The sequence below is a fragment of the Spinacia oleracea genome, chromosome 6 (genome assembly GCF_020520425.1).
Source record: "Spinacia oleracea cultivar Varoflay chromosome 6, BTI_SOV_V1, whole genome shotgun sequence".
Lineage (NCBI taxonomy): Eukaryota > Viridiplantae > Streptophyta > Magnoliopsida > Caryophyllales > Amaranthaceae > Spinacia > Spinacia oleracea.
In genome coordinates, this window is record NC_079492.1 from 141,386,823 (window position 1) to 141,446,931 (window position 60,109).

The 60,109-nt window shown below is 35.8% G+C and overlaps 4 protein-coding genes and 1 long non-coding RNA gene across 5 annotated transcripts in view; 2 read left to right on the forward strand and 3 right to left on the reverse strand.

Annotated features, from left to right (window-relative positions):
- Positions 1-10,319: 10,319 nt before the first annotated feature.
- On the reverse strand, positions 10,320-11,717 carry LOC130464401 (uncharacterized). Its single transcript, XR_008924801.1, has 2 exons — positions 11,099-11,717; positions 10,320-10,518 (listed from the first exon to the last, which is right to left on the reverse strand). It is a non-coding gene; the product is annotated as an uncharacterized lncRNA (long non-coding RNA).
- A 6,970-nt stretch (positions 11,718-18,687) lies between these two features.
- On the reverse strand, positions 18,688-20,181 carry LOC110797749 (uncharacterized). The gene has a single exon (XM_022002864.2). The coding sequence runs from the start codon at positions 20,179-20,181 to the stop codon at positions 18,688-18,690; it is 1,494 nt and encodes a 497-aa protein (XP_021858556.2).
- A 3,381-nt stretch (positions 20,182-23,562) lies between these two features.
- LOC110797770 (uncharacterized) lies at positions 23,563-26,904 on the forward strand. The gene is made up of 3 exons (XM_022002886.2): positions 23,563-24,206; positions 24,712-25,072; positions 25,978-26,904. Exons 1-3 carry the CDS (start codon positions 23,792-23,794, stop codon positions 26,666-26,668), a joined length of 1,467 nt encoding a protein of 488 aa, XP_021858578.2. The 5' UTR covers positions 23,563-23,791; the 3' UTR covers positions 26,669-26,904.
- Positions 26,905-38,346: 11,442 nt separating this feature from the next.
- LOC110797769 (alkylated DNA repair protein ALKBH8 homolog) lies at positions 38,347-45,799 on the forward strand. The gene is made up of 7 exons (XM_022002885.2): positions 38,347-38,717; positions 39,298-39,399; positions 39,485-39,571; positions 42,021-42,143; positions 42,245-42,535; positions 43,522-43,587; positions 45,180-45,799. Exons 1-7 carry the CDS (start codon positions 38,388-38,390, stop codon positions 45,234-45,236), a joined length of 1,056 nt encoding a protein of 351 aa, XP_021858577.1. The 5' UTR covers positions 38,347-38,387; the 3' UTR covers positions 45,237-45,799.
- A 266-nt stretch (positions 45,800-46,065) lies between these two features.
- The window catches only part of LOC110797768 (beta-amylase 8), a 14,351-nt gene continuing 307 nt past the window's right edge, over positions 46,066-60,109 (reverse strand). The window contains exons 1-10 of the mRNA XM_022002884.2: positions 59,882-60,109; positions 57,260-57,484; positions 57,074-57,154; positions 56,598-56,801; positions 55,591-55,785; positions 55,334-55,498; positions 53,627-53,887; positions 50,684-50,896; positions 50,293-50,512; positions 46,066-46,345 (exon numbers count right to left, since the gene is read on the reverse strand). The exon at positions 59,882-60,109 is cut by the window's right edge and continues 307 nt beyond it. Coding sequence (XP_021858576.1) covers positions 46,308-46,345; positions 50,293-50,512; positions 50,684-50,896; positions 53,627-53,887; positions 55,334-55,498; positions 55,591-55,785; positions 56,598-56,801; positions 57,074-57,154; positions 57,260-57,484; positions 59,882-60,109 — 1,830 coding nt within the window. The 3' untranslated portion in view covers positions 46,066-46,307. The remainder of the gene's footprint in view (positions 46,346-50,292; positions 50,513-50,683; positions 50,897-53,626; positions 53,888-55,333; positions 55,499-55,590; positions 55,786-56,597; positions 56,802-57,073; positions 57,155-57,259; positions 57,485-59,881) is intronic.

Consider the following 60,109-nt stretch of genomic DNA (forward strand, 5'->3'; position numbering starts at 1 on the left):
AAGAAAAAATAAGTTCAGATCAGATCAGATCAGAAAAAATAAGTCCAGACCAGATCAGATCAGATCAGGAGAAATAAGGTGAACTAAACAGGGCCAAGGCCTATATTATCTTCTTTTGTGTAGAAAAAGAGTGAAGACATTGCTGTATTTTGCTTAATGAAGTAACACAAAGCAACTGCACCAACCCAGCATTTCATTCATTCGGCTTACCCTTAAAATGAGCAAGCAAGGCTGCTTATATACAACCCTAGAGATTTACTACAACCAATAGGAATAAGGACAGCTAGCCTAGATAGAGAATCAACCTAGAAGTTACAAAAGACAACTAGGACCAATCATAAAATGCCACGAATAACTGACAAAAACGGCTAGAAAAGTACACAATCACATGCACATAATTCCTACAATTTAGGCTGAGATGGGCTTCATTGCTGGCTGAGTTGGGCTTCATTACTTGGCTCAGTGGCCTATCTTCAATACTCCCCCTCAAGCTGAGAGTGAGAAGTCTGAACTCCCAGCTTGGATAGAAGGTGGTTATGCTGATGTGTAGGCAGCAGTTTAGTGAAAACATCTGCAAGTTGTTGAGATGAGGGAATGTAGCTAGGTTGGATTAGACCTTCAGCATCTTTTTCTCTGATAAAGTGACAGTCAATATCAACATGCTTAGTCTTCTCATGATGAACAGGATTAGCTGCAATGGCAATTGCTGCCTGATTGTCACAGTTGATTTGAGTTGTGTTTGAGTGTTTGATTCCCAAATCTCTCAGCAGTTGTTTAAGCCACATTACTTCACAAACAGTCAAGGCCATTGATCTGTATTCTGCTTCAGCACTGCTTCTTGCAACAACACTTTGTCTTTTTGATTTCCATGAGATAAGTGATTCACCCAATAGGATGCAGAAACCAGATGTGGATCTTCTGGTTGAGGGACATCCTGCCCAATCACTGTCACAGTAAGCAGTGAGTTGAGCATTGGATTTTCTTGAGAGTAAAATGCCTTGATCTGTACTGTTTGCTAGATATCTCAGTACTCTTCTTGCTGCCTGCATATGGACATTTGTTGGTTTGTGCATGAATTTGCTCAAAACATGAACTGTGTAGGCAATGTCAGGCCTAGTCAAGGTGAGATAAATAAGCTTTCCAACCAATTTCTGATAAGCTTCTGGATTGTCAAGCACATCTCCCACATCTGCAGTTAGCTTGGAGTGACTGTCCATGGGAAGTTTGAGTGGCCTGCAGTTTTTCATCTTGTATTCTTCAAGAAGATCAAAATTATACTTCTTTTGAGAGAGAAATATTCCTTGTTGAGATCTGTCCACCTCAATCCCAAGAAAGTATCTGAGTTCACCCATGTCTTTCATGTGGAATTGAGAGGAGAGGAAAGTTTTTGTGTCATTAATGGCTTGCATGTCATTTCCAGCCAGAACCAGATCATCAACATACACTAGAATGACAGTGAATGACTTTCCAGTTTGTTTGGTGAACAATGAGTAGTCAGATTTTGATTGAGTGAACTGAAAACTCTTTAGATCCTCACTTAGCTTGGCAAACCATTGTCTGGGAGCTTGTTTGAGACCATATAAGGACTTCACAAGTTTGCACACCTTGTTAGGATTGTGTTGTGAGTGCTCCCCCTCTCCTTGAATCACAATTCTTCCCCCTTTGCCACAGTAGCCAGGAGGGAACTTCATGTAAATAGTCTCCTGCAAATCACCATGAAAAAAGGCATTCTTAACATCCATTTGGTGAACATACCAGTCTTCTAAAGATGCTACAGCAAGTAATGATCTCACAGTTGCCATTTTGGCTACTGGGGCAAAAGTTTCTTCATAGTCTACACCATATCTTTGTCTGTTTCCTAACACAACAAGTCTGCATTTGTCTCTTTCCACCCTACCATCCCTGTGAAACTTGGTTCTGTACAACCATTTGCACCCAATAGCTGTCTTACCAGGTGGTAGGTCAGTAATTTCCCAAGTATTGTTTGTTTCTAAGGCATCTAGTTCTTCATTCATAGCATCTACCCATCTCTTGTGTTTTATAGCTTCTTTGTAATTGGTTGGGACTGTGTTCTTAATGATTTTGGCTAGAAAACAGAAGAAGTCATAGGTGGTTTGGGTGTGAATAAGATTTTGGATTTTGGAAGGTTCAATCAGACAAGCATAGTTGGCTACATGATAATCACTGTGCCAGCTTGGTGGTTTATGAGATCTTGTGGATTTTCTGGTGGGGATAGGTAATGGTGTTTGTGTTTGAGGTGATGGTTGTGTTTGAGGTGGTGAGTGTGTTTGAGGTGGTGTAGGTGGTTCCTGATTATCAGGTGGAGTGATGTCATTTCCATAGTCAGTCCAATCACTGCAGGTAGGGGTAGTTTGTGGGTTTCTGGCTGTTTGTGGCTTGAGAATTTTGTATGGAAAGACATGTTCAAAGAACTTCACATCTCTGCTGACAAACACTATGTTGTTTGTCAAATTAAGCAACTTATACCCCTTTTGAGTGATAGGGTAGCCCAACATTAGGCATGGTACACCCCTTTCTTGGAACTTATCAGTCAGTCTACTTGGGTTACTAGCCATAGCAAGACAACCAATGGATTTTAAATTGTCATATGAGGGAAGAGTTTTGTGAAGTACCTCATATGGGGTTTTGTTGTCTAGCACTGTGCTTGGAAGCCTGTTGGTGATATACACTGCAGCAAGTACACAATCTCCCCAAAAATAAAGTGGCAATCCCCCTTGGAATCTCAAAGCTCTAGCCATCTCAAGTAAGTTTCTATGTTTTCTTTCAGCTCGACCATTTTGTTGTGGTCTTTTGACACATGATGTCTGATGTATGATGCCTAACTTATCAAAGAAGGGTCTGCATTGTTGATTATCATCAAACTCCAGGGCATTGTCAGACCTGATAACCTTTACTTTCTTGTTGAATTGAGTTTTGCACATATTGACAAAGGTTTGTATGGCTTGAAATGCATCTGATTTTTGCTTGAGAAGGTGCACCCATGTTACTCTAGAGTGATCATCAACCACAGTAAGAAAGTACCTGTGATTTCCTCTAGTTTTCACCTTGTATGCATTCCAGATATCTATATGAACAAGTTCAAATAGATCTTTTGCTCTGGATTTGCTGCTGTTGTATGGCAGCTTAGTGAATTTTGCCATGGGACATGTGACACACACATCATTACACTTGTCCTTGAGTCCTTGCAGGCAAGGGATTTTTGCTATTTTCTGCAGAGGTGTATGGCCTAGTCTGTGGTGCCACAAGGTTGTCTCACTCAGAGGTGTAATACTGGATATAGTTGCTGGCAACTCAAATGTAGGTGGGCATGTTTCAGCAGTCATTGCCTTGCCACATTGAGTTCCAGTGTACTGAGTTGACATTGCCCTCTTCAGATCAGTCACTATTTCTTGAAGAGGTTTGTTCACAAGATAATACAAACCATGTTCAGCTTTGCCAATCCCTATAATGGCTTCAGTGTTAGTGTCCTGAATGACACAGAAGTTAGAGTAAAAGTTCACTTTACACTGAGTATCTGTGGCAAGTTTCTGCACAGATAGAAGATTGTGTTTGAATTCAGGCACATAGGGAACATTGGATAGGTTCAACCCATTTTCCAGTTTCACCTTCCCACAGTGTGAGATGATTGATGTGTGACCAGTGGGGAGGTTGATCTTTGGCTCATTTTTGCTCTTCTCTGCATACTGCAACATTTCAAAGCTTCCAGTCATGTGATCTGAAGCTCCTGAGTCAATTATCCATTCAGTTCTCACAAAGTCTGCATGATGACAGCTCACCATACCAGCATAACTCATGTCAAATTCATCCTCCAAGTCTGATTGACTTGCCTTAGATGGGGTTGGAAGAAGTCTCATAAGTTGTTCAAGTTGTTCAGCTGTAAACATAGTGGGTTGTTGAACACTTGAGTTTGAGCTACTGGTGCCACCTTGCACATTTGCAGCTGTTCTGCCACCTCCTCTTCCATTTCTACCTCTTGACCATCTTCCACCCCTTGTGTTATTTCCATAGTCTCTCCCTTTTCCTCTCTGATCTTTGTCTTTTTGACCCTTTGGATGCCAGCTAGGAAACCCTACCACTGTCCAACATTTGTCTCTAGAATGCCCAGTTCTGCCACATGCTGAGCAGTTTTCATCAGTTCCCTTGCTGTACATGGCAAGTGGTTCTGTTTCTTCCTTGACAGGTTTAAGAATCTCTCTTTGAGACTCTTCTTGTTGCAATGCACTGCAAGCAGAATCAACAGATGGCAAGGTACTCATCATCAGGAGATTGCTTCTCAATCCTCCATATGCATCATCTACACCATTCAAAAACTGAAATAGCTTTTGTTCTTCCTGTTGTTGATTCAGAGCATTAATGAAAGCATTGATCTCAGTGGTCATAGAAGTTATAGGTGGGTATGTGTGAAGGGAATCAAGTTCCTCCCACAGGCCTCTCAGATCTGTGTAGTAATCTGTAATAGGTTTGCCCTGTTGTTTCATCTCATAAATTTGCTTATTCAGTTTATACTTTCTTGACCCATTTGTCACAGAATACCTTTGATCAAGTTGTTTCCATATTTGAGCAGCATTTGTCCCAAACATAACTGACTTCTTTATATTTTCAGTGACATTACCAATGATCCATGAGATCACCATGTTGTTACAAGTGTCCCAATGCTCTTGTTTTACAGTATCAGTGGTGTCTCTTACAACTACACCAGTCAAAAATCCTAGCTTTCTTTTTGCTGCTAGAGTGATTTCAAAAGATCTCTTCCAAGATCTATAGTTAGAAGCCCCCTGAAGTTTTTCTACAACTACTGAGGTGCTCCCATCAGAAGGGTGCAAGTATAGAGGACTAGTGGTTTCTATGGTTGTCATTGTTCTATTTTAGACTCAGACCTTGGTGTACACTGAACCACACAGCAAGATATTCACCAAAGTTTGAAGCTTTATCAATCAGACTATGCTAAGCATGCATTCAAGCTACTGCTGTATGAAATATGTATTGTTTAGAAGGATAATACCTGAACCTGGTTGCTCTGATACCATGAAGACATTGCTGTATTTTGCTTAATGAAGTAACACAAAGCAACTGCACCAACCCAGCATTTCATTCATTCGGCTTACCCTTAAAATGAGCAAGCAAGGCTGCTTATATACAACCCTAGTGATTTACTACAACCAATGGGAATAAGGACAGCTAGCCTAGATAGAGAATCAACCTAGAAGTTACAAAAGACAACTAGGACCAATCATAAAATGCCACGAATAACTGACAAAAACGGCTAGAAAAGTACACAATCACATGCACATAATTCCTACAATTTAGGCTGAGATGGGCTTCATTGCTGGCTGAGTTGGGCTTCATTACTTGGCTCAGTGGCCTATCTTCAATAAAGAGGGACCAGTTCCATATAATGATACAGTAGTTTTGTAGCGTTGTGCTAGTGATTGTTATTTATCACAGTTTTGAAGGATTGTGAATTGGATACTCAGGGACGAGTACAATAACGATAACATAAATGTCTACTGCATGTATTTTCTGTTTCAGAGTTTTAAAAGGTACGTTTTAGGTTTTGGGATAGCAGAAAACAGTAGTAGACTAGTAGGTTATATATGATACTAACTAATTAACCTTTATTGAATGACATATTAATTGTACGGGCTTAAATCTAGTTCGTACATATACGAAGAATACAACACTAGTTTATTCATGATCATCAACCAAATGCACATACACACACTGACACATAGACACAAAGTATGTTACATCCTTAGTTTATTCATATGTTGTCGTGCTTAATTGCTTGTGTACAAATCAAGCATGAACAACAAAGGACCAACATACTATTGAATATTCATAAAGAAATTAAGACAATGAAAATAGAGAAAAAGTACATAATTAAATTAAATAAGCCACGCACGCTGTCTTCGTCTAGCTACGTACTGATCGATCTAGGCACTAGGTTGTTGTTCGATCAGCTTAAGCCACACACACACCACCAACAAGACCTGGTGGTACACATGCCCAATCATTAGTACAACATCGCGGTCCAAACACAAGGTTACAATAACCGCCTGCTGCCACACACTGCATAGCTTTCTCCGATGAAGATGACACTAACACATCCATTAGACCTTTCATTGCTGCTTGAGACCGGCGGACAGCTGCAGGCTGATCATACATGTTCGACTGGACCTTTCTTGCCAACGCCATTTCTTCTAACATCATTTTATATCCCACTGGCATTTCCATTTCTTCAGAAGTTGTTGTCACCTTCCCAAGCACTACTGCATGCATGCATGATTCATAAGAAGAATTAAGGTAGTTACAGTAACATTGTATAGTGACACACTTATAGAAAAGACGTACGTACATGCTACATTATTCATGTTCACAAAAGAAAATATTCCAAACATAAAGATTAAAAAGGTACACCGATCCAAAACAAAACAGATAAAGAATACAAAGAGACAGAGAGAGTTTATAAGTACATTACCTGTTGCAGTGGACAACATGAATGTTATTGCTAAAATAGCAGGAACAACAACAAGGTTGAATGAGACCCTCGCCATTTCCTTCAAATCGATCTCTTAAAATTAAGGAGTAGTAATATTAATTGTATTGTAGAACTCGATCGATCTGTTTTTCTCCACACAGAAATCGCCCTATTTATAGAATTACTACGTACGTACGTAGCTTATAGGACCACTGCATGCATGTCTGCATGCACCGGCCTACTTCCCAACGCTCCTCCGAAATAAATTTTGTGTCCCGTAATAAATAACAAAGTTGACAGCTGGTTGGTCTAAGACTCTACGGACTTATGCATGGTCCAGGTCCTAACAACACTCTTAATGTCGTTGTACGTACCATGCGTCCCACGAGGCTCAAATTGAATAATACGGAGTAACAATTAACAAGAAGTACCTCTGATTCTACACTTTTAACATTAGACTATTAACCAATTGAACTATATTTTTTTATATGTTATCTATACGAAATTAATATTGACATAATATAGAAAAATTAACTTCTGGAAAAAAAACTCAAACAAAATTTCATTAAAAAATATGATAATTATTTTTATTCATCCAAAATAAATACTAATCTAAAATAAAATTCAATCCAAAGTCAAACACTAATCCAATATTAGAGCGTCGCGTAGGAAAGCTAATGGTTTCGGCCAACGAAAAATAAGAATTCAAAATTATTTTTGAATTAAAAAAGTTGAGTGTCACATCGATAAATAATTAGGTGCCACATAGATATTTTTATCAATTAATTACTAATATTACGCCTGTACAACTTCATCCAAAATTAAACACTCTAAAAATTAAGCAATAAATCTAAAATGAAATTCATTCTAAAATTAAAAACTAATCTAATCTAATATATAAAATATAGCAGTTGGTATATATAAGAGTTTTCTTTTAACTTAACAATTTAATAGAATCCGTGCATCACACGGGCTAAAATCTAGTAGGTTTATATTTTTAGGAGTTTATATTGTGTTAGGGTTGTGTAACAGTGTACTATACATACGTCAATATTAATATACAAAAGGTGAAGCCGTTTTTTCCTAATCTTCTCTGAGTTTACCATGGTATCACAACCTCTCTAAGATTAGAGATTTTAATTTTCGATCCTTTGTCCAAACACAACCCTAGAAATTATTATTTTCCGCAAAATCTGATTACGTGAGAATTCGGAGCTTCAATGGTTTGTTGATCAAGCCTTGTTTTTTTTTTTTTTTAATCATTGGTTTGTAGTACGCAACTATATCTTCTACGCAAGAGTGTACCTGTGTGCGGGGTTTGGTGCGAGTGTGTGTGGTCAGAAGTGTATCTATTCATACGGAGATCAAGTAGACGTGTACCTGCTTGTCAGCTTGTGTGGTTTGCTGCGGCAGGAGTGCACCTGTCCGTGTGAGTGATCTGTTGCTTGGAACATATTGCTACGAAGTGCCTCGTAATTATAATCTTGTGCGTATTTTGGTTAATTTGTGCGACAAGTTGTGCAAGGGTTATAATTGTTTTGAAGTGTTGTGCTAGCAATTGTTATTGTAATAGTTAGTGTGAATGTGGGATACTAGGGCAGGTACGTAGAATAATATTAAAAGAACGGTTTTTGCACCAAATACCCCTGCGCGTTTCAAAATTCATTGAATACCCCTATTTTTTCCGTATTGTTCACCAAATACCCCTATTATGACTTTCCGTTAGTCCTCCGTTAAGTCATGTTTATAATTCACCAAATACACCTATTTATAAACTTTTTGCATAGTATACACCTATTTACAAAGTTTTTTGCACCAAATACCCAAACAGCTTATACCATTAATAATTGAATTTGAAGAACAATACATCTGAAAATTGAAGAACAAAACCCATAATATTGAAGAAGAGAATATTAAATTTTGAGAGTTTAATTCCTAAAATCGAAAATCTAAACTACAAATTCGAATTCCAGTGTCTATAATCTCTCTCTAATCTACCTAAATTCTGTTGTTTTTCGCCCCTTGTTGCTGCCGCTGCTATTCTATGCTCACGAAGAACTCAGCTCTAAAATCTAAAATAGGAAAACCAACGAAAATCAAAATCTGAAAAACACAAACAAATGTTGCTCCAAAATCTCCTCTAATTTCATATGCTCCCTCGAACCAAAGAGAAGAACATAAATGCTGAAGAACGAATTCGAGAACGAAAATCTGCAAAAAAAAAAAAAAAAAAACGAAAATCTAGTTCTGTATTCTCTCTTAATTGTTGCGCTACCCTCTATGCTCTCTACACTATCAATTTTTGTTCTCCGTCCTTCGAATCCAACCCCTGAATTCCAAAAAAAATCAGCCCAGAAAATAGGGGCAACATGAAATCTGAATTCAGCATCTTCAATTTCAACAGAAATATGAATTCATGTCCTGCTGTCTTCATCATCACCTTACCCTAACTGAATTCATGTTCATGGGCACATGCCTAACCCACATATCCAAAATTTCATCTTCAATTTCATCTTTGTTCATAATATTCATCATCACCATACCTAACAGAAACCTACCCTTGTTCATCAAACTTCAATTCACGATTTCAATTCACTAGAAAATTTGGGTTCGATTATTTGGGATTTGAGTTAGCAATTGATTTTTGATGAAGATGGTTTGAGAAGGAAAAATTGTGGTTGGGTTAACCATTTTGATACCCAGGAAAAAGAGATGTGAGATTGAGAGGAGAGAGGAGGGTGAGAGGAGAGAGGGGATTTAGAGTTAATTAGGGTTCATTAAGTGTTAATTAGGATTGGCATTAATTCACCTCAAATTACTCAGAAATACAAGCTCGGTAGTTCTGCGAATTCACCATTTTCGCCATTTCCGCCGACGAAGGTTGAAGGTTGGCGGCGAAAGGAGAGGACTAAGCGCGGCAGCAGCAAAGGAAGGAGAAGACGGTGGCGAGAGAAGAGAAACGAAGAAGAAGAAGAAGAAGAAGAAGAAGAAGAAGAAGAGGGGCGAGTAATTAAGAAGAACAGAGGAGATGAGATGAGAGAGAAGACATTAGATTTTTTTTAAAAGTTAAAATGTAGAATATTGGGTGAATAAGGGCATAAACGTAAATTAACGCTAACGGAGTACTAACGGCCGTTAAATCCAAGGGTATTTGGTGCACTTTAAGTTTAAATAGGGGTATTCTATGAATTTTGAAACGCGCAGGGGTATTTGGTGCATTATTGCAAACCTCAGGGGCATTTCATGAAAAAACCGTTAAAAGAAATGTCGTTTTTCTTGGCCTGTTTTAATATTTTATCTACTTGTATGGCTGTATGTATTAACTTTGGGATAATCAAGGTACAATAATTTTGTGAATGGTCCTTATTAGTACTCATAATTGGGAGTGAAATGTCACTAGTGGAAAAAATACCTGTTGAGGGGGGCATTTTGGGTTTATTGAGGCGAACAAGGCCCGCTGCGACAGACGTAGCTTCAACAGCTCAGTGATCTGTTGAGGCGGGCTTTGTTCGCCTCAACAGGTGATCTGTTGTGGGGGGCTTTCAAAAGCCCGCCTCAACAACCTCTACAGATAAGCGAAAAATAAGGACCTGTTGTGGGGGGCTTTACAGAAGCCCGCCTCAACAGCCTCCTCTGTTGAGGCTCACTTCTTAAATGCCCCCCTCAACAGACCTGTATTAGGGCCCTATTGAGACGTTGCATAACCTTTGCCCGCCTCAATAGATGGCTAGAAAATTGCATTTTTGTATGATTTACTTTTTATTTCTTATGATTTGGGTCTTGATTAGTGCGAACAAAATATTTTTGGGAGGCAAAAAACTAGAAATACTAAACACGTCTCGTTATTATTATTCAAATAAGGAGTACAAGAGATATGAGTTTGTATACTATTACATTATACAAAATACTATCTTACAAAGTGAAATAAATCAAAGTAATGTAAGCAAATCTAAACTAAACAAATTGACGACATATGCTTTCCTGTCTTCCAACTAATTAATCTACCATCCATTACACACCTGCAAAAAAAAAAAAGCAAGACATCATCTAGTGAACAATAACAATAAAACGCAAAGGAAGATCCTCACAATAAGAAATATATACACGATGATTAAAAAAAATATAAAACAATCGGCATCAAAAAAACAATTACAAACCAGAAAGAAATATTATTATTTCATTTTTCCAAAAATTATCTGAAAAATTAACAAAAACAAAACAACAATTTGCATATAAACTAAACTATAGATCTGAAAGTTAATTCTTTTAAAAATATTGAGATTCTAACTTTTATTAACATTAAAATAACTTTTTGTTAGAAGAAAAAAAGACAATATAATGAAACCTTTTTAGATCTAAGAATGTCCGATGGTGAGGTTTTTCGGGACCGAGATCCTAAAACCAGTGTTCTTTCGTCGACATATGCTGCATGTTCAATTTATTCAATTTTTTGGGGGAAATTGGGTGTTCTTCTTCTTGATTTAATTCGATCTTCAGTCAATAAGGTTCGTCAAATCATCATCAACTCGTGAACAAATTAAGAAAAAAGGGTAAATAACAACATTCAATAAAAAATTAATGTAAAAAGGAAATTTGTACCTTGTTAGTATCAAGATCTCGAGATAATATAGATGACGATTCGAAGCTTCCATTTCTCCATATTTTATGAACCGCAAATACCGAAGGGGAGGAGACAACGGCAGGGTGGAGGAAGTACCATTGGTGGCTGATTTTCTTCATGAAAGAATGGAATCGCAAGAGAGAAAAAAAGGAGATGAAGATGAGAAAAAGTCTGGGAAATAAGGAGATAACATTAAAAACGGCTAAGGGAATAAAGGGTATAGAGGAATTTAGGATATCAATCCATGGCTTATTTTCTTCAAGAAAGAATGAAACCAGAACATAAAGAAAGGAGAAATGAGAAAAGATCAATGAGATAAGGAGAGAGCAGAAAAGCGGCTAAGAGAATTGAAGGGTAATGAGGAATTGGGGACGGGAAATAAAGAAACCCTAATCCGCATTGAGTTTATGTGGGCTTTTTGTTGAGGTGGGCTGTTGGGGCGAACAATGCAATGCCCCCCTCAACAGCCTTCAATTTTGAAGCGTACAAGATAAGGCCCGCCTCAACCGAGTCTCTTGAAGCGAACATTTAAGAAGCCCGCCAAAACATCTCATTAAAGTCCTTGACCCGCGTTGACTTAGTGGTTATTGTGGCAAACTTTTGATTGCCCGCCTCAACAGGGGGGCTTCAATAGGTGTTTTTTCTACTAGTGTGTGGTTCGTAAATTGTAATGATAAAAGGAATGTCGTTTTTGTTTCTAACGGGACCAATTTTTTTTTTCGTGGCCTATTCTAATAGGAGTATTTGATATGTTGAAGTACGTATAGTATTCCAATTCTTTTTTGTATCGCCGGCTAAAAATTAATTAATTAAGCACGTGCATCTAAAGATGGCCGTGTGTCGGGTCGGGTCGGGCCAAAACAAGGTCTAGGCCCGGCATGAGCTCACGGGCTTTCGTGTCGGGTCGGGTCAGCTCGTCGTGTCTATGACTAATTTTACATAATTTTGCGTGTTTTGTCGTGTCGGGTCGAGTTGTGTCGTGCCTTGTCGTAATTTTTCCAAAAAATTAAGGCCCGGTCCGGACTTTTTTCGTGCTCGGGTCGGGCTGGGCTTTTTCAAACCGAATCGGACTTCGGGCCGGCCCGGCCCACAACCATCTTTACGTGCTTCTGAGGCATGGAGGTCTGTAGGTGGTCATTAGGTGTGACTGTGTGTACTTGTCCCTTTAATAAATGAAAATATATAGTACTCCCTCTGTATCATACGAAGTATTGCTTAACCTCTTTGTAAAAAATAAGGGTATTATACTTTTTTTTATCTCTCTTCTCTCTCATCTTTTAGGGTTAAGTTTCAGTTTTCTTGGTCGTTTAGGTCGGAATTAGTCTAATTTCCGAAGAAATTAGACTATTTTCGACCCTTTTTCTTACTTTTCATTGTTTTCTCTTGATGTTTTGTCTTGTTTTGGTTTATTTTCCGTTGATTTGTTCCCAATTTATTCTTGGGTTGTTCCCAATTTATTTGGGAATTTTCTAGAGTTTTATAGGTTCTTGATTCTCATTCATGGATGAGAATCTTTTTTAGGGTTTCAATAATTGGGAAGGAGATTTGGATTCATACAAGTTCAGGGTTTATCATCAACTCGCCGTTCAAACCAATTCATGCGTTGATTGCGAAGGACTCTACTTGGAAAGATGCATGAAATCATCGAAAATCACTGCTCGCGTCAAACTAGAAGCGGTGGAGTATGAGATGTGCTTTAGGATGCAGAATAGTAATTGTTTTGATTGTAACAGTTATGTATTTTCTTTGAATCTGTTGTATGCAAATCTATATTATCATTATAGATGTCGTATGGCCGATTATTAATGATATTGTTCTTCCCCGTCAAAAATAAAATAAAATAAGGATATTAAAAAAAAATCATGTTGCTTGATTGGTAATTAATACAAGTTTAAATAATTATATGGCAAATGGTCCTCAAGGATTCTCGTATAAATAACAACTAGCTTTTTGGCCCGTTCTTCGCACGGGCTTTTACTCGCTTGAAACTTGAAATTATTTTTTTGAGGGAGAAACTACAATTTTTCAAACAAATGATAAGTTACATGAAGCATAATTGCACAAGCTGCTATTATAATGCTTAAAATAAAAAATAACGGCAATCTACCTATGAATGCATATATTTACAAAGAGAATGCCACTTTAAACCTGCAAAAGAATGGTTTCATCTAAGATGGATCAATAATTTTGCTGTCTAAAATTGTAGAAAATAGTCTCTCATAACTGAAACCATTTTCTAAAAATTTAAAACAGTCTCTCATCACCCCCCTTGTTTAACATGGTCCATTTTCACCTTATAATCCAATCCTTTGATAGAATATCTTATTGTTGAATTCTGCACATTGATTTCAATAATAATTATGAACCAGTAGTAAAAATATCAACTATCAACTGCTCATATATACATATAAATGGAATTCAACTTAAAATAGAGTGAAAGAGATAGAAAGTCACCAGAGATCTTGAGACAGCCGACAACGTTCAATTGTGCCTTGATAGTTTGGGATGAGAAATGCAATCCAAGTGAGTATCTGCAAATGAGGTACTTATAAGAGATGTTGAATTTGTAAGGGATGTTATGAGTTAAATGACAAACTCAATTCGGTTACATTGGAAGGGGGGTGGAGGGAGAAGAGGAGAAAATTAGGAATTGAATAAATTAATTCATTACTTCATTGAATTAAATTTGGAGGTTATAGAAGCTGAAAGGGAGGATTGAAGGCCACGTGTCTTCAAAATGTTGTTGCTTACGTGTCCGCCACATGTCTTCAAAAAAATAAAAAATAAAAAATCCATGGATGAAAGAAGGAGGTGACACATGTTTTCTAACAAAAAAAAATCCATGGATAAAATAAGGAGGTGACACGTGTCATCTAATCATATATGGTTATCCTTTTTAAATACTAGGTATAGAGGTATAGATGAGGATATATGTATTGATACTATAGCGATTCTTAAACTCTAAGTTGTAATCCGAGTATCGGAAAATTATTGTACAAAGTATGTATAATCCCCTTTGATTTATGTACATATATTTTTGGTCATTGATAAAATTAAAACTAAAAACAAACAAAAATCATGCATCGCACGGGGTTAAAACTAGTTTCTTTTATTGCACTTCCGATGTTCGTTTATCCATCTATTACAAAATATATTATTATCTTTATTGGTCCAAACATGATGGGCCGTGATACAGAAAATTTAGGCATACACCAAATTGTCAATATATAGATGAATTATTAGAAAGATGAAGTGACACCGTTAACAAAATCTAATGTGTATCATGTACGTGTATTCAAATAAGACAACTCTTTTATCATTATCGTGTCCTGACTCTTTCCTTTTAAATTATGATAAGAATCGCTAATTTGTGAATTTGTGGTACTCAGGGTTGTTTTTGTTTTCTAAGTGGACCAGTTTCTTTTTCTTGGCATGTTCTAATAATTGATATATGTGTGGATGGCTGGATGCCTAAGATAATTAAGTACAGTGTTCCGATTATGTTGTTGTATAATTGGCTATAATAATTAAGCACATGCTAGTTGTGAACTTGTCCCTTTAATAGATGAACCAGTGGTCCCTCTAGTAAATGTACGAAATGTCGTTTTTCTTTTGTAAAAGGACCAGTTCCATATTTCTGAAAATTATTATATACACACGGTTGTTTTTATGTCCATTTATAGTCTCTCAAAATTTTCACATATACTGCTTCATATTTTTTTTACTAGGTAAGAAAAATTGACCTTACTGAATCAGTACCTATCAAAGGTTAACCAGTCTAGTAACGCGGGTCTTTGCTTAAGCCACTCCCAATCGTAGTTGATGTGGGTCGATCATGTAACCTCCAAGTAATTACAAGGTGAGTTCCCCACCAGGTTATCTTCTCCTCACATGTCAGCAGAAAATGTGAGTGGGTACACGATGCACATTCACCTTACATGACTACCATATTTTAGTGATTAAAATTGAGTGCCTATATACGATATGTCTCGAATTCAAATACCTCATTTTCTATTTGTAGTTTGTATTTTCTTCCTAACCCCTCATCCGCGCAAAAAAAAAAAAAAAAAAAAAAAAAAGAATGTGTTTTTCTTAACCTCTTCCAATATTCGATCTATTCATTACTCCGTAGCAATAATTGTGTGGAACTAGGCTAGGCAGGCCCGACTCTAGGGGGTAGGGCAAGGGGTGCGACTGTCTATGGCCCAAGGCGGAAAGGGGCCAAAATAATAGCATGTCTAGTGCATTAGTACTAGGAATAAACAACGCATTAAATACACATATTATTCATTTGGCTCATTGGTAGAAACTAGGTGCTAAATTTTTATATGTACCACAGGTCTAGAGTTCGACTCCCCTCACTGTCATTATTATTTTGTTTAGTAATTTTTTTATTTAAATTTATTTTTTAGTAACTAATTTTCTCATTTTGTAATATTTCGTACATATAGTGTCTTATTTAAACCTCTTATTTGTATTAGCTCTGTCCTTTAATCCTTTACAAGATAATTACGTTTTACTTTAAGCTTATGTACATAGCATTTGGCTTTTATTACTCAGTTCTAATTGATGTACCTATACGTGGGCGAAAAAATGTTTATTTGATGGACTATGGATTTATAAGTTTTAAAATAGATATCAAATTTCAATGAAGACAAAATTATTTGAGACTTTTATATGCTCAAAATGAATCTTTATTTAAACAAAAAAAAAAAATCTTTATGCACATCAATTGTCTTGTAATTAAGTAAGTATTTATTTTATTGAAATATTTTAAGAGATCGACTACAGCAGGATTTTGAAATTCTAGGATCATGTGAAGGAGATATAATAATTTTTTATGGATTTGAATTCAACAATATAATGGATTTAACAAAAAAAATTATGATATTATTTCAGTTAAAGACGTATCAATTCGGAAGGAGCCCTAATCCCTTATTTCGCCTAGGGCCCTCAAAATGTCAGGACCGGGGCTGAGGCTAGGTACAGTGTTCCAACTTTGTTGTGTATCATCGTCTAGATTAATTAAGCACGTGCTTACGATGCACGTAGATCGGTCGATAGGTGGTCGCTAGTCCTGGTTATTGGGCGGGTAGGGTCGGGTCAGGGCGGGTCAATAGCGGGTCAATTGAATGTGTTAATGGATAGGGTCAGGGTCAGGGCCGAGAGGGTCAGGGTCGGGTCAGGGTCAACACTAAATTACAATAGGGTAATTAACGGGCTTTTTTCTTAAGCTTCTTTTTGGTAAATGCGTTAAAGTCAAAGATGTAATATTCATGGAAAATGCTCATGGCTTCCTGTCATGAAAAACCTCCTGCACAAACAAAAGAAATGCAAACTCTAAAAAGAAAGAGAGACACTAATAACAAATTAACAATCCATGAACACCAACATTTTGTCACCTCCCAGTCTCCCACTGATATAAAATCTCACCTTAATTTTCTCACTCCTCATTTTCCCCCAATTCAATTTCATCCTCAAACCCAATTCCATCATTCCTTCCTCCCTTACTCTTTCCTTTTTATCTAAATCGATTGATAATGGCAGTCTATTAAGAGCTTCAACAGATCGCATCCGTAGCGATGTTGTCGGATTCCATCGATCAATCATGCTTTTTAGCTCCTCATGTACTTCGCTGCGGGAACAATGGCAGATTGGCAGGTGTTGATGGAAGAATGTGCTCACATCGAGATTTACAACTCGATTTCAACTCAGAATGTTGATGGAAGAATGTTCATGCCATTGTTGATTAATTTTCATTTTTCAGTGTTTTAACTTAAGAGAGAGAGAGAGTAATTCCAGCTTTCAAGAGATGAAGATGTCTGGTAGTGGTATACTGGTATTGGCCCTTATTGCTTTTTAAGAAAAAATTTGGGCTTTTATCAGAACCCTATAAAATCCCTATATGCTATGACCCTATAAATGACCCTGCCCAATAAAAATTTTAGGGTCAAGACCTTTTTAAATTGAGCCCGACCCTGTTGTCCGTTGGGCTACCCTGTCCAATAACCAGGCCTAGTGGTCGCTAGTAGAAAAGTTGATTGAATGTAATAAAATATAGATAAGTATATGTGCCACATAGGCCTCTCATTATTACGCCATGTCACATCCAACACCGCACCTCATGAATTAAAAGTTACACTTCTTACCATCTTAGCAAGATACAATGTATGTTATATATTTCTATGTAAATAGAAAATATAATTTTTTTAAATGAATAGTAATTAAAAATGAATCCGAAAAAGCAAAAGGGAATAAATTATTGTACTCATAAATGTACAATTCTTCTCTTTCCACATTATTCTTAAAACGCTACAATAAATTGTACAATTAATGTCGGAAAATCTCGTCGCTAAAGGCCAATAATTGTTGATTAATGACAAGATTTCCTGTCGCAAACCCGACATAAAAGGAGGCCGTCATTAATGGAAATTTTCGTCGTTAACCCATCGTAAAAGACATTAGCGATGGTTGTTCTCGTCTTTGTTTGATTGTTAGCCCTGTCGCAAAAGGCTTTTGCAACGGGATTTTTGACTCGTCGTTATTAGATTGTCATTAAGATACAAATTCTTGTAGTGAAAATCTTGTGTGCAAATGGAGTGTAATTATTAGTAAAGAAGAGAGAAACATTGATATCAACTAATCACGAATAAGAGGAATCAATCTTGTTTTGATTTTTCGGATATGGGGCATATAATGGTAGGTTGTTTATCGACTGTTGATCTTGCGCCACCAGGAAAATCCGCTAACGACACCACCTATATTGACACATATTTACAAAAATAAACCTCACTAAAGGTAAACTCGGAGCAACGCCTGGAGACCACACAACTAGTTTATTGTGAACGGGGAGTATCAATTTTTAAATAGACATGTTTTACATTAAATTGTTGTACACCATGTATAAAAAAAGAAGTCAATAAATTGCTTAAATAATTTATTTTGCCATGTTTATTAGGGTTATTATAAAAAAAAAACTATTAAATTGATGTAGTTAGTAAAAGTTGTGCTTGAAAAAAAAAAGGATTACTTTGATTCAAAAAATGATTATTAATTATATCAAAGAAATTTAGTGTTTGATTTATTACAGTCACTATGCTTAATTAAAAGAGGAATTAATTTTTCGAGCATTATAAACTTTATTTTCCACTATTTTTGTACGCGTGTTGTACATTTACACTGAAAATATCACTCACCTCCATCAAGTTGATATTCACAACTATAAAAATTCCACCTTTTTTTTGTCTTTTCTTTTCATCCTAATATTACTATTGCAACACTAATGCATTTGTGTTGATTTTTTCCTTTAAACAAGGGCTTTTTTTTTTTTGCAATCAATAAAAATGTACATATTTAACATAAAAAATAACTAGCTCTCTCAATCATTAGGATTTAGGAGATAAAAAACACCGAGTTCAACTTTATTGATTATTACATAGTACAACCAGCAGATCAAACGAGCTCACGCGCGAAACAAAATATATAATATAGTATACTACTCCGTAATACATAACATTAATCACGCTTAAATCACACTAGATTGGTCATTAACTGTTGAACAATACATTTATATTGGTTTAGTCTCCATCTGGGTTTGCAACTTGTAGAAATTGATACCAGTGAACACACCATCATCCATGGAATACACAACTGTTTTGCCATCAACATGAACCTCTCGAACTGAATACGAGAATGGTACATCACAAGTACCGCTACTCGAAACCAGACGAATTGTTGCTTTCGTCATTGGCGGCACACTTGTGTTATATGTCAACTCCTTTTCATTTGTTTCAGTTTTACTCTCACCCCATTCATATGTTCCGGTGAACTGATCACCTGAGATTTCGATACCATTTTCAGTTATGAATGGAATGCCTGCTGATTTGATGTTTACTGGAACACCTAAACTCAATGAACCACCATTTGTCCATCTACTAATTCTCTTGTCTACAAATCTAAACGAGTATTCGGTGGTGAAAGCATTTTCTGATGTATTATGAATTATATTAGTTGATAACACCACGGTTGCCTCGTCGTAGATCCTAGCATCGTCGAGGTGATACTCGATGTTGCTAACTTCTCTTGAAATTACTACCTCTTCCACCACAAATTTTGTCTCTCGTAAAATCGAATTCGCCTTACAAACAAGCTCTTTTGAGCTACCATCGATGAGACAAAATTTGTTGAGCGGCAACCCACGAAGGGCAATTTCGTTGGAGGAAATTTTGATGGGCAAAAATGTTTGGAAAATCCCTTTTTGAATTTCCATAGTTGCTAATTTCTGCTCATCAGTGTTAGTACTATCTGCAAATGGCTCGACATCGATTTCGCCACCTTCGTGGGATGTCCAAAACCCATCTGCGTCACAGCTCTTGATAGACAGGGTACCGTCAGGGTTTGTGTACACCTCATGGATCACACGAGCATCTTCTTTGTCGTCGACAGATGATCGAATACAAGGATGAGCACTACTTCTCTGATCATCAGAGCTCGTCACAAGGTATTTTCCATGAGTGGTGCTTTTGAAGGCAACACGTTTTGGCAAAATGACAAGAGTGCCCCAGTCTATGATTGTCACCACATCACTTGAGTTGATAACATCTTCTACTTCTTCCCTCAACTGTAAGCATTTTGAGAGGCTATCATCATCATCATCATCATCTTTGCTCAAAGAAGCATAAAGTTGGGATTGAACATGCTTGAATCGAAGGACTGTTCGGCCATAACCATCATGGTTTTCAACGATGATAGGCTCAAACAGTGTGGATGACCAAAGTGATTCATCTTCTTCTGGCTTTTCAGCAGCTGCAATGATCCAACCTTCAGCTTCAGATTTCTTAACCAAGTACTTATTGTTGTGGCAACATCGCAAGTGAACCAGTTCCGTGTTTTCGTCGTCTTCTTTGCTCGACCTCTCTATTGCGAACTTTGTGGATCTGCTCACGATCTCCTCGCCGGAAAAACGAAGATGCTTATGTGTTTTCCCTTCTTTTACATAACTTAAGTATTTGTTGTTCTTGTTTGATAATATTGCTGCACAAAGTGGCAATGATGCTACCATTTTCTTTTTCTTTTCTTTCAATTGCCTTTTTTTTTCTTTTTTTTTTTTGGAGGTAAGACTAAGAGTGGGGGAACAAGCTAAGGGATGAGCTTTTTTTCAAAGGTAAATGAAAACTTCCTGGCTAGCTTGTTATAGAAGTACGTACGAAGTATATCAGTGGACAATATTATAAAGCTTTATATATTTGAGTGGGTGGAATTAATGAACAGGTGAAATTGTAGGACTATATGTAAGAAAATTTTGACCCTAATTTTTGATTCAATTCATACGGAGTTAAAAAAAATGTAAGAAAATTTTGACCCTAATTTTTTATTCAATTCATACGGAGTTAAAAAAAATTATTACGTGGAATCGTGCTAAATTCATTATAACGTGTATCGTCATAATATTTACATTATTTTTAGTAACAAATAATTAAATATATTGCTTATCAAAAAAAAAAAAAATTAAATATATATCGATAGTTAAAGCAATGCGCATTAGTCATTAGAGAGTATTCGTCCATTAGTCATGACTTGATCATGAGGAAAGATAGAACACTAAAGATAAAATGGAAATATGAGAGATAAGAAGTAAGGAATAGAGTGAAGCAGAACCTCGTAGAATGTAGAGATCGAGGACAAACGAAAATGAGATTGTTTAATTGAACTTTTTTTTATTTTATTTTGGTGGGCAGAGTAAAAGTAGAAAAAGATCATCCAAACTTATTTGATCATCCATTAGGAATACGTACAAGGAATATGTTACAACATATTCTTACTTTCAAAAAAATCGAAAAAAAAATATCACCACCTAACTTAAATATTATTGTAATTGAATCCGTCTACATATTTTTCACGTGGACCTCTAGAGTCGTATTCGAAAAATGAGTTATTGGGAGAGTGACACTATATATAAGGACCGGGGACCAAAATGAACCAATAACAATTCGACAGAGTAAAAGTTAGGAACCATAATGGATGAATAATAATTTGGAGGGGCAAAAATAGCAGTACACTTCACAATAATAGACGTGGTCCATTTTTAGTAGGTCCTCGAAGCCAGCATTGGTTTTGCCTTACTTTTTTGGTATTATTAACCCGCGTTGTGCAATTGCATCAAGGACATCAATTCTTCTGCCTTCGCGTTTGTTAATTATAAACATCAAGATATCACAAAAACAAAAAAGAAGTTACCAAATTTTCTGCTTTGGTCATCCATTAGAGATACATGCAAGGAATATGTTACAGTATATTCTTATGTTCATTCAAAGAATCAAAAAATTATATCGTCAACTAGCTTAGATGGTTAAATCTTTAAATATTTTTGTGATTGAATCTCGTCTACATGTATATTTTTCTCGTGGACCTCCAGACTAATAAAAAAATAGTTACTCCAAGAAAGACTATGTCACTATAGCTAGGGATCGTGGACCATAATGAACCAATAACAATTCGACAGACTATATCAATTTAGTAACTTTTTGTAACTTTAACCTAATTTTGATTAACTTTTGTATTAGTAAAAAAAAATATAGATAAATATTTTAAAGGGTTAAATGATTAATTTTATACATTATTAGTTCTTTTGAAGAAATAAGTTTTACTAAAATGAAAAAATTTATCACTGAAAAATAGATAACTTTTACATATATATGTGTGAGGGGGTCGAAAAAGCGCGAGGCTAATGTGTGACCTTGTCCCTCGTGGGTGTGACGATTCTTTTTATTCAATCAAGTGTAATTGGATTTCCTGTGAGTATACACCCAATTGACTAGTAATATAGGAGTCGCCATTCAGTTTTTAACGACAATGAGAAAAACTGACAAAACCCGATTATCGTGACATAAAGGGAGTGCAATTATGTTTGACCACGATGGCCGTAGGTTCCCTTGTGATCTCTGGTGTGGGGATCTCTCAATATACACCCGCAAGGTAGAGATTGAGGGTTCGGGGGACTGTAACTACCGAGAGGAGTAGTTCGCTCGTCGATAACTCCAGAGGCAGGATATCCTTACTAGCTCAGCATAAATAATTGAAGGGACATGCATTAACTATTAAACTAATCTGAATTGATTTTAGCAATATGCAACATATAATACTAATTCGATCGTGATTATCTGATTTAAATAGTATTAAGGGACCTAGCATGATAATCCGATTTCCCAAAAATATTATATTTGTTAGGCGTGATAGAACAATCATATTAGGTTAGTTTAACAGTTCATAAAAAGGGCGAGGAAAGCAGTTAAATCATCCAAAAGGGACACATTACAACGCACCCTTGAGAGGTGCGTCACGGTTCTCAGAAAACTAACCACTTTGACTTTGCTATTTCTCCTTTTTTATTTAACGAATCTCAATTATGGGACAAGATACGTTCTGTTCGATTTATGGATCGATTGCGACAGAACGCGTGAACAGTTTCGCAGCGAGAGGCTTAGGCTAAGGGGTTTAGAGTCAATACTCATAATATATTATGTGTTGTTGTGTGTTGTTTCACGTCGAAACTAGGGGCCTATTTATAGGGAAGAGTTCGTAGAAAGATAGAATTGCAGAGTTCTAATCCATAAAGAATTAGGAAAAAACACGTCCCAGGTAATTTCGGCGCCCAGCTCTGGGCGTCAAAGATTTCGGCGCCCAGGGCTGGGCGTTGAAAATAGAGATCCATGCAATTTCAGCGCCCAGGCTGGGCGTCAAAGATTTCGGCGCCCAGCTCTGGGCGTTGAAAGTGATGTCTGGGCCGAATTCTTTGTCAGATTCGGATTCCTGAAATCCGTAGAGTTTGAGATTAATTCGAGTCTTCTAGCGCGTATTAATTTTGTGACGGAATGCGTCTGGGCCCGTTACAAACTCTAGGCTCGTTAGGATTTCAATTAATACGTAACTCTTATTTCCGAATCCTATTAGGAATAGGATTCTCGCAGTTTTCTATCTCATTTAGGATTTATGTTGGAATGCAACACCTAATTCTGACAGGTTTCTGTCTTTTATGATTTGCCACTTTTAGAAGCTACCTTTTACGGCAGTTACTATTTTTAGCAGGTTTCGGGTGAAATGAAATGGGGAATCGAGATTCGTTTATTTTATAGGAGATGCGTTGTCAAGTGGAGTTTTTATGCTTTCATCATCGAACCTTTCCCTTGCGGGAACGGGGATAAAAGTAGGTATCTACAATATTCATAACTTTTAAGCATTTAAAGTTAACTTTTACTCCGATGTACAATATTTATTGTACACCCATTGTAAATAAGAATTTGTGTTACCCCGTAATAACAAGTCGGCAGACTATAGAGGATTAGGGACAATAATGGATCAATAATAATTTGGAGGGGCAATAATGGATCAATAATAATTTGGAGGGGCAATAATTCGCAAAGATGTGGTCCATTTTTAGTAGGTCCTGGAAGCCAGCATGGTTAATTATTGCCTTACTTTTTCGGTATTATTAACACACGCGGTGTAATTGCATCAAGCACAATAATGTATTCTTCTGCATGCCTTCGCGTTTGTTAATTACAAACATATATCAAGAAATCAGAATATAAAAAATTGACCAAAATTTCTGCTTTTTAGTTTGCAAAGCTTCTCGCAAATACAGTACTCCGTATAATTAACTGGTATTTTCAGCCATGGCGAGTTCATTGCCAGTGGCAGCAGTAATTTCAGAAAACAGAACCCCGCAAAATCACTTGACATACAGCAAAAGAGAAGGAGGGGGGAATCTGTATTTTGAATCGTTCGACATAACGAGTCCGAAGGTAAAGTTTTTTATAGAGAGGAGCAGTAACAACAACAACCGAATGGTAATGGTGCATCTTCGCTGTTTTCACAACAACAGGTACTTAGTTAGGGAGTCTGAAACATCGCATTGGATAAATGCAGACGCCAATGAAGTAGAAGAAGATACATCTCGATGGTCTTGCACACTTTTTGCTGTCGAAAATTTAACCCCCGGTGATCCAAATTTGCCACTTTGGACCACAACAAGACTCAGGTTTAGGCATGTCCAATCTGGTGCTTTCTTGTACGGTTATCTTCATCAAGGTATACATACTTCAATTTGTACTCTCTCCGGCTTAAAAATAAATAAATAAATAAAACTCCAATTGGATAATCTTCAAAAGACGGAGGGAGTAACACTACCTTATGACGTCAAATTTCGTTCAATTAATAAGCAAGAAAAAGTAAGGTGTAATTTATATTTAGAAACGGGGTGCATATATACTAACAAGATTGACAGCTATTGTATTATTAATTTCAAAAAAAATTATCAGGTTTTTTTTTTCTGAGCGGTCCAGTGGAAGATCCTCCCATGCATGTTTGAATTAAAAGCAAAGTAATTTATTATTTATGTTTAGGCTCCGTTATATTGGACTTATTTTGACTGAACTTATATTATCCGGACTTATTTGATTTTAACTTAACTTAACTGAAATTATTTGAACATGTATGAACTATTCTGAACTTATTTTATCTGAAATAAGTCAAAATAAGTCGTATAGAACAAAGACTTAATGTGTTTATCCGATCCGATCCTTTGGTTGATCAGGTAGCGGTACATCACGAATTCGTAGACTTGGCATATACGTACAGGGCGAGAGCGGCGCTTCCAGCAATCCGACGTTATGGATTCGAATGACGGATTGGGAGTTGTTGACGATATTGCCGGAAGTGGTGGCCTTCAAAGGCAGCAATGGCAGATACTTGGCTACTGTGAGAAGGCAGAATATTCCTAACTGGGATCAAAACACACATCATTTGCAGTTTAGTAGCAATGATATTGGTGATGAGGCAGTGCGGTTTGAGTTGGATAGTAATAATTTCAGGCACGATGGACTCATCCGCATCAGAAGCCTTCTCCGCGATTTTCGGCCTACTCATGGATTTTGGAGATCCAACGGACAAAACAGGTATTTCCTTTTAAGATGACGTTTTATTTTATTTTACGCGTATGAGCCACGAGGGTAATATAAGCTATAAATGGGGGTGGGGGGATTCGAACCTGAGACCTATTGTTCACATGCGCTCAGGGAAACATCAAGGGGGTCTTATCTTAAGACTTTGCTCATATGTCATGTCAGCTTTCCACTAATATTTAATTAATTAAATTTTGTTAGCACTTCTCAAGACTCTTTCAAATTTAGTTCTTCACCCCTCAAACTCATATAAAGCATATCAAATAATATAACATTTTAATTAATTTATTTTATTTAACTCACATATTGAGTCTTAAGTTGAGTCTTAGTTTTTCAAGACTCGATTTAAGACTTTGTTAAAACTAACTCACTTCAATGCTTCAAATTGATATGTCTGATCTTAAGACTACGTGAGTCATATGCCATGTCAGCAAAGTTCAAATCTTAAGACTTGGCGCTGATGTTGCTCTCAGTCTTAACCAGTAGGTCAAGACATCATTGAGATGACGTTTTATGTTTGTCAATTAATGCATAATTTGGACGGTTACTTCGTAATATTTTTAAGATAATTTGTTTTTTATCACCTTTAAAATGCACAATTTTTGCTAGAGTAGTCATTTCAATAAAAGATCATACGTTCTTTCCGTTGATTTTTTCTCTCATGCCGATTATGATGCATTTATAATAATCTAAAAGTTGGAAAAAAAAAAAAAAAAGATCTTACGCGTACCTGATGTACAATAGATCTATTGTACAACGTTATAATTTTTACCCCTTTTGATAACTTTTAATATGATTTGGTTAACTTAATATTAATATGAAGTAATTTTTGGGGCATGAACTTTTTAAAAGAAAATGTCAATTCTCTAAAATGACCCTTGATGTGCATGTTTGATTAGGGAAATCGTGGTAAGCACCAGCCTAGCCGGAACCGATTTTCGAGGCGTAAAAGTTGATGATGCTGATATGGCTTTCGACGGTGGACTTTGTTATAGTCGGCGATTCCCTAATAATGTGCTTCATTTGGGTACTGAAACAACAATTACAAGAGAGGCCATAGTTAGAGTAGAAGAGCCAGTTCTTTCAAGACAAGTTTATAATGTGAATTATCGCCTTGAAGATGCTAGGATTTATGATCAAACTCCCATTGTGTTGGCTTCTTTCCCAGTTACTAATAATTCACAAACTGAGTTGGTCAGAACCATCGGGTTTAATTACGAGGATAAAACAGAAACTACTTGGAATGCCTTTCTTTCCTTTCATCTTGGTGTAAGAATAAGGATTCGAGCAGGGAAACCATTAATATTTGGTGCTAGTATCCAAATAAATGCAACTTTTGATGCAGAATATGAATGGGGGGAAACTAAAACTGAAACTATAACTCTAACGGATTCTGCCACCATACGTGTGCCGCCGATGAGTAGTGTGGTGGCCAGACTAGTCGCCACCCGAGGAAGATGTGATATACCTTTCTCTTATACTGTGCGCGACGTCCTTACTACTGGCCAAACCCGTATTTCTCAAGTTGATGGCGGTGTTTTCAATGGCGTTAACAATTACAACATTGATCTTACCGTGGATCCAGCTTAGTCATTAGCCGCCCTGCTTGTTTTTAATAAGAGATCGATCTAGCTACTCTTAGCTAGCTTCCTTCTGTGTACGACGTTAATCAATATCATTACTTATAATAATTGCTATTAGCTTCGTTGTTATCCTTACGGATCGAGTAGTAGTTTCCACCAATAAATCAAACTTTGTACACTTGAGTTCTTATCTATTTGTAGTCCTTAGCTAGTTGTTATATATTCTATGTTTTTTTCCTGAAATGTCCCTGAACTTTAAAGAAATTCACCAAATATCCTCAAGTTTTAATAATTCATAAACTAACCCTATTTCAAAACTTAATACACGAAATACCCTTAATGAAGTCATCAATCATAATAAACCCAATTAACATCTAATTAACCCCCTAATTAACTCATTTACTCTTTTCCGGGCTTCGCCCAGTCAATCTCCGTGATTGGCGAGTAAAACATATCAAGTGGTATTTTCGTAAATAAATTGTCAAAATATACAATCTACATATTTAAATATACAATCTCTTTTATATTTAATTAATTTTTAATTTTTATATTTGATCCTTATAATTACAAGAATGTCACTTCATATGCCAATCAAGGGAATTGTTTTGAAATTTCTCCTCTTTTCCTCTTCTCATTTCTTTCTTTCCTCCTTCCTTCTTCCCTTTTCTCCATGACTTCCATGCAAGCCACAATCCGAGCACCGGCCACCACCAACACACCAACCCCCCTACCACTAATCTCTCTCTTTTCTTCCTCCTTTTTCTCACACCAAACCCCGATCGACTTTTAATTTGGGCTATGTTATATCTCTCCTTTCCCTCTCCTGACGGTACAATCTTTTCTCCTCCATCTTCTTCTGCTCAAACCTTCAACAATTCATCTTGGTGAATTATTGCAAAACTTAGGGGAATTTCATGAAAAAATTGTATATTTTATGTTTGTATTATTTCTTGTCTATTTATAGTGGTATGAATTATAACATACTTCCTCCGAGTGTGTTTTAGTTTCTAATTTTTTTTCCATGTTTGCCAATGCATAACTTGAACAATTCATATCTTCAATTATCGACAAGGAAAACTAAAAATTGATAGTCACAAAATATGCATTAAGACAAATCTAACAAGATCATACATTAACATGTTTTTCCTAAAATATTATTCATTAAAATATAAACAAAGTAAATTATGTGAATAGTGCAAAAAATATAGTGTTGCAACGATTTTGAAACGGAGTATGCATTGTTTTCTAAGACTATAATAAGTTGGACACTACTAGCAATATAATAATGTTTTCTGTGATTGTTGCATTTTCATTTGGTATAAAACGACATGGTTTGGTAAAACTAGGGTGATTGCATTTTGTCATTTGGTACCAAACAACATACGGAGTAGTATGTTACTCACGAATCAACATGATTGCATTGTCACACTACAAAAATTGTATCATTAACGACTGAAAATCCCGTCGCTAAAGGCCAATAATGGTTGATTAATGACGGGATTTATGCCATAAAACGGGGCCGTCGTTAACCCGTCGTAAAAGATATTTGCGACAGTTGTTCATTCCCGTCTTTGTTTGGTTGTTAGCCCCGTCGCAAAAGGCTTTTGTGGCGGAATTTTTGACGACCTGCCTAATTAGATTGTCGTTAAAGATACAAATTCTTGTAGTGTCATGTGACTTATTTGGTACCAAACAATATAGTTTGGTACTCACAAATCAAAGATAAATATATTTTTTTGGACAGAACTCATAATGAGTTAAATTTACTATTTTGACCTTAATATTGTCTTTATAAACACTACTTATTATAGTCTAAAACTTTCTCACATGTGACCCTATTTGTGACTATAAATCTCACTCAGCTCGTCAAAATCTTTGTCACTTTACAATAATGATACGGGGTAAAAGAAATGTCATTTTTGGTTCACATGCATGCATAATACATTGTTAAAGGGACCAGTTCACAATTAGTGACCACCTATTGACCGACCTGCGTGCATCAGAAGCACTTGGTTAAATGGTTAATTAATCTAGCCGGTGTACGTCTTTTCTACAAAACAAAACGACATTTCTTTTATCATTATTGTACCCTGATCGAGTACCACAAATTCACAAATTAGCGAATTCTTATCATAACTCTGAAGGATTTTGATACTCAGAGAGTTAGGCCATGATTATGATAAAAGAAATGTCTTATTTGAATTCACATGATACACATTGGTTTTGTTAACAGGACAGTCTATCTTTCAGGACTCTTTTCTTGGTCATTTCTAATAATTCACCAATATATTGACAATAATAATTTGGTGTATGCCTAAATTTGTTGTATCACGATCCATCATGTTTGGACCAGTAAAGATAACAATATATTCTGTAAAAGATGGAAAACGACCATTGGGGTGCAATAATGTCTCTAAATACAAACAAGGTGCAAACATATATAGTTATCATGTTGTATTGTATGAACGTTTCGTATTAGTGAACTGTGTTTCGGGATGCGGGATGTTATCGACAAATTGTTATAACCAAACACGTTCTACAAACGATTAGGAACAAACCCGCAAATAAAATGTAGAACAAATAGCAAAAACAATAATAATAGACACAAGTGTTTGTGAGAAAAATTATATTTTCTCCCCTCAAATATTATCGTATTATTAAGTTCCTGCAAAATAATACAATAACTTCTCAATTGATGATTCCTCTCACCAATGCGTTTTCGTATTAGTGAACTATATTTAGGGATGCCATCGACAAATATTTTTGGTGGAATTAGCATCTGGTTCACCCTTACGGCTAATCATGGTTCGGGGCGAGTTTTGGGTGGTTAGATTCCAGTCCCCTTCCAATTGTTGTTGCGGGCGATCGAACACGGGTTCTCCCTACCAAGTTCAGCTTCAATCACCACTGAACCAAACAATTGGTCCATCGACAAATATTTAATGTCACGTTACATTGCGTATTTGCGTGAATGTTAATATATAGATCAAATGTTCAATAGACCAAGAAAAACCTAGCTAGCTAGGAACCAATGGACTTAATTTCGGAAACTTAACTTAGGTAAAAGTCCAACTATAGAATTTACAATTAGACAGGGTTTATTACTTCCTAAGGTAGTGTTCTCTTCACCTGAATTTCACAATGTCACGTTACATTGCGTATTTGCGTGAATGTTAATATATAGATCAAATGTTCAATAGGCCAAGAAAAACCTAGCTAGCTAGGAACCAATGGACTTAATTTCGGAAACATAACTTAGGTAAAAGTCCAACTATAGAATTTACAATGCGACAGAGTTTATTACTTCCTAAGGTAGTGTTCTCTTCACCTGAATTTCACTTATCTTATCTTATTGGCCCTGAACTTATGTTATTTTATCTTATCTTATCTTATCTTATCTTATTGAAACTTATAGTATTACCTTATGTAATATTTACATTACCTTACCTTATCTTATCATATTAACCCTGAACTTATCTTATCTTATTGACCCTTATGTAAAAAAATCTAGAAATATGATTGTAAATTATAATCTAGAATAATCTTAGGAAATGTCTAGAATTATCCTAAGAAAAATCTAGTTAGAAAAATCTAGATAAATGACAAGTGTAGAAAAATCTAGATATTAGGATACAACCAATATAAATAGGTTATATGTGCATAAATTGAGAGGTGAGTCAATCAAGAGAGCTCCCACAAATATGAGGGGTAGAAACATGGGTTCTACCAAAGAGATAAGTGAGAGACATAAGCTCTCGCAAATATTGTTGTACAATTCTTATTAATGTAATCAATGATAAAATACAATTTTGTTATATTATTCTAGTCCATCAAAACTTTCGCTTGCGTCCTCAAATTTCTATCAGGGTATCAGAGCCGGAAAAGTGATTACGACAAAATTCAAGATCGAAGACCCAACACATGAAGGGTTACAAGATTTGAAGAAAATATGGAGGAGAAAAGAGGTAAGTTCTAAATCTAAAATTTCTTAAAGAATAACAAATATGGGAAAATTAAACTAGAAGAATTTATGGAGGAAAATGGAGAAAAATAAAGTTGATGATAAAAATGAGAAATGGTGGAAAAAGCTGAAGAAGAAAATATGTTTGGAAGAAGAAATTATTTGAAGGATGCTAATGACAAGGGCATTATCAGAGTACATTGGTGGAAAAAAAAAAGGAAAGAAAAACAAAATTCACAAAGAGAATTTTGGAGTTTGCTAATGATATGAGCATTAGCAGTGCTAAGTGGTGACATGAGCACCACAACAAAAGAAAAATCTGGAGAAACAAATGACATTGGAGCAAGTTGGTAACAAGGGTACCAACACAAAGAGTTGAAAATATGCAAGATGTGAAGAAGAAGAAAATTGTTGGGATGGTTGGTGACATGAGCACCAATAACAAAATAAAATTTGAAGAAAAATTTCAGGAAGAGACGTACTGGTGGTGACATGTGCATCAGTGGGATAGTAGGTAACATGGATACCAACGAGAAGATGATCAAGACTAATAAAACGTATCGAGAATGTGAAGGTTGGTAACACGGGTGCTAACATTGGAACTCAAGCGTTCATATCGTTTGGTGGTTGGTGACAAGTGCATCAACGAGATTTTCGAAAGATAAACATTTTGGAGTACAAGATTTTTCAAGATTAAGGGGGAGTGTTAAAATATTAATCTAGAAAAATCTAGATAATATGTTTGTAAAAATCTAATAGTGAAATATATTGTGTAGAAAAATCTAGAAATATGATTGTAAATTATAATCTAGAATAATCTTAGGAAATGTCTAGAATTATCCTAAGAAAAATCTAGATAAATGACAAGTGTAGAAAAATCTAGAAATTAGGATACAACCACTATAAATAGGTTGTATGTGCGTAAATTGAGAGGTGAGTCAATCAAGAGAGTTCCCACAAATATGAGGGGTAGAAACAAGGATTTTACCAAAGAGATAAGTGAGAGACATAAGCTCTCACAAATATTGTTGTACAATTCTTATTAATAAAATCAATGATAAAATACAATTTTGTTATATTATTCGGGTCCATCAAAACTTCCATGTGCATGACTAATGGGACACATCACGCAAGTAATTGTTACTCCCTCCATCCCTTATTTTTTATGTATTTCATTTTGAATGTCCTATTTTAATTTTTACGTTTAAAATATTTTCTTTCATATTATCATATAATAGTAATTAAATAACCATAATATTTTATCAAAAAAATATGCCAAGTGATTATTTAATTAATTAAATTCATACTTTTAATTTGAACATTAAATCTTCCACACATTCTCAATGTAATATTTTGGATAAAAATGAAAATATTTTGGACAATTTTACAATAGCCACAACAAAATGGTAGTCATCACAAACTATTAAATCTTAGCCTTTGAATAAAATTGGACTATTTTTGTCCATCGATTTTGCTGACTTTAATTTATTCTATACCATTTTACAATTAAATTAAAATAAGTTTAAATTAAACAAAAAATTCTTAGATCCTCATGGACCTCATTTACGATCTGAAGTCTGATCTATAGAAAAAAAAAAAAATCTACAACAAAAATATCAAAGTTCAAACCCAGACGTTCATCCACTTTGACACTCTGATCCGGCTTTCTATCACTAAAACCTTAAATCCACTTATAAGTTTCCTTCTTTTTCTTTTTACAAATTTGCATAATTGGCTGTTAAATTACTTTGCTTTGTTTGATAAGTTAAAACACAAAAATTGCAAATTAATTAGAAGTACAAGTTTGATAATGATTGTCCGGTTGTCCCTTTCCCTTCTTCTTTTTCTTTAGATTTATTCATCGGAGTATATTTCAAATTTGCAGGTCTTTGTTATGAACCCTTAATATATAACTTCTTCGAATTTTGTTCCAATTTCAATTAATTCGGATCTCCATGGAGAAGGAAATTTGTTTGAATAAAATAATTTGAGATAGTTTAATGTTAAAAGAAGAAGAGTAGAAATAGAATCATGTTTTCATTGATGTAATTTTCAGTCAGGTTGCAATGGTTGAGCGGTTGAGAAATGGGAGAAGGGACTAAGAAAGAAAAGTACCAGAAATTAAATGTGGGATAAAAACGTGGGGTTTTCCTTCATTATTTTTTTTGTCAATTTTTTTAATTATAAAGTCAACTACATTAACGGCCCGCACTACAAAAATTTGTATATTTTATGACAACCTAATAACGACGATTAAAAATCCCGTCGTAAAAGGGCTTTTGCGACGGAGATAACAACCCAACAAAGACGGGAACAACCGTCGCAAATGTCTTTTACGACAGGTTAACGACGGGATTTTCCATTAACGACGTCCCCCTTATATGACGGGTTCGCGACGGAAAATCTCGTCCTTCAACAATTATTGACCTTTGCGACGGGATTTCCCGTCGCTAATAGCAGGCCCGGCCCTGGGCATAGGCGGGGAGTGCGACCGCCTAAGGCCCAAGGCCGGGAGGGGGCCCAAAATTGTTGGCTGATCTACTAATTGTCAGTACATATAATATAGGCCTCACATTTAGCTATTGTAGAGTAATGTGGCGTGTTGGTAGGTGTTGTTGTTCAATTCACTTGCGACCCAGGTTTGAGCCTTGCCGGTTGAAAGTTTTTCTTTTTATCTTTGGTGTATCTTTACTTTTATTAATGGTTGTTTCTTTAGGTTTCTAACCTAGGAGATTTGTTGATTTCAATATTACAAAAATAACAAAAATCAAAATATATACGAGTAATAAATACTTCTTGTGTTATCTTTTAAATGACACCATTATTTAGGCACATTTCATAATTCACGATTTCAAAAATAATATTTTTAATTGTGGATAAGAAAAATAATAATACCCTACACGATTATGTTTTTTCTTAAGTATAAATCACAAAGGTTTTTTCTTAAGTATAAATCACAAAGGTAACGAACAAGCTTGTGTGAATAGTGTCGAAAACTTAATTGTGTAATGTAAATAAGAACGAAGGAATTATTTTTCTTGAATAAAATATTATGACTACGTTAGTGGATTATACTCTTTGACCTTGATAGGATTGTGTTAATAGAAGAGACTCAAATAATATAAGAGTAATTGGTTGTAAAAATAAATATAATTGTTTAGCTTACTTTTTTTTTTGTAATCAGTAGTTCGTACTTCCTGTTTTGGTTGTTTAACGTAGTTAAACATATATATACTATGAAATATTTTTATTGGAAAATAATTTAACGAAATTCTCTTTGGTGGCAATGAATTCTTGCAAATTCTTAATAGTAAATATTTTTATATAAGAGGGGCTTTTTTTCTTGTTTCGCCTAGGGCCCATAAAATGTCAGGACCGAGCCTGGTTAATAGTACAATTTCTTGTAGTGCCGGATCAATTAACAATAATGAAAGGCTCAGATTTAGTATATATTATAGCAACGACCATTTTGTTGTAGTCATTGAAAAACCTTCCAAACATTATAAATAAACGTAATTTTCATTGTTTAATAAAAGATAGTTGAATGCACTGGCGGATCTAGTGTGTAGGGAGTGGGGTCACTTGACCCCACTTGGCCAAAAAAATTACATAGTTTTAGTTAATTTTAGACTAATTTGTATTAAAAAGTACCTAATTTAGTTAATTTTTCAGTAATTTTGTAATAGTGACCCCACTTAGTATAATTTTTGGATCCGCCACTGGTTGAATGAATCTCAATCCACATTAATTGATTATTAAATCGCATGCATAATAACAAACGTTAAAAAAACAAATGGACGGATAGAATAATATTCAATTCGAGCCTCGTGGGACGCACGGGTACAACGAAATTAAGGGGGCGTTTGGTTGGGGGTTTTCAGGAAAGGGAAAGGGAATGATGGAGTTTCATTCCCTTTGTTGTTGTTTGTTTTGTGGTTTTTGTCATTCCCTTTACCCTATTTTCTTTTTCACTTACCCCCAAATCCCTCTACAATGATACCCTACCACCCCCCAAGGTTTGTCATTCCCTTTCCCTTGACCACACTCTATAAATAATAAATAATAATAATAATAAATAATTAGTAATTAGTAATTAGTAATTAGTAATTAATAATTAATACTTAATTATTAGTAATTAATAGTTAATAATTAGTAATTAATAGTTAATAATTAATAATTAATAGTTAATTAATAGTTAAGTAGTAATAATTAATAATTAATAATTAATAGTTAATTAGTCAATTAGTTAATAATTAATAGTTAATAATTAATAATTAATAGTTAATTAATAGTTAATAATTAATAAATAATAGTTAATTAATAGTTAATTAGTAATTAGTAATTAGTAATTAATGGTTAATAATTAATAATCAATAATTAACAATTAATAGTTAATAATTAATAATTAGTAATTAGTAATTAATAATTAATAATTAATAATTAATAATTAATAATTAATAATTAATAATTAATAATTAATAATTAATAATTAATAATTAATAATTAATAATTAATAATTAATAATTAATAATTAATAATTAATAATTAATAATTAATAATTAATAATTAATAATTAATAATTAATAATTAATAATTAATAATTAATAATTAATAATTAATAATTAATAATTAATAATTAATAATTAATAATTAATAATTAATAATTAATAATTAATAATTAATAATTAATAATTAATAATTAATAATTAATAATTAATAATTAATAATTAATAATTAATAATTAATAATTAATAATTAATAATTAATAATTAATAATTAATAATTAATAATTAATAATTAATAATTAATAATTAATAATTAATAATTAATAATTAATAATTAATAATTAATAATTAATAATTAATAATTAATAATTAATAATTAATAATACTACAAAATTTTTCTGCCGGGGGGGCCAGACCCACCCCAGCCACAACAAAGATCCGCCATTGCCCCACCCCCCACTCCCTAAAATGACATGGTCTCCACTTATTTTCCTTACTAAAATATATATTCAACCCCACTTGTTTTATTACTTTATTTCATTCAATTCTTTTTCTTAATACCCGTGCCCGGCCAAGTGTATCTCTTAAATAAATACGGAGGGAGTAAAAAACAAAATTATGTTATGTAGAAAAAATTATTCGCAAAGTTAGACATTAAAATAATCTGGGGATGTATTTTTATTACGGAGTTATTTATTTTGCTGGATTTTGTTTAAAAAATTTTAATTGAAATATGATTTATTTGTGACAACATTGAATATAATTGTGGCATAATAAAATACTTGAAGGAAATAAATAAATTATGTGATTAATAAAGATTCTATTTGGCTATGATTTAGTGTTTTATTGTGACTTTTTTTTTTCTTTGACTTTTGTCTATTGTGATTAAATCTGATTTACTAACTAATTTTCTTTTACTTTCGTATATCTTTTTATTTTATTTTACAATTAATGTTAATATAATTGGCAAGTAGTATTAAATTTGATTGACTAATTTTCTTTTATGTCTTTTAAATTGGCGATTTGCATTAAATAATCGGTTTTTAAATTAATTAAAGCCAATGTCATAAAACAATCAAAAAGTTTCATTATTAACTTATTTTGATGATAAAACTAGTGTGTGGCCCGGGCGTTGCCCCAAGTTTTGACTTTTATTTGGCTTTATTTGTTGTAAATATGTTCCGATGTAGATGGTGTCGTCATAGAATTATGGGGTTACACACAAGATTATCGCCGGATTAACAACCTTCTCAAGCTGAAACTCCATGTTCTATTACCCCGAGTGCATGTAATACATTATATAATTATTCAACCACTTACTCGTTATATATTACATTCTATTGCCCAAAGTTTTTTTTTTAGGCTTAATCTAGAAAAGTAATAACTATACATTTATAAATTAAGTAATCATTCCCTTTTTTTGCATTCACTTCTGTTCAATTTGTTATTTATTGTAAAAAGAACATAAATGTTTATATAGAAATATATAACATAAGTTGTAGTTGGTTAAGATGGTTGGATGTTGAACTTTTAACAAAGAGGTCTAGTGTTCGATCCTTACTACATGTTTTTTGGTTGTCAATGACATGTCATGATGCTGATTAGTGGTGACGTGGCGTAATAAGGAAAGGTATGTGACACGTATACGTTCTTAAGAATGCATTTTAGAGTATTCTATAGAGAAACACCAAAAAGCCATTTACGAAAATGACCTCAGAAGTTCCCATATAGAATAGAGATGCTTATATCATAAATAGGTCTGATATATAATTCACATATAAACTATTTACATTTTTATTTCTTAGTGATCGTAGTATGCTCGGTTCTCCAAACGTACCTTATATATATAAGTCCCTATTTGGTCGATTGGTATTTTTTTAATCAAGTACAAATCAGAAATTAAGGTCCTCAATCTGATACTTTCATTTTTATTGGTCGCAAAAAATATGCCAAAACTTATGTGTTTACTATAAAATATTATGATTGAAAGAATATGTAGTAAATATTATGATTGAAAGAATATGTAGTAAGTATTACCCCCATAACTAATTTGCTTGATTGATTCTTCATGTTTATTACTATCCAATTTATTACACTTATTATTTCCGTCACTAACTTGCTTGATTTAATAGTCAGTTTTTTTTAATTACTAAATTAAATTATTAAGTTAATGAGCATAACACGACACCAAACGTCTAATTATTAAATTGACCTCAGAAGTATTATATTCGCTTATAGAATAAAGATATGTATATATAATCCTAATGGAGTCCGGATCCTCTAGAGTTTTAATAAACCATACATTTTATAATCAATGATATTAATGAGAAAAAATAAAGAGAATTTTAGAAAGATAATATATGAGCCATTGATTTTTCATCCAATGGTCGATATTGCTCAAACTCTACCATGTAGAGTTATTTTAGAACTCTAGAGGATCCAAAACCATCCTAATGTTATACGAAAACTTAACATAATTACATGCAATATTGGCTTTACAAAATATATAAGAGAATATTTATATATTCTCAACAGAGGTTCTCTATCACACCCTCTCAGTCGGAGTGTGAGGAGTACGAACGCGCGCTTAGACTACATCTGAACGGAAAATCTTCACTTTTAAAATATCTTAATTCAACCATTACGAGAATATCTTTTTCTTAATTCTCTAATTGATTCTATTGGGAAGAACATAAAGGGACGGAGCCACAAAGAGAGTAATACGAAGTACTTTAACAAAAATGCATCAAATAATAAAAATATATATGGGATAGTAAAATATTGTTGAACAGTCACAACTCACAACACAGGACAAGAGTATTTTAATATGAAAAATATATTGACAAGATTTGATCCTAACATTCATCTTCTTGACTTCTATACTCTTCTAAAAACTTGACCATTGTGCAGAATCGCAATTTGGACTATACACCTTATTGTGCACCCTGATGAATATTTATTGAACACTTATGAACATGAAGAATGACTTCAATGCACTTGTACAAGTGAAATATTTAAACTACGGAATATATGTTTTATGAATTTGAACTATACGTTCATTTAATATATGTTCATTGGGTATGAACGATATGTTATTTGTATTTAAACTATATATATTTATTTTAAAACATTATGCACAGTGAACATTGTGCACCTGGTTACCTAAACCGTATTTTGGTGCAGAATGCAGACGGATTAAATTACCAGCATTCCAAATTAAACCCAAAATTTTAACACTAAATCAAAACACAAAACCCCAGATGGGTTCAACCAAGTTCATGCGCCCAAAGGAAGAAACCAATGGCGGAGAAGCAGAAAACCCCAGAAAATTGGTGAGCCCGAACCTCTACGTTGCCAATTGCGGCCCGGCGGTGGGTCTCACATATGAAGCCATATCAATGGCGTTCAGCCAATTCGGCGAAGTCAGAGGAGTTCACGCCGCCGACGACAGTGGGACCCGAGTTATCGTCTCATTTTCCAGTGAGGGCTCTGCTGAATCGGCTTTTAACGCTTTCAATGGCCGCCGTTGCTCGCAGCTTGCTGGCCGGTTTTTGCATATTCGCTACTCCGTGCCTAGGCCGTCTTCGCCGGTAGCTTTTCTTTTGATTTCTGATTATGGCTGTTGATTCTATCAGTGTAATTTACTGTGGGTGTGATTCAATTACCATGAAAGTTGGGGTTTTTTTCAAGCAATGTTTGGATTTTTAGAGGAAATGATATACAGAAGTAACACAACCTTGAGAGCAATAGGTTCTGCTATTGTGGGCTATACATTGATCTCTGTGTGATTTTGTCATTTATTCATGGAAAAATTATTGTCGGAAATATGTTAAATGCTTACGGGGCTGAATTTTTAACAATGGGTTAGCAATTCAGGCTGATCCTTCTCTCAATGTGACATAAAAAAGGAAGTAATTATGGTGTTAGTTTAGAAAGTAGAAACTGTTGCGACATTTGTTTATGTAAATATGGAGTATGTGTGAATGTATAGTTGGGGTTGGGTTGGATTGGGAGGGAGGAAGAGGTTTGGAAATGTAGAAGATTTTCTTTGGTGATTTTGAATCGGGTAGATGTGGTCTGTGGGTGTATAATGTCTTTGAGATGGATGGTAGTTTGCTGTGACGAACATATTCCTTCTTGTATTGAAGGCAAAGGTGTTCATATTTTCAGGCTCGTGGCCATGATTTCGTGGATGTATCTTTGACTGATGAAGAGCTGAATATTCCTGGCCTTCATTTGTTTCATGACTTCATTACCCCAAAAGAAGAGAAGGTTGGTAGTTTGTCAACATTAAAACATTTCACACAAGCCATTGCATTATTGCTTTCATACATTTGTTAATCAATTTTCCTCCTAGGAACTACTTGCAGCAGTTGATTCGAGGCCTTGGATACGTCTAGCAAAAAGAAGAGTTCAGCATTATGGCTATGAGTTCTGCTATCAAGTTAAGTAATCATTTAAATTTGATGCTTCAGAACTTCATAGTTGTTGTTGCTCTGGTTATATAAGTTGTAAAGTCACAACTTAAATAAAGTATATAACCTTGGCCATCTATTTTACGGTCTTTCTTAAGCATGGCTATTGAGATGACTTGAATAAGCAAGTTAAGAACAGAGGATAAAATAAACAAGGTTTATACATAGAATTGGCTACATATGTCTTTCTTAAGCATTGGTCACTGAAACCGTGTATGTTTGTTATGAGTTGAAGAAGCAAGTTGAAAGTAGAAAAGGAGTTTATAAGGTTGCAAAACGTGTATAATCTAAAAGGAGTTGGGTTAAATGTCATTATGTGCTACTTCCATGAAACTTGTGGAAATATTGTATTTACACTATGTTGGTGTACCTGCCAGTCTTCTATGCCACATATGTTTTATACGGAGTAGTATTTATCACTAAACTGTGTTCTTTCCTCTTAAACCCTGAGGTACGTTATTTTATCTGAAATTTTTGGCCCGTATTTTTGTTTTGAATTGAATATACTAGCCCTTTTCTAGAAACTTATTAGTATAAGGCAAAAACAACTGGACCTTAGTGTTACAGATTCAAGTGCATTGCAGAGGACATTTCCTATCCCACCTAAGACCTGACTGAATACTACCATATAACTGTTTCATGCTCCTATTGTTGCTCCTCAAGAAACAAAATGCTCCTATTATTGCTCCCTGCCCCACGTCTCCCCTTCTACCTCTAGAAAATTAGGTACACTGCTGTGATATACACTGCAATATAAATGAGATGAGCGGAACCAGAAACAGCAATTATAAAAATTTCCACGGTTGTGGTTTACAGCATTGGTGCACTAGTGGTCTAGTACATTTACCAGATCACATAGGAGGATGAAGATGATTAGGTTTTGGAGATACTATGTATGTTGGTTCTCTTAGATGGCGCAGGTGTACATTGATCTGCCATTCAAGACTACAGTGCTCATTCCTGAGTAGTGGAGCTGTTGGCCTGTATTTTCCGTATTTCAGAGAACCTTAAGTGCATTGTCTTGTCGACAATAGTGCTTTAGTGGCTCATGTACAACATAAATATTGGCAGTTTTGAGGACTGTGTGCTGGCTATGGTGGAGGGCCGGAGGCAGGTGGTAATGATGTGAAAGTTTTGTGCTTTGAGGGTCTTTATTTTTTGTTTTTGCGAGAGATGTGTTTTGAGGTTTCTAATGGGTTTTTAATCCCTTTAAAGCTCTGTGGGTTTAACGAAGCATTGAGTCCTTCCCTCTTTGTAGCATTATTGGATGAATTAACAAGGTCTATCGAAGATTAAATACCACGATGGATATTTTGTGTAGACGACATTGTATTGGTGGACAAGACTAGAGTTGGGGTTAAATTGGAGCTATGGAGGTAAGAACTAGAATCTTGAGGATTTAGACTAAGTCGGAACAAAACTGAGTATATGGAATGGTGTTTAGCACTAGGAGGGAGTCAAGCGAGGATGTAGTAGCAATGGATAGTAAGGAGTTTCCAAGAGTAAGTACCTTAGGTCAATTCTGCAGAGGAATGGAGAACACATGACTTCGGCTGGCTCAAACGGAGAGCAGCAACAAGAGTATAGTGTGACTGTAAGCATTATTATATGGTTGAAAATGTTAAGCATTTATGAAATATCATATTAGGAAGATGGGAGTAGCAAAGATGATTGTGTGGGAACGCCTTAAACGATATAATTAGTAATGAAGATATTAGGAGGAAAGCTAGAGTTGCAGATATCGAGGATGGGAGGATCAATTGCGGTGGTTTAAGCATGTGAGACAGATTAGAAGATGCGCCGGTAAGGAAATTATAGGGTTGTGATCATGGAGATCTTAGAAGAGAAGCTGAAGACGACTCGGGCGGAAGGAGGTAAGAATGATATGAAGAAGTTGGGTTTATAGGAGAATAAAAATAGCACTTGATAAAGGGAATATAGAAGGAGAGATCATGGTTGACTATCACAGGAGATAAAATCTTGGTTCATGTTTCAGGATTAGATACAGTTGTTTTTGTTGTAGAAGCTGAGCTAGGTGTAGTAGCTTGTGTGAGTGAGGTAAACTGTATTCAGCAAAGATCAGCTCGTCTCCGAACTCATTACTTATTACGTATATATAAAGTAAAGTTTATTGATAATAAGTAATAATCATGGCATAAGAGGGGATTGAATGTTATTGATGTTGGTTTCATTGTTTTATTCTGTTGTACTTGTAGTTACTGACTTGCTGTATAATTGTTCATTAAGGATTCTTTCATTTACATTACACTACTTCACATGTAACTGTCTAGATTGGATTTGTATTAATGATTAGCCTTTGCTATTCATGTTTTTCTTGTTTCCCAACTTTTTGGTCTCTATCACCTATCAATTAGGTCAGAATTTGATTCTATTATTTTTCACTATTTTGGGTGACAGACAAGAAATGTTGACACAACAAAGTTCTTGGGTGGACTTCCATCATTTGTTTCACCTGTGCTAGAAAGAATCTTGGCATCTCCTCTTGACGATGCTGCAACTATAAAATTGGACCAGTTAACAGTATGCTTCGACATCTTACCATTCTTAGTTTTTCCTTTATAATTGCTTTACTTTATCTTAGAAGTTGCTGTTAACTGAAGTCCCTGGACATAAACCTCCAGGTTAATGAATACCCACCAGGGGTGGGCTTGTCTCCTCATATCGACACTCATTCAGCATTTGAGGACAAGATTTTCAGCCTTTCACTTGCAGGGCCTTGCATTATGGAATTCAGGAGGTACCAAGAAGGTATTTGGCAATCTGATCCTGCAACGAGTAAGATTATGCACGAAGAGAATCCAGAGAGTTCCACAAACTTCTTAAGGAAGGCCATATATCTTCCCCCACGTTCAATGCTCCTATTATCAGGGGAGGCACGTTATGCTTGGAATCATTACATCCCACACCATAAGGTATCCTACAAATTAGCTGAAATGCTGAATATACTGATTTTGTTGGATTTTCTGTTGCAAAAATCATTCATTGTCATCTGGAATTGGATCCGTCATCATACTTGTATTTCTGGGGAATAGGATGGATATATTTTTCTGTGGGTCACCTTGTAGTGTTTCATGAGAATCTCAAATAGGGTGACTTCCCAGACCAATTGCTCAAAAGTCTCCCGAGATGCCTTGAAACTTTTTAAAAAAATATTGGTCAAGACCACTTATTTACTTTATTTGACCGCAAAGGTCATTTTGGATCGTGTATGAATTGAATAATTGCATTTGTTCTCATTCCCATACAAGCTGTCCAGTCAATACTCATGGACCTCACGGTCCTTTTTTGTTCAAACAAAAAAGTACGGAGTAATTCATAGTCCATCAGATTATGGGATTTCTTCTATATTTTTCATTTTGCTTGTTTCCCCTTCGTGTGATGCCTCTTAAGTATTCTTAGTTCTGTGTCGGAACTTGGAAGGACTCAAAAAGCTAGTATTTTCTCTATCCCACCCTCCTTGAAGCTATTGAAATTTCCCATTGTGTTCTAATTAAGATGGTTCATTTTGTGTTTTCTATTAATGTTGCTATTACTACTGATATTATTCTTGTGTTGGTTTTCCTTTAGATCTCTTTTTGCCTGTAAACAGCGTAAAACCCAATCTAGTAATTGAATTTTTTTGTTGGATGCATCATTCTGAGAATTAACGTGTTGAGATCAGTCTTCTATCCAATTATGTTGTTAACAGTAAGACCAAAGGTTAACTTATGAACCTTGACCCGTTTTCTAACTGGTCCAAATATGCTAAATACCTTTGAATCTATTCTTTATCTATTCTTTATCTAAACAACCCCATTATCCTTGGTGTATGTGCTGGTCTATCCCAGGTGCTGCAGGAACGGCTTAATTGTTGTTGCGCTTGTTTCACATTTACTTATATTTTCTTTGAACTTCATAGGTTGATAATGTGAAAGACAGCGTGATCCGAAGGGCCTCGAGAAGGGTATCTTTCACACTGCGCAAGGTATTTCTTTTTCCTTTTTGCCTTTCTAAATAAGTTGTCTTTCATTTTTTCTGTAATTTGGGTGTTTGCTGCCTTCAAAGCACATAATACGTCCCTTTTCTAAATTTTGTAAACTGCTTTACCTTCTATTCTGTTTGGTAAGCGCTATTTGACATTTTTGTTTTTCTATGTCTCTTTTTTTCTTGGGATGAACTGGAAGAATTTACATCAGTTTACACTATAAAACCTTTTTCTTGTGAACTCTCATGGGAAAAAATTTGAGAAATTCTATATGGTGACCTTGCGTTTTATGATTTTCTACTTGGTGGAAACTTTTTTTTTTGTTGTCTTTCTAATTTGGCCCTCTATTATTGTTAAACAAAAATTGTGACCTTATTTTGGGAAAGAATAATCAAACAACCCAGTAACTTTTAAAAAAAGGGCAAGTACATTTTATTTTTTCTCAAAAATAAACCCAAGCTACCCAATCCCTTCTTCTTTGTCAAGAACAACCAACTGACCACCACTGAGCCCCGTGACACGCCAGCGACACCCTCTCTACCGTCTAGTCGTCTACCTATTTCACAGACGTCCCCTCCTTTTCTCGCTGCTTTCCTCCGCCGGAATCAATAAGAAATACTTCTTTATCATCGGCGTAGGCCCCGGTGGTTATAATTATTGAACATTCAAAGTCCAGTTATGCATGTTTTCCGATATGTTGCTGCCATTTAAGCTTCTCAAAATCTCAACTTTGCCTCAACATTACCTGTATTAAGAAGGCTTGATCTCTTGGTGGTACTTGCCTTAGAGTTGATTGTATTCCTAATTTTTGATTTTTTTATAGCGTTTCTTGAATTCCCATCCTTTGCCCTGTTTTAGATATGTTTGATAATTGGGTATTGCTTTAGCTGGTTGAATGATCTTGTATGGATTTGTGTTTGTTATTAACTGGTCAACTTTGTAGGTCGACATGTGGTTTGTTCCTCCGCAATTTATTTTTTACCCCATCCAATGGGTTATGGGTCGGGTTCACAAATTATAGATATAGTCCTGCTATTGATGTAAGGCGATCCAAAATTCAAGATCCGAGAAGGCATTTGCCTTCTGATCAATTTCCACCTAGTTGCCTCTTTGAGGCTAAACGATCATATATCTCTTACCATACATGCCTTTTAACCCAGATAACATGTACTTAAAGACTTGAAAGTTTTCCCTTAAAAAAAAATGAGTTTATAGTGATTGCAATCAAAATTGATTGATGATGAGAAATAAGTGTTGGTACAAGTGAAGAAAACTACGAAGCGCACCTGCCATAACTCCGATTATTGTTGAAGGCTCAGTTCCAGCCTCAGTTGGTAGGAGATTTGCTTTGACCATATACAATTCATATTGAACTATGTTGCTTATGTAGGCCGTTTTATTCTAGTAGCTTTTTCATATCTAAAATATATAATCTAATAATAACCCGAATGCTCTCCATCCCTCCTTGCATTTATGACAGCCAATTATTTTCCATGAAATCTGTTTCTGTTAGAGTTCTTGTATTGCTGGTTGGTTGGTTTGAACAGTTCCAGGTATAACTTTGTTGGAAATTATATGTTTTTATGGTGTAGGTCAGTACAGGTCCCTGTTGCTGTGAGTATGGCCAGTACTGTGATTCTCAGAGGTAGAGAGAGATCATGTTCTGGTTTCCAGACTATTTGTAACCTGCATATAACTGCTTAGCAACCAGCTGTTGGGAAGATCCATGATGGACGATGGGGTTGCCCAATTCTTTTTTTTTTTCTTGGTTGAAGCTCGTCGTTTGTTGAATTGAGATTCGGACAAAAGAAATTTGCTAATTTTGAAAAAATTAATGTTCTCAACTTTTTTTGTCTCAATCCATTAAGGGGGTTGTTTAGGATGTGATTTACAAGCAAACCGTAGAAGGCGCACTCCTGCAAATTTGCATCAAGATTTATGTTTGTGATGCTTTGGAGAGTTGGACTTCTGATTTTTTAACTGATGGAGCACCCAGAGGCCAGAGCTAAGGTTGTTTAAGATGTCATCCATTGGAATCATACTATTGTATAACTTTGTATTCTTTGTTATGTAATATATTTCGGTTGAGGTCATTTTGGTTCAACTTCAACGAGGAAATAGATAACACTGAAATTAAGTGATATATTCTGATATTGTAGAAATATATTTTGAGATGCTGATACTTCAATAAACAGATGAGTTTTTCGGTCTACACCAGTGGAAGTCAGTGGCAAACTGTACTGAGCCATTCTGACCATCTTTCACAATGAGACTAGTTTGCTATTGTAACGTAATATTCTTCCGTTTCTTACTAGTTGACACATTTTGATTATGAGACTATTCACATAAGCTAGTTTGACTTCAATTTACGGAGTAGAAAACATAATCATGTCGAGTTTTGTTACATTTGTTTCAATTTATTTTCCAAATTATCAACTTTTATAGTTTTTTTTTCCTTATTGGTAATTAATTAATTAATTATAAGATATAAATGTTTGAATCATGCATTGAAAAAGGTGCCTAAAATAATTGGGTCAACTGTAGTAATAACAACAATAAGATAATGTTTCACATCACTTTAGTTTTACATTAACATTTCACAGCAGTGTACCAGATCTCAGCTTTCTAGCTTATGGTCTAAGAAGAGCTTGCTAGCTTGCATGTGTTCAAGGCAAGTTTCATCAAAGGAGAAGCGTGCTCTAGCTCCAAGATACTGTAGACTAGACTTGAGCAGGTTCTTCATGACATCCATTTTCTCCTGAATGACAATGAATAATTACAGCAAGTTAAATACTTTGTGGTTGATAAGCAAAGAAAGCCAACTGAATCAAATTCAAAATTGTGATCTATGGATGAACTTGTAATTAAATTTCTTTCCCCTTAAAACCCGTATAACTACAAGAGATGCATCAGCAAATCAAATAACAGCATAACAAGTTCATTATCACGGTAGTTTCAACTGTGTTTTCTCAATCTCAGTGCAACTACATCAAACATCATCATATCTGACCTGTATCCCTTGAACTCTCCCCTAAAATTCAAAGAAACTGAATTTTTGTCCGCTAACAAGGAAAGTTTAGTGTAGGAATTTACTGTGTGCTGTGAGGTCGGAATGAGAATGAGAATGAGAATGATCAATGCTCAGAGCAGTCACTTGACTACTAAAACTAATCATGACAGGGAAACCTTCAATATATTATAGTTGTTGCCAAAAAACTTGGCCTGCTATTCAATAACACTCAATATTAACATAAACTGAGTTTTACGCTGGGCCAGCAGAAAGGGTAGAGATGAGAGCAGAGAAGCAGCAATTGAAAAACAAAAAATTCAACTTCAGGTAACTGACAAAATTTCACGCTATGTTTCAATCTAAGACCCAATAAGTTTGGGTGTTGAGAAAGCAAAATGGAGACCATAAACATAAAACTAAGAAACGAGAGACGATAAGACTGTCTACTGCAAGTAAGAAATTTTGTTTCATTTAAAAGTCCTGTTGATTTTTGAGGTGCAAATCGTGCAATCCATGGTGTAAGTTAATACTGTCTGTCTGTGGATCAGGCTGAATGACTTTGGGAGTTGCTACAAGCATCAAGTGTTGATAGGTCCAGAGATGGAAGTGAGCTGTGACCGCTAAGTGCTTAATTAAAGTTCAAAAAACTCAGCTATGTATAATCCTACAAGAAAGTATGACGAAATTAGTTGCCCTAAGAAACTAAAACTAAAAGAATATTGGACAAATATGAAATAACAACCACACATGAACCTGATATCATCCATGCAGTGTTTCTCCATGAAGAGGATACTATCAAAAAAACTGATGATGATGAGTGATTTCCACCAGAAAGAAATGAAACAGTGAAGGATAACTAGATTGCTGCGCACCATGCACAATCTGTTTCAAGTTGCTCTTTTCCATGATTCAGTTACTTGTATATAGTGAACATGTATTCCAATTAATATCATAAATTTGTTATAAGACTGTTTAAATACATTCATAAGCTGCTAATAAGAGTTTTCTTTAAAGATTCGAGCAAACCTTCAAAGAGCATACTTTAGAGTAGTTTAGAAGAAGAATTGATGAAAGGTATAGAGCATTTACAAAGAAGTGACTGGTGAGTCAGTGACCCCACATTTCGATTAGCACATTATCAGAGAAGTACCCTGTTTTGAGAAAATAGCTGAAAAGTCAAATTTCCATGAAAATTTATGGACCGTCTGCACTTCCTACATTCACTCCCGGGAATTGAAACGATCAAACAATTGCAGCGCATTGCCCCATTCAACCCCCAATAGACTTGAAAGAAAAAGAAGAACAAAAAAAGAAGAGAAAAACACCTAAAGTCCTAAACTCATCTTCTCATCCTCGTCAATATTTTATCAACATATGTACCACCACGACTTTTTCATTTATTGCTAAACACTTCAGTGTCATCCACTAGTCACCAGAGTTCTCCTCACCACCTCACATACAGCTATCACAGCCACTACTGTTCACCATATCCTGCATGGATGGCGGCCACAATGCATTACTGGAAGCAGAATTGACAGTTAAGGTTCTGGATCTAGAATCTTATAGGTCAAATTCAACTGTGCTTAACAAACATTGAACGATTGAAGCAAAGCTAAGATACTACTCTCTTCTCCTTCTGCTGTTCTTTGGCAGAGAGTATGGCACTTTCAAATCGCCTAAATATCATGGTAGATGTTTAAAAGAGCAACCCTCCGTACCATGGTGAGCAGATCAGAAAACTTTGGAAGGTTCAAGTGAAAGACAGAGAGGGAAAGGGGTTAGGTATCTGATATGGAGGAAACTTGAGTGGTGATGAAAATGAGTTATTTGGGCAGCAGTAGCAGACAAGAAAGAAAAGTAATAGTCAGACATGGACTTCCCAGTGCCTTTTTTTGTTGTTGCTGGCGACTGGTGACAGTAGCATTGTAGGGGTGATGTTGGCAAGACTTTGAGGTGGTGGTGGCGGCTTAGTGGAGGCCCCCAGGAAGCCAGCATATGCTGAAGGAAGAAGTTAGAGAAAGGTGTATTCTTGTCCAACAAACATTATTTTAAACATCAGTTTTAAGTAAAAAGCCTAGAATACACCCATTACTGTGATATCAAAAAAACTGTGACTAATTTAGTTTAACAAAATAAAATCTTACACTAACTGCGAAAAGTGCAAATCACTAAACTTTTCATTTTCCTCACAAATCATGATACCTTGGGGAAAATATAATAAAACCACAATTAAGATTCAACAGGTCAGGTTTGAGAAGAAAATTGAAGGGGCCATGTGTACTCAGGGTCTCAGGCTCAGGCCACTTGCAAGACGGATTATTTCAGTTTCTTACAGTTTTTTACTTTTTAAGCAAGCCTGATGGATCAATAGCACCTTGTTGTTCCTTGACTTCTACTCCAGGTTGCACCGAATTGGGGACAGGGACAAAAACTGGTACAGGGTTGGGGACGAAAAAATGGCAAATCTGAAAATTATAAAACGGTAGGCACCCTATTAAATGAAGTACACGATCATCCTAGTACCGGACATATCGGGACATAAGGAATGGCCGTATAGGGGATGGCTATCAAGTGAAGTACATGTGGGATCAATGTAAATCATATAACTCCCTCTGGCTCACTATGTTTGTCTACGTTGACTTTTGGGTTCATACGTACAGGCCCGGCCCTGAGGGGTGATTTGAGGGGCGACTGCCCTGACCCCCGCAAGGGAAGGACTGCAAATCCTCAACGCAAGACACCAAATTGTTTTCTATAGAAAAATCTGCACACGATATTCAAAACATATTGTTGCTCAGTTGGTTTATGTGAGATTACAATGGACAACGTGCCCGACTGCCCGTGTTCGATTCCCGCCCACATAATATCAAGTTTCCTTTATTATGATGACTTGTTTTCAGTTGTTTTATACGGAGTATTCATTTATCTTTTGTTCATTTTTATAATCTTTCTTCTTAGCAGTTCATTAGTAGTACGATGTGTTGTTCTTAATTGAATAACCTTTCTTTTTTTTGTTGATAAGCAGAATGGTTTTTCCTTTTAATTTTTAGGTGGTTTTCTTTGTCTCTTTAAATCGCTAACACAATTGCTTCTTGATATTGAGTGTATCTTATAATAATGGAGAAATAAATTTAGATAATTTTGTTTCTATTCTCATAAATGTTTTGGTTTACACTCTATTTAAAACTGTAAAACGTATTTGAGCCGTAAAAAACAGGGAAATGTAACATCTATATAAGGGGCCCTGTTCTTATGTTTCGCCCGGAGCCCATAAAAAGTCAGGTCCGGGCCTACATATGAAAAAAAAAAAAATTACCCTAATATTTTCTTTTAGAATAAAAGGAATGCGTTATACTTAAAACCTGAAACAACTAGTAATAAAGTAAAATAATAGAAGAAGTTTTGGTCAAACATATATATCTTGGAAATCATGAAAAGTCCACTGAGGTAGAGTGGGATGGAGGGATAATTTGCTTATACCAAATTACCAATATATAAAAACACCAAACGAATGAAAAATGGTCAACATCCCTAACCTAATGGTTCAAGTCTAACTTATCAGTTATCAACTTCGGACACTTTGATTCAATCACTTTGTTGTTGCAGGAATAAATCATATTTAGATTCCTCTATATTCGGGTTAATATTCAAATCGGGTAATTTATGCCAGCGCTGAGTATATCAAGAATACTTACCATGCATGTTTTTGATGAAATTGTCCAACTCTGAGTAACAATATGTTCTCTGGACAAAAGGAGATGGTAGCTGATACACAAAAAATGAAAAATGGCGCCGGTCGGGATCGTTGTTTGGCTTTGAAGTCTCAATCATTTTTATGTGCTCTCCCCTGTCAAAACACGGATCAGCGTTTTGACCAGCAATAGTCAAACCACAGTCCCAAGCTGCACTTAATACCTGTTAAAGCAGAGTGCACCTCAGAGTCTTGGATTACTTGAATAACAGAAAGTGGAATAAACTAAGATTGTATATCGCTAAAAGGTGCTTATGGAAATCACAGTAATGCACCAGGACACCAGATATTTGGCTTGCCCACTTAATTTCCAGTGAAGAAAATAATATTATCACCTGCCAACTCAAACTTTCAGGATCAGAAAATGACTCATCATTTTCCCGACAATGAATACGTGATCTCGGACAAACATACTTCACTGCCACAGAATGCTTTTTGAAAACTTCAAAAACAGGAGAGTATCCATCCCGATTTGTGGGATTATAGTACCCTGCGGTAAGCTCTGCTGCATGGCTTGGGGTCTTGTACCACCAATAGACTGCTGGAATCTGCAAAAGGATTGCCAATACATCAAGTTATTCCTTCACTTACGGGTTTTCTCTGAAGTCTGAACTCGTACTTTGGAGTCAAACATTGCTATTTCTCCAGCAAAAAATTATGAATCAAGATAAAGGCTGTGCATGTCCAATGTCAACATTCAAAAGGCTCTGGAACAATTTCATTTTTTCATAGATTGGGGGAGGACTAGAAAAAAATTGGAAGTATATTTTTTTTGGAGTAATTTCATTAAATCAATCAAGCACAATCTCCATACATCCAGAATACTTGAGGGGGACAAAACCTTCTGAGAAGGACACCTCCTAACTCAAGCCTCATAAATACAACATAGCCAACCAGGCCTAACAAACCCAAACCGAACAAAAGTACCAGAAAACTAAAACACTCACTTACAAAGACTCAAACAATTCCTTGCCATGCTGAGAGACTTCCTTACTCATTATACTTCTTATTCTAGATCTCACAACCCCTGAACCCTTTTAGCTACAGTATTACCAGCCACCTTAAACTCCCATAAAACTTCATTCCTAACACACAAAATCACATAACTGAGACAGCTACTACCGAAGTAGCTACCTGTTTCCATAACTGAGACCTTTTAGTTCTCTTGTTTGTCCATCAAAGGGTAACAAACAAGGCAGTGGTATCAGCTCTAATCTGTAACCAACCGTTAATTGTTGAATTAATTGCGTACTGTATTCACATAACTTTTTTGTTTCATAAATTGACAAGAAAGACAGGAAAAATAATTACTGTCAAAGAGAAGGGCAATGCACTCAACAAAATGACAGGAAAAAAAGAACAAAAAGAAAAGAACAAATCATCAGCATCGTGTCATAGTAACAGTAATCAGCCCCTGTTGTGGACGTTTAAATACTATGGACAGGGGTTTTCTAAAAACCACACGGAACACTTGTAGTGCCAGCCACCTTACAATGGGTAACCTTTTGTTAACATTTTCACTAGTGCAGGTTTGATTGTACTTATTAAACATAATTAACTCTCCATGACTTTTAATCAGAACCTGCTTGGATACTACAATCCTTGATCCCGCACACAATGTTCTCCTATCCTCAATGGCAATAATGCCTTCCATGAAGTCCAGGTCCCTTTGTGGTTTCTGCATGATACTGGCCTCGAAAGCTCAATCAAAAGCCCATCATCCTCTATGTAAATAACAAGTGAAACATCACCTGAGTTGTCTGCTCCTATATGTGTAGCTGCTACGTTGCTGAAACTAAGTGGGACAGATTATTATGCCCACCAATTCTAGAAAAAGCATGGGGTCTATGACTCTATTCTTGACCTCAGGAACAAATTTAACATCCAGTAGCGATTGAGCAAGAGAAGGACAGTCCAATCTTTTAAAAGTTGATTCATGACTCAGTTGAACGAGTCCCAAAGGATATCTGCCATTCAAAAAAAAAAAACTATTAAAGTGAAGAATAACTGGGCGCTCTGGGCCAGCATCTATCCAACTGAACTGTGGAATCCTTACAAAGCTGTTTTGCCCTTCCTAAATACTTTGACAGATCAACCATACTAGAAAATAAACCACAATCACACCTTCCATGGTCAGCTAGCCCCTTCTGCCTCCTTGATAACATGTTCCTGTCATCCCCAAAAGCTCCATTTCCCAGAATTCCAAACAATTGACAATCGCAATTCAGAATACCTCCTTTATCACCACAGAATCCATTACATTTGCACCATTTACAGGCTCAAGACTCTGCAAAATGATGCTGCATGGAATTCAGCCTGTAAGGCTATACTTCTCTGGTCAGTGGAGCATTAGGGATCTTCCATGGCTTCAATAGTTGAACTCTTTTGACTACAAGGATGTATCAGATCTGAGATTTTCTTGTGCCCATAACCATTGTCATCATCCACTGGCTTGGAGATAACTAAGCATTACAGGTTTTCAACATGCCGTCCTTTGTTGTTACACAATCATATCCTAGCCTAAAATTGAAAGATCTCTTCCACTCAACGCATTTCAACATTCCACCCAATAAGTCCCACCTGTTTTATAAGGGCAAGTAGGCCCACCTTTTGTGAAAATAGAAATTCTTATCTCTTCAGCCATCCATAATTTTAAAAATAAAATCCCAAGAGAACCAAGATTCAAGGAATCTTCCTCTTAAAGATTCAAGGACATTCAGTAACACACAAGAATCCATGGACCAAGAGGTAAAGAATACTCAAAACATCTACACATCATCTAACAATCACGATACAGGCCAGGGACTAAACCAAGGAGAGAGAAAGAGAGATATAGTGTTTAATTGGTCAACATTACTTTGTTAATTATATGGACATGGTGGTTGTAACATGTTAATCCAGTTTGTAACCTCAAACTTTCACTTAGTATACAATCTACAAGAAAGCCAATCTGCTTCCAACAAAAATCTCCACACCTTATCATGAAGCTAATTTTCTGAGTTAGCAATTGCATCCAAAATATCCGGATGCAAGGAAAAAAATCAATTAGGATAGTACAACTTTAAAGTGACGTGAAACAGAAGAAATGCAAGTGCTCTCCAGCAACTACAATGAAGGCCACAAGCATGAAGTATTTGAGAACAGCACGGGTTTAGTCAACTACAGAGTACGGAGTATTAACAAATCTGAAGTCAATTAGAGAAGCTTGAAAGGGGCAAAAAATTAACAGGTAAACAATAGCTACTGAACTTATTATGAACGCGACATACAAAAGGTACCTTAACAATTATCTGTGTTTCCTCAAATGCAAGACTTGCCAGCGATAATACATTGTCAGCATGGTCTATCAACATCTGTGCATACCAGTGCAGGAAAAAGCGCCCAAAGTAGCTTTCGTAGTCACCTTTTTCACAGAAAAATCCAGTTTCAGGTGGCCTTGAATTATAATGCCCTGCATTATCAGGGCCCCTTGCCCAAAAGGAGTGTCCACGCAATTTTGCAGCCTTCCTTAAATTCTGTTGTAAGTATCTGTCATAACACTGAATAAATTAAAATAGTCACATATCCAGGTTGATTTCAGAAGAAGTGCAACAGAGACAGGCATATTTAAGAAAATTAAGGCAGGATATATCATAACTTAAATGTATTGTGTCAAAACATTGCACATTAGAAGCTAGACAAGTTCATAACCTTTTACAGGTGTAGGGAATAGATGAGATGGTAGCTTCACGATAGAAAAACGGGGGACATCATTCTTCTACGTTACCATCTTCAGGGAAGTATACACTATACAGGCAAGCGAAATTTGTCTGGCACCTACTTCATGTTCTGAACATTTGATACATTAATTGTGCTATTATGTCTTATCCTCATTTAAAATGGCTTAAATCCTTGGGGGATTGAAATCTTGAAGATAATTACTTCAGTTTGCTTAAATAAAGGAAACCCGCTGACAAGGACGATATGATCTAACAGGGACAGAATGAAGCAAACCTGTCGTACAAGATCTTTCAGAAAGGATAATCATGCACTGGCACTCTGGCAGTGACTGAAGTAGTAGCAGATGATATGACAAAACCAACCCCATTAACGACCTAGGAAAACTAACAGATCTCGTATACGGTGTGTTTGGATAACAAAATAGAAGGGAATGGAAGGGAAAGGAAGGGAAAGAGGAGGAAGGGGAGGGGAAAGAATGGGATGGGGAAGGTGAGCTCCACTTTCCCTCTAAATCTCTCCAATTTTGGAGGGATAATATTTATTAAATAGGAAAGGAAAACTGATCCCTCCCTTTCCTTCCGTCGACCTTTTATCCAGACAAGGGAGCTTGTTCCCCTCCCTTTACCTTCCCTCCCTTTCTCTCCGCTTTTGTTTATCCAAACATAGTGATAATCTTTCTTTAAAGGGGACAAATATTCGGAAAATGATAAATCAGGAAGAATTCACTTCTTCCAAGGAAATCAACTTTGAAAAAATGTGGATTTCCTTGGATTTATCACCTCCCCAGATATTCCTGTGGCTGTGGGGCCATCATAAAAAACTTTTTTCCAGCATGAAAATTTGTCACTTCCGACTTCTATTTTAGAGAGTATAATATAAAGAAAAATTCACCACTTCAAGTATCAAATTTATCTCATGACAGTGCACAGTTCACCTTTGTGAGACACACATCACACGCCATTAGTTCACTATGAAGAGATGCATAAAGTCATTCGTACTCCAGAATAGACCTCATTGGTTATTTGAGCTAAGTGCTCCAAGTACTTAACTTTCAGTAAATACAGGCCACAGTTCACCTTCAAATGTCTCCCTAACTTTAAAGGTCATCAAACACACAAATAAATAACCACGGAACTAAAAGTCTCGTTTACTGAGGCATCAAGCAGGCACACTTAAAATAGAGAGCTTTCCACCATAGTCAAGTTGCATCAGTCAGAAACTAAAGATATGCATATAGGGCAGAGTCAGCATCAACAAATACATACCTGAAACTCACCAATACCAGGATATCTCCATCCCAACCTTTCTGGGAAAGAAGGAAACTTTAGTTCCCCGGATGCTCCAAGGCCAATTTCAACAGCAGTGATAAGATCATCAGCAAAAATATCATCAAACTCTGAACGGAAGCTTCTCATGAGATCAAAGTAAACCTGCAGTTTGTTTCAGAATGCTATTGCCAGGTAAGTTACAAAATGTTCTGCTTTCTTATCAAAACAAACACAAATAAGTACAAGATGATTACCTCTATACCAGTTCTTCCTCTTAAAACTCGTTCCTTGTCAATACCCCATGATATACACTCAGTATTTCTCCGTCCTTCACGATCCGTGAAGAATATGTCTTGGTTATCTTTCCCAATCTCCAGAACCCAATGGGGGAGTGAGATGAATACATTACCAGAATCACTTCCTCCATACTCATGAAATGCCAACACAACCTTCAGAAATTTCATGAATTTGTAGCTATAGGTTAGAGTTAGATGGCTTCTAAAAATTCTATCCCTGCTACTCCTGCTAGAATAACAAAATGAGCATCACTTTCAAAGTAAGGTTGAGCTTAGAAGTGAAGGTGGTAGTTATTTGAAATCTGAAATAAAGAGCTCAAGCATCATGCTAATAGCCTACCATTACCCTTACCCTGTTCACCTAAGGACATCGAGAGGACAAAGGGGAACTGAATCTTACCCCTTCAGATAGAAGGAAGAATTTAGCAACATGACTATCCCCTGGCGTTGCAACCCCAGGAGCACAAAGTGTAGCAGTGTAACCCCAAGTCTAATTAAGTAATTTTATTAGTCAGCCGTGTTTTCTTCTCATTTGTTTGTTCTCTCATCAAAGAGAGTGCAAGCAGCAGACTAAGTGTGAAGGGGAAATGGGACATAATATGAATAAATAACACGCAGCACACGGCAAAATTCCTATAGGCGTCAAACATACATATCGTCTCTTCCAGAGGTTTGTGCATCCTGATATGCTAGAAACACCATCAGCTTATGCCCCCAATATTTCACCTATCAGATAGTAGCTACTGCAATGCTTCTTCTCCTATTCCTACTTAGATAACTACAACTTTACTTTTCACAAAAAGTGAAGCAAAATTAACAGCACTACTCCTATATAACTTTTCCTTTGTTGTACTGTTGTAGATATTTATCATTGTAAATTGAGGAATTAGTATAAATAAGACAAGGGTCAGATTGTAAAAATAACATAATGAAGATGAAAAAAACACAACGTAAACTGCAACTACCTGAACTTTCAGCTGAAATTCTCTGATGATCATGAATAATTCCCTATATCCCAACCACGTATACTTCTGCGGACTCCATCCTTCAACAATTCCCCACCAACAGTCTACAACGACACCATCCACATTCAATGATTTCATATGCTTTAGCTCCTGTCTAATGCCTTCAGGATCAACAAGCTGGCAGTAACTGTTGATGATGCCACTCTAGCATAGTTAAGCCCACAGATTAAAAGAATTTGTTACATTAGGTAACCAGATAAACATGGAGAGCTTAATCAAAGAAAGAACAAGCGTTCAAAGTAAAGCAATTTCAGCTATTGAATGGCCAAATACATAATATCATAAGCAAGAGTATTCGAACAGATGAAACTGAACAAAATAGATAGAACATGGAACAATTAAATCAAGGGACACAACAAGAAATGTATGGATAAGCAATAAATGCAACAAAAAGGGGTGGGGCGACTGTTACTTACTGAAAGCTTAATATACACAGGAACATGTGGGGTTCCAGAGTAATCATTCTCACACAAGTTTGATTGAACGTGTTGTATTAACTGAAGCACAAAAACCACAATATCAGAAACAGAAAACGCAAGGCTTCCTCCTACGAGAAAAGCAAATTCATCAAAACATAAGCATCGTGAAAGGTAGTGTGATACCTGATGTGCCTCCAATGATTCAGGTGAGTCAATATTGCTGGTACTAGTATTTTTCTCATTTTTTGTTTCCATCTCTGTAACGACAACAGAATCAAGAGATGCTGGTGACAAATTTTCATCAATTCCAAGAACTGTTGGCTGACAATTTAATGATGGTTTCATGGAGCAATTCTTCAAAGAACTAGCAGAAAGGGGACTATCAGATGACCTAACAGGAAGCCCTCCCTGTCAACATTATTAGTTCATCTAAATGCCACAAGTCATTTAATTCTTAGGAAAACGCATAAGGTATTCTCAGCTTCACACGGACAACAGATCTGGCAGATGTTGCCAATGAGACGACGACCCAGAAGAACAAATACTGACCCTTGCACTAAAAGACTGTCGGATTGTAACCATTTTTCGAAAACACACAAAAGAGTCTCAGATTTTCGTATAATCAAACACAAAGACAGACACGAGAATCTTCTTAAGATCTTGAAATAATCGAACATATAAACAAATGTAAATTGATAATGTTCGGGCTCCCGGAACCCATCCAAAATTCAGTTCTGAATTGCCATCAGGTAAAACTTGTCAATCAATCAACAGTAAACCCGCAATGCACACTTTCTAGTTTAAATTTGTATAAGCCAAATATATTTAACAATTTTACAACGCGAGAGGAAACAGAAGAAAAGGGAGACATAACCCAATCAATAAGAAAAGAACACATAATAAACAGAAAAGAAAAAGAAGTGGTCTTTTCTGGCCTAAACTGGACGAGGATAACAAGTGAGAAAAATGGATACAAAGTTCCAGTTAGCACTTGGGGCAACTTCCATCATTTGGGGGGTGGGGGGAATTTCTTTGGATAACAGTGGGCTTGTAGACATCCAACTTCTATTCTAACTAATAAAACATTTCAGATTCATATTTTGTTGTATCTCATACTTCATTCAACACATCTCAGAGAAATTTTAAATCCACAAATACCTAACGTATTTGATAATTGCTTTATATATTTCTTTTCCGGTGTCTAATTAAATAGAACCAAGAGTTTCATAAGTGTCACGTCCTTTGCCCTTTTCGAAGAATTGGTAAAGTAGATAGCCTTTTTACATTTGCAACCGTGTTTCTCTCTCCTTGTATACAAATTTTCCATCATTTCCTCCTCAATCTTAAGCTCTTCATCACTTTCACCACATAAAAGTCACATAAACCCCAGAAAATCTGTTATCTCCATTAAATGCTCTCTTCCAATAGTTACACTCTAAAGGTATTGCAATTGATACATCTCTATAAAAGCACTCGATGAGCAAAACTCCTAGTATGTGCTCACAACCCTTGCTAACCCTTATCCACTTGCAAACAAAGTTAACATTACACTGGTGACAAATCGGAATCGTGAAGTTCCTTCAACGACAAGTCGACAAGAGATACCACTCAACGATCACTCTTTATATCCAGATTTTCTTCAACCCTCAGCAAAGGATCACTCGAACTATTTCCGGCTTAGATGTCCTACCCTATCGGGGATCTTTCAAATCGTTTTAGTAGGTAATCATTCCTAAAAAACAAGAGGCTGTTATCATTCCTTAAAAAACATGGACACCTAAAGCTAACGGCTAACATCACCTACAGGGACTTCAGCTAGTACAACCATCAAGCAATAAATTATCCAACGAAGAGTGCACCGTTTCCAACAAAAGTGAGTTGAGATTGTTGGGCTAAGTGTGGCCCAAATTGATAAGGTTCTAGATAATTCTTCATACTAATGTGTTTTCCAGAACTCAAATGTCAGCAACATATTGCAATTTGCAAGTTCTCTAAAGCATAGTGCACTGCCATAATGCTTCTATAAATAGGAGTTGGCCATCAATTGAAAGCACATATGCACACAACTACAAGAAGCCATACACTACAAGCCTTCCTCAATATAAGCTCTCCTTGTACATCCACATTTTCTTTATACTACTGCATTATGAGGATCCTACTATGAGGAGAGTTGTACTTGTATTACTCCTCTAATGATTCTTGTACTCTTCTATACTATACAGTGGATTTACAGGTTTTGCCTTGATTTGAGGATTTTTCCCACGTTAAACTGTATGTCCATCTTTATTACTTTTCTTATCATATATTTCCTCTTTATTATTTATCCCTCCCCAAACTCTACATCTTTCCTTCCCTAACAGAGAAGGAATCACAACTCCATCACCTATTATTAACGCTGAATACCAATTAAATGTAAACGTTTCCAACTATAAGCCCCCAATATTAGCTGAATTTGAACAACCGAAGAAAATTCACAACCACCACCAACAATCAAAACCAAGAAAACAAATAGAAGTCTAGAACCCCATGAGTATATATTACTTAAGTAACAAGTTTCTATTTTTACACAATTTTACCAACAAACGAATTGAGTTATTAGCAACAAATACTCCATTGCCAACAAAAATGAAGTCCTTTTAATCCTAAGTATTTCGTTTCCAAACCAAGCTTTACACACAAAAAATGACATACCACTAATTAAGACCATAGATAAACTGATAGACATAATAACCACCACTGTCACGACCATACAACCTCAACAACTGCCGTAGAAACAATAAATGAGGAACAAAAAGAGAAACAAACCAATTGAGAGGGAGGCGGAGAAGAGCGATAAGTGGTGCCGTCAGGCTCAACCATCCATCCAGCCTCGCGCGCTAGGGCGGCGAGCACGTCGTTCATGTCCGCACGTGCTGGAAGATGGAAATTGCCGTACTGCCGGAGTCCCGCGAGCATTCGGCTAGTGATGGCTCGCCGATGCCGCTCCCGCAGCTTCGTTCGCTCCTTTTCTTTTTCCCTCTCTCTCCTCCCTTT

Coding starts and splice junctions, on each gene's coding strand:
- LOC110797749 (XM_022002864.2), bottom strand. CDS start 20,181: ATGGTAGCATCATTGCCACTTTGTGCAGCAATATTATCAAACAAGAAC.
- LOC110797770 (XM_022002886.2), top strand. CDS start 23,792: ATGGCGAGTTCATTGCCAGTGGCAGCAGTAATTTCAGAAAACAGAACC. Junction 24,207..24,711: donor GTACGGTTATCTTCATCAAG/GTATACATACTT, acceptor TTGGTTGATCAG/GTAGCGGTACATCACGAATT. Junction 25,073..25,977: donor AGATCCAACGGACAAAACAG/GTATTTCCTTTT, acceptor ATGTTTGATTAG/GGAAATCGTGGTAAGCACCA.
- LOC110797769 (XM_022002885.2), top strand. CDS start 38,388: ATGGGTTCAACCAAGTTCATGCGCCCAAAGGAAGAAACCAATGGCGGA. Junction 39,400..39,484: donor TTACCCCAAAAGAAGAGAAG/GTTGGTAGTTTG, acceptor TTTTCCTCCTAG/GAACTACTTGCAGCAGTTGA. Junction 42,536..43,521: donor ATTACATCCCACACCATAAG/GTATCCTACAAA, acceptor TGAACTTCATAG/GTTGATAATGTGAAAGACAG.